This window comes from Perissodus microlepis, chromosome 7 (genome assembly GCF_051167445.1).
Source record: "Perissodus microlepis isolate ML-2025 ecotype Zambia chromosome 7, ASM5116744v1, whole genome shotgun sequence".
NCBI lineage: Eukaryota > Metazoa > Chordata > Actinopteri > Cichliformes > Cichlidae > Perissodus > Perissodus microlepis.
The window spans coordinates 7,842,001-7,897,603 of NC_140467.1; the positions used below are offsets into that span (position 1 = coordinate 7,842,001).

At 40.5% G+C, this 55,603-nt stretch overlaps 2 protein-coding genes across 4 annotated transcripts; both read left to right on the forward strand.

Moving 5' to 3' along the window:
• The first annotated feature begins 6,719 nt into the window (after positions 1-6,719).
• Positions 6,720-32,816, forward strand: polr3b (polymerase (RNA) III (DNA directed) polypeptide B). Its single transcript, XM_084933103.1, has 28 exons — positions 6,720-6,905; positions 7,159-7,191; positions 8,942-8,998; positions 9,087-9,151; positions 9,275-9,350; positions 9,770-9,870; positions 10,147-10,238; positions 13,304-13,421; positions 14,650-14,758; positions 15,473-15,595; positions 18,234-18,350; positions 18,440-18,574; positions 19,635-19,796; positions 21,098-21,298; positions 21,588-21,750; positions 23,247-23,400; positions 23,553-23,627; positions 23,893-23,991; positions 24,101-24,228; positions 25,250-25,459; positions 25,567-25,725; positions 27,549-27,666; positions 27,787-27,929; positions 29,939-30,042; positions 31,239-31,405; positions 31,920-32,033; positions 32,123-32,296; positions 32,466-32,816. The coding sequence occupies exons 1-28, from the start codon at positions 6,834-6,836 to the stop codon at positions 32,593-32,595; spliced, it is 3,399 nt and encodes a 1,132-aa protein (XP_084789229.1). The 5' UTR covers positions 6,720-6,833; the 3' UTR covers positions 32,596-32,816.
• Positions 32,817-32,928: 112 nt separating this feature from the next.
• On the forward strand, positions 32,929-53,983 carry rfx4 (regulatory factor X, 4). Of its 3 annotated transcripts, none has more exons than XM_084933104.1 (18): positions 32,929-37,018; positions 39,043-39,129; positions 39,299-39,359; positions 41,895-42,018; positions 43,286-43,347; positions 43,879-44,092; positions 44,565-44,642; positions 44,748-44,911; positions 45,451-45,551; positions 45,660-45,718; positions 45,832-45,976; positions 46,262-46,356; positions 46,813-46,930; positions 47,844-47,963; positions 49,445-49,606; positions 49,709-49,868; positions 49,972-50,110; positions 52,607-53,983. In XM_084933104.1, exons 1-18 carry the CDS (start codon positions 36,976-36,978, stop codon positions 52,877-52,879), a joined length of 2,205 nt encoding a protein of 734 aa, XP_084789230.1. In that variant the 5' UTR covers positions 32,929-36,975; the 3' UTR covers positions 52,880-53,983. The 3 variants fall into 3 exon arrangements, with proteins under 3 accessions (XP_084789230.1, XP_084789232.1, XP_084789231.1); XM_084933106.1 differs by having other exon boundaries at positions 49,748-49,868; XM_084933105.1 differs by having other exon boundaries at positions 49,448-49,606.
• The last annotated feature ends 1,620 nt before the right edge of the window (positions 53,984-55,603 follow it).

A 55,603-nucleotide genomic window follows, 5' to 3' on the forward strand; every position in this document is an offset into this window, starting at 1 on the left:
TCCAGAACCAGAGGAAAATCACGGAGGGGTTGGCGAGAATCTAGGAAGGATCAGACCGATAATAGGATAAAGTTAATTATATCTGATTGGATTTTACCGTGAGCATTGAGGGAAGTCAGACGTGGGGTTAAATTGTGACTCTGGGGTCAAAAGGGGGTGGTAGAAACAGAAGGAAGGACAGCTCACAGCCCAGCGTAAACGCGAGGTGCTGTCTAAAGAGCTTGATTTATTGGGTTGATTTATTTGTCGTGGATAGAAGTAATTATGTCAAAACAATAAGGGAACATTGAAAATGGGGACGGATCACCTAAATTGTCACGGGGTGCCAAGGCAGGCTGTGTGAAAATATAAGCGGACCCGAGATGCAGACTGCGTAGTTGTGAGCGAGCTTTAAAAATCAAAGGGGTGGAGTACCACACAAAGCAGGGGTGGCGAGAAACAGAACTGAAAATACTCTAAACTGGGAAAAACTAGAACTTAAACAACAAAACCAGAACACAAATGAGAGTACCTTTGCAGGGAGAAAGTCCAGGAAGACGGAGGAACAAACACAGAATGACGGAGGGGAATAACACAGACGAACCAGCAACGACTAAGACAGAAGACACGACTTAAAAATAGTGATGTGACGTTCTGTATCGAGGCTTCGAAGCTTGTGTCGAGTAATTGAGGGGGCGTTTCCGCGATGCGCGTATTGAGGCTTGCTTCATTTATGGGAGGAGCTGAAAATGATGACGTCCGAAGCCTCGCTGCCCGGCTGTACCACGTGACTGGTTCATGAAGTGGTTCGAATTTTGCCGCGAGCTATGACAGATATAAACCCCTCAGACTTCATTCAAAAATGTGGGTGTTTGATGGAGAGTTGCGGTTAGTGAGAGTTTGGAGACAGTTTGGAGACAGTTTGGAGGTTTATGAGAGTGAGGAGAGAAAGTCAGGAGAGAATGGAGCTGGCTAAGAAGAGGAGGATGTCCTCTCCTGTGTGGGAACATTTTGATCTTATTCCTCCCAACAAGGTATGTAAATTTCTACAGAAGATGTATTTTCATAATACTGATGGTGCAATACAATTTATGTTAAGCTTTCTTTACTTTTGTACAAGGTGAAGTGTTTGCTATGTGCCAGGGAGCTGGGATATAACAACAACACCTCATCCATGCTTAGGCACTACAGAGCTTTGCATGAGAATAAGGGGAACACCGATTGTGGAGCAAGACCAGGTGAGCCATCAAATGCAATGATAATATAGCATGCAGTAATGTTACTAAATGATATAACAATATTATACAACTGTTATAAGTTACGTGTGTGATATTTATATTTGTGCTTTGTCTTTATTGTCTTTCCTCAGAACAATCTCAAATAGATGAAGACCTGGTTAGTATGGTGATTGAGGACTCCCAGCCATTTAGCATTGTGGAGGATAAAGGATTTAAAAGATTTGTTAAATCATTAAATCCTAGCTATGTTCTCCCCACTAAAAAGGTCATAAAAGCAGTGAAAATTTAGTTTTTACAGAATAAAATGTGAACAGGCAGGAAAGCCTCAGTGTGTAGCTGTCCATACCTCAACGTTACAAAAGCACAACTACTGTCCACACCCCAACCACACCTCACCTCACAGTAAATGATCATTTCCATTTTAAGCATTTCCAAATAATCATTTTCCATACTGCCAGTATAAATATACACAGTATACTGCATCACTACAATATAGATGTTTTACACACTCCTTTTGTTGTTGACATTTACAGGCTGTGTGCAAAAGGCCACACTCTTCAAATTCATGCCAACTAATATTTTTACATCCAGTAGGTGTCCTACTAGAGCAAATGAAGCTTCAAGAAGCTTTGTGCTGGGGTGAACCAATTGGATGAAAAGCTTCAGTGCTTCATGAAGCTTCATCTGCCCATCACTACTTAAAAACATTCAGAGAACACAGGGAGATTACACACAGCTGGGAGTGATTAACGTGACGAGACTAGGGAGGCGAACTGAAAACACTCACATAAGATGCAGACCTTCACAATAAAACAGGAACTTACACATGCAAGAACACAGACTAAGAAACGCAGACTAGATACAGGAACACACAGGCAGAACAGAGTAAACACTAAACAGAGGAAGAACAGAACCAACAATCACACTAAAAGAAAACACAAAACGCTGGGTCAAAAGGACCCAGGACCATGACATAAATGGTCGGGCAAGTGAAAGGTTTCATGTGGTTTGGCATAATCACTTTTGTTATACCGTAGCTTTTTTCACATGCAAGTAAAATTAATGGGATGAATTAGGAATTATGTTGTGTTTCTTGGGGAAACACAAAAAGGGGGTGAACTGTCATGTATTTAATATATATTCTTAGTGCTTATTGTATGATTATATTGTTTTATGTATTTTAATAAGAAAGGCCTTTAGAAACTAAGCTCAGACAAGACAAAACTAGGTTAAGGGTGACAAGTTGCCCTTGCAAAAGACCTTAGAAAGGGGAAGTTAGTGCAAAGCTGCACAGAGCAGCTCCACATTCCTGGGAATGTAAAATAAAGATCATTTTTTGAATTGGACCACTTTGAGCCGTGAGTCTTTCTTCGTCGCCAAAAGAATGCAAAGACCTGAATTTAATAATCTGCATCTGACAACAATATCAATATAACTCTTTGGAATTCTGTTTATGATCATCTGGAACTGAGAACATTTCGATACACAGACCATAATGTTCTAGACTTAGAAAAGGATATAGACCCAGAAAATAATTTCTTCTACAACATCAGCAATAACTGCTGCTACTTCACCGATGAACAGTTTAAACACACCATCAACACGGAAAACAAATGATCAATAATCCATTTTAATAGCAGCAGTCTGTATGCCAACTTCAACAATATAATGGAATATCTAAATGAGTTGACAAATCCATTTGGAATTATTGCCATTTCTGAAACATGGATCAATGCTGAGAAAGGACTGGACTTTGGACTGGAGGGATATGATGTGAATTTTGAGATAAAATGATCATAATGCAACATTTTGCTTTATTATGCTGTTAGTGGTTTGTCTTTCAGTGCACCGTTTCCTAGCTGCACTTCCTGCCGGGCTGTAGAAGGTTTGCTATAGAAACTAATAGTGTCAGTTGAATTATGATTATGGTACAAAAATTCCCTTGTCAGAAGAAACTTTCAATAAATCTGACTTTTGTTCAGCAAATTACTATTTTTCATCTGCCTCCATCTCACCCTATCTCTAGCATCCTCCCACATCACACCAACCCTCTGTCCTCCTTCATTCACAAACCTCCTCTGAGGTTGTCTTCTTTTACTCCTGCCTGGCAGCTCCATCTTCAACATCCTTTGACAATCCTTCCTCTGCACATGTACAAACCAGCTCAACTTTGTCTCTCTAACTTTGTCTCCAAACCGCTCAACCTGAGCTGTCCATGTACTTGTACTTGTTTATAATCCTGTCTCTCCAGGTCTCTGACAAACAATAATCATAGCATCTTTAAATCTGCAACCTCCAGCTCCTTGTTGTCAGTGCTTTACAAGATCTGTTAGTTAACAGTTTGCCATCTCAATATTGATCAAAAAAATTGTGCAGCCCTGATTAGAAAGCATCCCATTAATCTGTCATGAAACCACTGACTTCCTTTGGGTGCCGTGAACCATGAAGTTTGCATGTTTGGTGAGAAACATTGCCTCCATCTTGGTTTTTGTTCCTTGTTGTTATTTAATAATGTGAATGAATAAAATGAACAAAATAGTATGGCATAAAGGTATTTGTTCCTCTAAATAAGGGAAAAAATCACAAAAAACAGCCTTCAATAAATTCAGCACAGCATACTGCAAGACGGAGTTATGTGTACCCTTGACACACACACACACACACACACACAAAGAGGTTATTCATGCTTTCATAAGGTGAGAGGAAGAGTACACGCTGGACAGGTCATCAGTCTGTCCGCTGTGAGGCGGCACAAAATCTGAATGCTGCTGAGTTTAGACGTGTGAACTGCTGTAGCTCTAAATGACAGAACACTCATTAAACTTATGAGATGTGTTCTGCACAAGAGTCCTGGTTCAGTGGTGAGGTACACCCACCTCTGACCTCTGTACTGGTGATATACATCAAACCGCTACAGTGTAACCTACTATAATAATGCTGTTGGCATGTGGTCACTCTACAGGACATGCTCACATAGTTAACAAATATGCATGCTCCTGCTCAGAGATAAACCAGGGCAGCTACATTCCTGGGCAGAGTGAGACCATTAACCTTTTTCCAAAGAACTAAATTTAATCTAACTTTTAATTTTAGCATGTTGGTGAATTTTAAAGCACAGAGGCTTTCATTTCTGAGAAAACATTTTCTGCTGTTTGACAGCAGCTGTTTGAAAGCTCAGTACGCTCCCTTGTGTTCAGGGCATAGACCCCTGCCTTTCCCTAGATTTACATTTCACCTTACTTTTGCTCAGCCTACTTTATCTACTCAATGAATACAGTGTCTACCCTTCTCTTATCCCCCTTTACACTGAAACAATACATGAGAAACATTTCACTGAGACTCTGGATGGGACCTGATATTAAATTGCATCAAGTATGTGATGGTTTATAAGCTAAGTTGCATGAAAAATAAAAATTAAAACCACCTGAAGCTGCATTGCTGTATCACTTTAGTAAAAGTTTATACAAAACCATAGAGAGAGGCTGTGTATGGGCTCAAAATGTGGTCATAAATATTTTGTACTTGTAAATCAGTTTTGAACTTGTAAATCAGGATTTGTACGTGTAAAAAGAATTCGTATGTGTGTAAAAAAGATTTGTATGTGTGAAAAGAATTTGTGTGTGCGTAAAAAAGATTTGTGTGTGGACTTAGCAAAAAAAAAAAAAACGTGTGAATCTCTGCAAGTTACAAGTACGAATTTTGACCCTATTTTTCTTCCTTTCATCTGATTGGTCAATGTCATGTCAATCAGAAATGTAACAATCCAATCAGAGAACACATGGGTTTGGCTGTCGGAGGGGTGCTTTTTTGAACTGCAGGTCCTTGAAGTGTAATACAGTTTGAAGCTGGAGGATCTCTATATAAAAAGCCGATAGAAGCTAGGTCCCCTAACTTTCAGCACCTGTTGAAAGGATAAAGTTGTGGTATATCAGTGGTTAGAAATACCATTATTACTTTAGGATTAGTTTAACACAAAGTCAGGGCTGACCCGGGACCATTGTTGTGAGTCACAGTGCGCAGCATAAAAGTCCTTTCACATCGGATGCAGGATGTGCTGCTAATGCTAACTAAAAGCAAAAAAGGATCCAGAATTTGTTGCGCTGGCTGTTGGGCTCTGTGGGTTTTTGCAGCAGCTCTACCTGTACTAGATGCATCTGCTCCTTGTCGTATCTATCTCTGACTTTATGTTCTCTACAAGAGTCTGTTTTTTTTTTGCTAGTTCTTCAAATGTTCAATAAAAACGTGTATGCTAATTCATAACGAAGAAAGCTTTGTAGTGAAGACTGTCATTTTCAAAACACTGCCCCCCGCCCCGCGGTCCGCAGCGCTGTTGAAAAGGCCGTGGAAGTCCCTGTATTAAGCACGTAGACCTTTGACACAAAAATCACCAAACTCGGACGACCACAGACTGTTTTCCTTCGTGGCGATGAAGGAAAACGCTGGGTTGGCATAAAAGGGCATTTATTCCCTTCAAGGACCTGCAGTTTGTTTTCTTATTCTCTTGTGGTGCTTTTGTTGGTTATGATGATGATGATGATGATGATTATTATTATTATTAATCTATGTTTTAGTTATTCTTGTTTAGGGATTAGTTCTTAGGTTTTGTGTTCTCATGTTTATTGCTGGTTTAGTTCAGTGTCTAGTCTGTCTCTCTCTGTCCAGTCCGTGTCTTAGTTTAGTGTGTATTGTTTCCTGTTTTATTTTGAAGGATTGTGTCTTATGTCAGTGTGTCCAGCTTCACTCCCCTGTCTCGTTAGCCCCAATCTCTCCCAGCTGTGTCTCCCTCCTGTTTTCCATTCCCTGATTACTTCCCTGTGTATATTAGCCCTGCGTTTGGATCCTCATCTCCGCCTGCCCGCACACAGAGCCCTGACATTATCAGCATAGAAGCATTCGCAGTCATTACAGTGTTTGTACGCCATATGTGGAAAAAAAAGGAAGAAAAACAGAAAGCCAAATAAGAAATGCTTCTAAGCAGTAAAAGGTTGTTGACAGTAGCAAACTACAGGTCTCTCAATATCTTACTGTTTAACTTTTGTGTTAACTAGATTGACATTAATGAAATCAAGGTTAAGTTTGTTTTTAAATTTTAGTAATGGTGGTTTCAAAATATTTTCAATGCACTGATAGGTGATCCAGAAGTAGAGGAATCATCAGTGAATAATGAAACTGGAGATGTCACTTCTAGAGCAGGACATCTGACTTAAGTCTAATGCACCACGTGCCATTCATTCTTCTTAAAATTTTATCACAGTAGTTCATTAAAGAAAACGCGAGAGAGCGAGAGAGAGAATATGAACTTAGATTAAATAAATGACTCCAATAAGTAAGAAAGGAAACATTCTAAAGTCTCATTGTACTGTTTTTTGCATCGCACAGTTACTTTTTTGTGACGCAATTGTGAGTAACTGTGCGTCACAATACAATATTATATGGCGTAATTTTTAAAAAGTAGAACGATACAGTCCTTGTGAGTTACAGAATCGGAACGCTTTTCTTGGTTCCGGTCGTACGGACGTTTTAGAGTGCAACACAAAGGAGTCACGCTTGCAAGATATCAACACTGACAGTTGGTACAGGTTTTTGTGTGTTTGCTGTTAAGCAGTGGAGTAAACCATGGAGGTCCTGGGAGGACAGTTTAGCGACATGACTCCACAGGAGCTGGCGGCTCCTGTCAACACCGTAGCTGTGAGTATGAAGACCGGAAAGGACCGAAAGTCTAGCAGCACGAGCACAGAGATGCTAACGCTAGCGTGGCGGCTGTTAGCTCATAGAGATGCAGAGTGAATATGAACGTCCTGTCCCAGTTTGTTGTTTCTGACAGATATTTTTTCTAGTGTACAATTTGGAGAAAGTGCATAAGTATGTACACAGTTCGAATAGTTTTCGCGTTATGAATAAAAACGGACTTGTTTATTTGCTCGTTTTCCCTTTTTAACAGGAAAAATGGAAGTTGTTACCAGCCTTCCTGAAGGTAACAGAACACAACAGCCCTTACACACTTTTACTAAATTTTAATGCTGCTTGATTAAAATATGTTTAAAGTATGGTAGAAACTATAATAGTGTGCTGTCATGTTTATAAAAACAGTTTGAGGTGATCTGAGCTCTGTGAGATGGTGCGTTACCCTGCTGGAAGCAGCCATACTGTGGTCAGCACCAATACTCAGCAAGCCTTGGTGTTTAAATGGTGCTTAGTCAACTGGGGACCGAAGTGTGAGAAGATAATGTCCCCCAACCCATTTATACCACCACAACCAGCAGCCCCATGCTTTCATGATGTTCACACCAAATTCTGAAATCAAAACTCATTAGACCAGAAAACCTTTTTCCAATCTTATATTGCTGAGTCTGTGCAAAATGTAGCCTCAGTTTCGTGTAGTAGTAATTTGACTTACTGTTGCCTTCCTATCACTCCAAAGCAGTCAGACAATAACAATGACATCTTTATTTAAATAGTACAGGTCATTACATAGAATAGAATAGAATTCAACTTTATTGTCACTGCACATGTCACAGGTACAAGGCAACGAAATGCAGTTTGCATCCATCAAGAAGTGCTTTAGCCATGATATAGATATATTACAAATATATATTAGCAGTAATATAGATATGTATGTATATTACAGAAATGGATCTATTATGGTATGTTATAATGTACACGGTATGAAGGTATGTTATGAATATGCTATAACTATAAGTATGTACAGGCTGTAGTGAGTACAGGCTATGAACAGGATATAAATATGAAAATCTATACAGAAATATGAAATAAAAAAAAACTATACAGAAATATGAGATATACAGCTATACAGAAATGTGAACTATGCAAGTTATAAACAGTTGTAGAATTAAAAATTATCGTATTTTACAGAATGATTATTTATACAGAATTACATGACAGCTGAAAAAAACCCTTTGTAGGTTTATGATGTCTTAAGGCATTAAAAACAATAAAATAAAACAACAGCATCTATTAGCTGTGGGCCTGTGCGGCTAAAAAGGTTTTGAGTCTGTTTTTCAATGTACACAGAGATGTAACTGATCCTAGGTCAGCAGCCTGCTCCAAGGAACAGAGCCAGAATATCTGAAAGTACCCTCAACACACTAAGATACGATTTTGAGAACAGATCTGAAACTGATGACCTGAGATGTCTGTACTGGGTACCAAATCATCAAAAGCTTTGTGATTTCTGTGTACCTGTAAGGATTCCAAGGCTAGATTTTAAATGAGTAAGGGAAATCCAACTGATGATTTGGGGAGTCCTGAAACTAGAGCGCTGGAATAAACTAACCTCCCTTGACGTCCAATTTCTCACAGTCAGTTTGAGATGGGGATTTTCTAACCTTATATTTTTTAAGTTACATAAAGCAGTTTTGGTAAACTTATTGATGTGGTTATCTGGTCATTTTTCTTCTGATTCCTTAGCAAGATATTTTTGGCCAAAGAAATACATTTAGTAAAAAGTGAAACATTTGAGTCCAGTATGGCCATGAAATAATGAAATATTGCCATAATGACCAAATATACCGCGTACAGCGTGTCTTGTTCTTTTACCCTGTTAAAGTTTTAAGTCATGGACCTTCTTTAAATTACTTTTCTTTGTCATCAAATATCAAAGTATCTTCCTGTGTAATGATGACAGAACAGTTGGTGGGTCTACATCTGTGTGAGTAATATTATTTGGGAGAGTAAACATGTATATCATATTGTGTGTTTTGCAGGTGAAAGGTTTGGTAAAGCAGCACATCGACTCATTCAACTATTTCATTAATGTAGAGGTAAAACACGAGCATGTCTTTGTCTGTTGCTGCTTTTTCATGTACATTTGGATTTTGAGCATCGATGTCTCATTTGTTCTGCTTCTAGATCAAAAAAATTATGAAGGCAAATGAGAAAATCACAAGTGATGCTGATCCAATGTGGTACCTCAAGTAAGTCACTGTGTGCATCCACCATCACTGACTTTAACACTGCAGACATGCACAACAAGTTGTGTTTTTTTTGTTTTGTTTTTTTATTAAAAGAGGAAATAATAGATTTTTAAATATTTGCAGATACCTCAATATCTATGTTGGCATGCCGGACGTGGAAGAAAGCTTCAATGTGACCAGACCAGTCTCTCCCCACGAGGTGAGAGTAGTCTGTGTTTCTGCTGTTAAATATGAACCATTGTTTACTGTGCTTTAATTAAAGTTGAATAAAGATTTTGAGAAATCAAATACACAGCTTAAAATTAGTTAAAATAAATAAAAAATAAATAAATAAATTAAAAAAAAAAATATATATATATATATATATATATATATATATATATATATATATAATTGCACATTAATCCTCTACACTTTGGACAGATAATCACACATTAAATACAGAGGGAACATGTCTCACTCAGGCATCTCTAGACTCAGTTGGCATTTAGTTGTAGCCCTCATAGAGGTATTTCTTAATTAATTATTTTTGTTACTTATATTTGAGTGCCTACACCTCCAATACTTTCCTTTAAAGATGATGAGATATAGCTGAGAGTCATCTGTTTCATCCTAAAGTGTCGTCTCAGAGATATGACCTACTCTGCGCCCATCACAGTGGATATAGAGTACACCCGTGGCAGTCAGAGGATAATTCGCAATGCGCTGCCCATCGGAAGGTATCTTTTTTTTTTTTTTTTTCCCCTCCCCTGCTCCTTTTCTGTGATGCAGACATATTTATGTTACATTTATATCAAATCTACAAATTTAAAACCTCTCCAGCAAAGCTCAGTAAGCCAACAAGTGCTAAAGAAAGATTTAGCTTTTGTGATTTTTAAGCTTTGTTTGCTGATAAACTGACCTTCTTCACTCATTTGTGCTGACGCATTCTGCTTTATAACAACACTGAAGCAATATTCATATTTTATTAATGAAGATAACTCTGCTTTTCTCAGGATGCCCATCATGCTGCGAAGCTCGAATTGCGTTCTCACGGGAAAGACGCCCATGGAGTTTTCAAAACTCAACGAATGTCCCCTGGATCCAGGCACGTAACCATAGCACTCTCATTTGAACTCTTTCCCCCTGAAGGGCCTCACCTGGACCCTTAATGATGAGTTTTGGCATCTCAGTATATATCAGTAAAATGTTTGATGACCATTCAGGGCTCTAGAGTGCGACTAATTTGGTCGCAAATACGACCAAATATTTCAGTGGTGCGACTAAAAAAAATATTTGGTCGCACCAGTGCGACCAACTGTTCGGGTAACAAAAAAAAAAAATCTGCAACTCTCCGTGTGGTCAACAACAGACACACAGTATGCCCCAATCGTGGACTAAACCAATCAGAGATAGTCAGGGGCGGGACCTCTCTGATTGGCCGTGGTCCAGTTGAAAGTGCAGGTGGATAGAGAGAGGTGAGTAGCTTGAATAAAGCGTTATCGATTCACTAAATCCTGAATAGACTTTTAAATAGAAATGTGTTTTGCCAGAAACGCCAGATTCTCAGATTAAAGCTCACAAAACTAATTCAACAACCACCAAACAGCAAATGAGAGCAGGTACACGGACTCCACACAAAGACGTAAACACAGAGCGGATTCGACGCATCAGAATCAGCTTTCTCTTTCTCGGCTTTCTCACCTGATGGCCCGTAGACGGACACGTTGTCGGAGCTCACCGATTCTGATGCGTCGGGTCTGCTCTGTGTTTACGTCCTTTTGCGCTGATTCTGAGCTGCAGGTTTTGTCTCTCTCCAACCAAAATTCACCGAGCCAGCAGCAAAAGAAGCAGCAAACTACGCTTCACATTTGATAAATGTCGTCATGAGTTCCCTCTTACTTTTACTGTTTTGCTTTCACCACGATAAAAATCACACTTCATACACAGCTCTCTCTCTCTCTCTCTCTCTCTCTCTCTCTCTCTCTCTCTCTCTCTCTGTACTTCAAACACCCATCTCAAATCTCTGTTTTCTGTATTATTCATTCACTTATTACCCACCAGTCTACCATTTTTTACAGCGCTGTCGGCCGCTGTCTTTTTTTTTTTCTTTTTTCTTTTTCTTTTTTTTACTTAAATGACCTCGGACAAGAAAACCTAATTTCTGCTGTTCAATACTGAAGAAACTAAAACTTTTTAAAATTATGCAAAATTGCAGAATATTTTTAAGGTTATCTGCTATAAAAATCCAGGCAGAAAAATCTTCTTCATGTTTTTCTGTTTTATTCTCAGTTACTTTGACACAAAGGCATCTGCTGTGATGTTCACAATTCTGATGAAGTCTCATGTGTATCAGTACTGATAAATGATCAGAATTATAATATTTCTGACTGTCTGAGGCTAAATTGAATCAAATCAGGACTTTGAGAACCAGAATCGAATGGATTATAGAAATCAGTGATGATACCCAGCCCTAGTGAGTAGCCTAGGCCTGACAGAAGTGGATGTAGCTGTGGGTAATAAGAAAAGATGAAAAGAACTACTGATAACTTTTTTGTTATGTTAAGGCCTGATCCGTCTGAAATTCATAGCCAGTGCTCTGACACAGAGCCGTCAATCTTTGAACGCTGAAAAAGCACAGTGTATCCAGAAAACACATTATATGCTGTAATAAATGCACTGCCCAAGTGTCCCCTCTCCCCACTGCCTTTCAGCAGCAGGCAGCAGCAAACAGGTCGTCAGAGGAGGCCAAGATTAGGGCTGGGCTATATCATACCGTTCACGGTAATACCGGTGTAATTTTGGGCAACGATAGGAAAATGAAATATCGCGATAGAATATGGGTAAAACGCGCATGCGCAGTGCCTATGTTTACATACGCACATGGCGGCGACGCAGAATGAGAAGAGTGAAAGCAGATCGTTAAATTAAACGGATGAACCAGAATTGGTTTGTAAAAATGCTGCAACTTCAGTGGTGTGGCACTGGTTTGGCTTTCGTCCGTCAGATACACAACAAAGCACTATTTTTGATAGCGCATGCTAGCGGGCCATCGTTATTACCGTGTTGTTTGGAAAATACGGCACACCTAAAATCAATCCTTTGATTTTTCTGAAAATCGACAGTGCCCCTTATAATCCCGTGTGCCTTATGTATGAATTCTGGTTGTGTTTACTGACCTCGAAATGATTTTATGTACACGGCGCTCGAAAATCTGTCACCGCTTGATGGATTGTCGGAGCATTACGGCTATCGTAGGCAGGCGCTTCGCGGAGTGATACGTACTGCGCTTCAACATAATATTACCGCATTGTGTGTGTGTGTATAACCTCTTTTTAAGTTTTGTGGATATTATACATGGTTATGCTGAGGATATGTCGGCCAATTTCCACTGGAAATGCCTTTTGGTTAAACTGTCAGCAAGGAATTTGCACTGTTACGTTTTTATATAACTTTAATGCACATAAAAAACAGTTGCTTGTTTAAGTGAAAATGCATTGATGGGTTTTTTTTACACTAATAAAGTTGTGGAGTTGTAAAGTATTTTGTCTAGTGTCAATTATATCGTCAGTTCGTTATCGCAAATTTTCAAATGTATATCGTGATAATTATTTTTGGTCATATCGCCCTGCTCTAGCCAAGATGATGATTAAGTTTAACATTTTCTACAATATTGCCAAAGAGTGCCAAAGCACTTTAAGCACAAGATTGTTAGTTAATCATTTACAAATGAATATTGTCTGTATGGACTGGAATCCCCCCCCCCACACACACACACACACACACACACATATGAAACTGCGGTGTTAAGCGATGTGGTTGAAAAATTTGAGTGCGCCTAACTTTCGTGCCGGTGCACAAAGTGCAGTTTTGCAACCGTGGCAAAAAGTTAGTCTAGAGCCCTGCCGTTAGAATAGTTTCCAGGTTTTTTCAAGGGTGGCTGTACAGGCAGTGATCACCCTCACTAATGTCTGATGCACATTCAGAAAAGTTGTACTATAAGCAGGTCTGAAATATGACAGAAACGGCTCATTACTGAAAAGAGTTTCTAGGAGTAAAGAGTTAAAACTTCCTTTACACACTCTGAGAGTAATTAAGTAAAAGAAAATGACTTGCCATCAGGTTCTCCAGTTAAATCGATCCGTGTCCCCTGTTTTTTTTTTTTTTCCACAGGGGGTTATTTCATTGTAAAAGGTCAGGAGAAAGTCATTCTGATCCAAGAACAGCTGTCCAAGAACCGAATCATTGTGGAGCAGGACAGGAAGGGTGCAGTTGGAGCATCAGTTACCAGGTACTGTAACAACATATCCATTAGCAGCTGTTCATCCATGACTTTAAAGTCGCCTTCTTGGCAGACATGTAAAGAAAAAATCAGCTGTTTCTTTTCAGTAGCTGTCTTGTTTGACCATCTTAACCTTTTCCTTTTATTGGCTTCTTCTTTGCGATTCTGCCCGGAAGCGCAGAAGTGTGGAGACGACTCAACAGTGTGGATGCTGTGACTGGTGCTTGGTGGAAACCATAAAGTGAAGCTGCTAATTTAAGACCTGTGAAACTCTGATATATTCGTGGTCATTCCAGTTCATCAAATCTAAAAGGAAAAAATTTCCACCAGGACTGTGATCATCAGTCTTTCTTGAATTAATTCCAGGGAAAGATGCACTAATTACTAGGAATTATGCAACATTATCCTTGGAATGTTTTAGGGGAAATCCCTGGTATCTCAGGAGTGTAGCTTATGATAACATAGACTGGATGCTTAAAGGTCAGAAAATATTTGAGTGTCCTGTCTGTGATAGCAGATGTTGGAGGCCACGATTCTGCAGATAGAGGACTGACACTTAGTTTACAGATTCTCGTACACAAGGTTCGTGGCATTATTTAAGTATGATTTAAAATAAAAGTTTAAATCACGGCAATTGCTTCATAGACATTAAAGCTTTAATAAGGAACAGCACTGTTTTATCTGGCTGTAGTGTCGTATTTCAAGTCTCAGATGGTCACGTGGGAGACATTTGATGACCTGACACTGAATGGCCCTTACACCCTTGCTCAGTTGCGCACTCAATTCTCCAACTTTGCACTTCTTTGTGAAAGGACGAGCAAACTCTACTCTTCTAAATGAAAAGAATACGTCACTGTAGATGTTGACTGGAGTTAAATATAAACCTTTGTTTTTTGTTTTGTTGTTGTTGTTTTTAAGACTATGCAAGAAGTAGATCTATGTATAGCTTAAGCTTTTAGTCTTATATTAGTGGATCCATCTAATTTCTGACTCATTATCCAATTTGGGGTTGTGTTGGAGCCAGCTGTCATAGGGTGAGCTCTGCTCAGGTTCCCAGATCAGCAGAGAAAACCATTCACACCTTTGACCAGTTTATTATCACTAATTAAGTTTTTGGACTGTGGGAGGAAGTCTGAGTATGCAGAGAGACCTCACACAGTTATAAGGTGAACATGCAAAAGAACAAGAACATGACACTAATCACGCTCGTGTTCGCTCTGCTCTTTGTCCTCTCCAGCTCCACTCATGAAAAGAAAAGCAGAACTAATATTATTGTTAAACAAGGCCGTTTCTACTTGAGACACAACACGCTGTCAGAGGATGCCCCCATTGCAATCATATTTAAGGTAGGGGTGATTTTTTTTTTTTTTTTCTTTATGAGTCTGCTGAAATAAGTCCAGCAGGTGGTGCTATAGCACAGGTAAATGGTCAGAGATGAAGATGTTTGTGATGTTATTGCCTTACAGATTGAAGCAAAGACCTGTGAGTGTTTCCAAAGTCTCTGTCTTTGTTTTTGCTACAGCTTGAAGTTGTTCCAAAGCTTAAGTTACATATATAGAGAAGTGTTTTTATATGAGATGGTGAATAGTTTTAGAACTCTAGTTTCATTAGTTGCTCAACTGATTACATTTCTTACACCACCTCAGAATGAAAATGTTAGCTGACAGCTGGTATCATGAACTTCTTTGCCCTCTGAGGAGAGACCTCTTCAAACATGTTACCTTATGAGTGTGAAGTGTCACTATCCGCAGTCTGACCGAGCCTGCATGCTCGCTGTGTTTTCACTGCACGTGTTTGCCGGGTAACGTCTTCCCCAGCCCTCCCTCTGTTTGGCAGCGGCTGCAGAGACGATCTGGAATCAGTTCCCACAGCTTCACATTTCCATAAGCAAATGTCAGGCAACATTATGACTCCCTCCTCACCTCACCCCTCCCTGTGAACACTCCCTGTCTCATGTACTCTCCCTTCCCAGTTAAGCTTTTATCTAACTATAACAAGATTTTTATTTTTTGTAGTTGTACAAACATTTTACACACACTGTTTACATGTCATCCACACAGGGGATGGGTGTGGAGAGTGACCAGGAGATAGTTCAGATGATTGGCACAGAGGAGAGTGTCATGGCCAGCTTCGCCCCGAGCCTGGAGGAGTGCCAGAAAGCGCAAATCTTCACACAGACTCAGGTATTTTATCAATCCAAGAGAGCCAGAGCAGTCCGGTGTTATTTCAAGCTTAAACAAACACTCTGGTCAGTTTAGCCCCATGGACTCAACGTTAGGTTGAAGCTTTAATTATCTTTGAATTTTGATCTCCAAAGACAATATACTGGTAATATAAGGGAAAAAAAGTAATATTAAAAAACTGAAGGAGCACTAAAAAGCACTGAAAGTACAGTGCTAATGTTTATGCTATAAAAGAACTACAGTTCTAAGGGTTATAAGACTTGAACTTCACCACCACTAACAAGAGAGATGTCGTAACATGCATGGGATGTACATCTCTGTTAAATCTGTGCTGTAGGTTAGCTGTAACCATAGACTGTTGTCTCACCTCCGCCTTAACCTGATTCGCACCTGAAGTGAAAATTAACCTCCTGTTCTCAGCATGATGACCTATAATACAACCACCAATGTCTGTGTTCTTATTTTGCCACTTAGCAAACACCTTCCCTGGATGGCTGGGTGGATTTCTGTACATATATTATGTTGTAGACCAAAACATGAAAATGTCTCACACTTGGATTACCCACAGACCTTATTGATCCCTAATTTAAAAATATTTGAGTTTTGAACTACTCCTGGAATTGGAAATTTCACCTTCTTGCTGAGTGTTATAAGAGCACTGCTGCTTCTCATGTTTGTGCAGGAAATCTGAAGCTACAGCCAGTGTTTGGCTGCATATCTTAGCACAGACATGGTCCTAGCACCACCAAAGATGACCAATTGGTCACGCAGCCCCCTCAGAACCTCAGCCTGTTGTTTGTTCCCGGTTGGTTTTTGTAAATAAGCTCCCCAACTTCATATTTACAGATGTGACAAGTTAAAATCACCCAACCAAAATAAACTGTTGTTGAAAACAACACCTTTTCATGCACATGTAGAGTGGATGTTAATTTTCTGACTGTTTATTAAACAGAAATGTTCCTCGTGCTCAAGTGAATAAAATCCTGATTCAAAAAACTGTTAAAAAATAATAATTTTTGGGTGAGAGCACGTAAAAGTCAGTGTGAATTGCTTGGCATCTCTAATGTGCGATCATTAGCTGCGGATGTGTGCAGAGCAGGATGTTGTTTCTGTTTCTATTGGCTGTCTGCTGTCAGAAGGTATTTTCTTTGTCTCTTTGAGATCAGATGACGAAGGTTTTGTCTTACCAGCCAGTTAAGTAATGCTTTTCATGGGGATTTCATGAGGCCCACGTGTTTTTCTTTGACATCGACAGATGAATGCAATCGGCCAATTTGTTTTTCATAAAGATTATGTTGTTAGAGGAACCGCTGATGCATTGATGAGTCCACATTTGCTTCCTAGCAACCGGTCGCCACAGCTCTCGTGTTCTTCTGTCTGCCAGTCTCCGTGATGTCTTTTCATGGTATTCATTGGGTCATTGTATTGTGCACAATGAGGCCTAAATCTATATAATTAAAGGCAGATAAGGCTTAAGAAACATTGTTATCAGATTATGATAAATAATCTGGCAAAACCAAATTTGACTGTCATCTTCTTTTCTTTTTTTGAATCCGGACACTGTTGATTACATCTGATTTCTTTTTTTTAAAATTTCTCTAAATTAAACAGATTTTTTATTTTTTTTTTACCTTTTACCTTAAAGAAATATTAACAATAATTATTTTTATTTTTTATGCAGTTTTGAGGGCAAGTTGGGTGGTCCATCCTTATTAACCTTTGACCTTTGCTATAATTCTGTTGAGGACTCCAGCTGGGCGCTTACTCAGGTGTGGGTGATGTGCACATTGTTCCCTTTGTGGTTCACTTGACCTACCAAGAGTCTGATACACGTTTCTCCGTTCTCTGTTTAAAAATTCAGAATGTTGATCTTTTACACAAAATATCTCCTTGAGACTGTAACATTAATTTATATTAATATTTATTTATATTTGTTGTTTTGGACATTTTTGTTGGTTGGAAAATTAACTGATTCTCATGGTGCGTTTCTGGTCTGACTGACAGTTAATGTAACATATACACACAGCTTTATTAGGAACACCTGCTCAACTGCTTGTTAACACAATATGGCAACAAATCAGTGAATTTAGGTTTTTAGACATGTTCAGAACGGCCGGCTGAAGTTCAAACTGAGGCTCAGAATGGGGAAGAAAGTTGATTTAAGTACCTTTGAACATGCCATGGTTGCTGGTGCCTGATGGGCTGATCTGAGTATTTCAGAAAATGCTGATCTGCTGGGATTTCTCCACACAACCATCTGTATGTATCTGAAACAATCCAGTCAGCCGCAGTTCAAGCGGCTGACTTGAACTTGAACTTCTTCAAGCTGGTAGGATGGCAGTACTCATATAACCATTCTTTATACCTAAGGTACCAGAAGAGTATGAGTGCTGCGAGCTACAGCAGCTGAAGACCACACCTACTGCCAGCTAAGAACAGGAAACTAAGGCTACAGTTCACAAAGAGTCATTAGAACTCGACAATAGAAGATTAGAAAAATGTTGGCTCATTAGGCTCTCTTCCACAGTGTATCCTTGTCCCCCTCCTGTCTTCCTCACCCCCAAATTAGTCATGTTGGTAAAAATATTTATGTTCCTCAAAAGGTTGAATCAAATGTTGTTTGGCTGCTCTGTTTCAGGCCCTGAGGTATCTTGGGAATAAAGTGCGCAGACAGCGGATGTGGGGAGGCCCCAAGAAAACAAAGATGGAAGAGGCCAGAGAGCTGTTAGCATCTCTCATTCTCACACATGTGCCTGTATGTAAACAGAATGCTCATCACGATAACTGGCATTCACACTAAAATGTTACTCGACAAAATGTAAAGACTGTATAACTTGTGTCCAGGTGAAAGAGTTTAACTTTCGGGCTAAGTGTATTTACCTGGCCGTGATGGTGCGGCGGGTGATCCTGGCTCAAGGGGACAACAAGGTGGATGACAGAGATTACTATGGCAACAAACGTCTTGAACTAGCTGGACAGGTAAGCTTCTGTGCATCTGTCATCCTTGAGGTTTTAATGCACTGCCTTTATTTAATGCTGCATTCAGTTCTGTTTTTGTTCTTTGACTTTAAAACCAAATGAGCCAGAGTTCAGTTCAGACTATAAAGTTTTATTTAAATGATTATTGATTTTTTTTTTTCATGTTTGTGAGCTGAAAGGTGTTTACTTCCTTTTCTTTATTCATAAAACAACTAGAAACAAAACATGCCTGATGCTTATTAATAACATACGAGGAGAAACACACCAACACTCTCGTGCTTCAGTGTGAAGGGATCACAGCACTGCACCAGAGGACAGCGCCGGCTCCAGGCCTGATCTCTCACCTGCACCTTTGTTCCTGCCACCTTCTTTTAATAAGACTCTCATTATTTTCCCTCAGCTTTGTTTTTCCCTGTTTTGTTTTTGAACCCCCCTCCTTTCACCCGCTAGTATTTCAGCCTGGCTTTGTCAGGAGAGAGATATGCGGTGGCACCAAAATCCCGAGGCTGTGGAAGCATGGGGATTTTTCAGCACCGTGACAATAGAAATGCTGCCTTGACTGGAGCGATTGAGCTAATCCGCAGGCCCGGCTCTGATAATGTAATTACTGCTGTCTTAAGGCCTTTAATTTCCCCCCCCAACCTGCTCTATATAAGGAGCAGGAGATGGAGGGATCAAGGGAGGGGGGAGCACAGGGCCCTGTTTCAATAGGGGGCTTACATACTAACAACGCCAGCAATCTCCTCACTCTCCAATTATGGTTCCCTGACATTCAACTAATTGGGCTGGCTGCGCAATGGAAGCTTAATTTCTTTATTAATTTCAAGCAGTGCTGCCTGTTTGTTTTGATGTATGCTAATGCACAGGTTGGGTGGGGGTTGTAAGAGAAGTTGCCTCCTGTAGACCGGACAGAGGACCACAGGGACCTGGCTTACTTGTGAGCTGGCACACCTGGTTATTACATCTGGCAGGAGATGCACGTGAACTGACACTGCGTGCCAGGAGACCTGAGATTTAAAAAAGCAAACAAAAACATCTGCATTTTTTTGCTTCTTTCTAGCTCCTGTCTCTGCTGTTTGAAGATCTCTTTAAGAAGTTTAATGCCGAATTGAAGAAAATCGCAGACCAGATCATCCCCAAGCAGAGAGCAGCTCAGTTTGATGTGGTCAAGCACATGCGGCAGGATCAGATCACCAATGGCATGGTCAATGCGATATCCACGGTGAGCAAGTCATGGCTGCTATAGCCTGTGCTAACAAACATCTGCCTGAGAGCACTGGCTCTCGCCATGCTCTGTGACTTAGCTCCGTGTTAGCTCGTTAGGTCGTTCCATCTCAAACAACATTTTGGAAAGTTTTCTGCTCAACCATCTGCATGTTGCATCAAAATTTTATGCTCAAAATCTTTTGCGTATATAATGAGAATTTTAGCTTCATATGTCAGACACTTTTAAGATATATATTTTTAGAAAAGGTTCATCGCTGTCAAACCTTTTTTTAAATGTTTATTTATTTTTATGTTTAAATATAAATAGCTGAAAACTATTAAAGATAAAATCTTGACATTTTCCAAGTTACAGATCCTCTTATTTGCCTGCATCCAAAAATGTCTGTCAGTTAGTTTAAAGAACAAAAAATCCCATATTTGAGTATGCACTAATAAAAACAAACAAAAAAACTTTAAATAGGCCGTTAGTGATCATTTTAAAATGATATATAGTTACATTTCACAGCACTGTAATACAAAACATGTGGACATGAAATTCTTTGTCACAAAAATGGACCAAATTCATTTTCATTCATCTTTTATTTTGGGTTGATCAAATATTGAACATAAAAAACTAAAATATCAGTATTAATGGTGTCCTGGTTGGCTGAGCTGTATTGCTTGCTGGCTGGACTCTCTTTAAAGTCAGTATCTGACATCAAACAGCTTGCAAAACAGTCTTGATGGATAAATAGAGCTGCAGGCCAAAAGAAACAGACGTGCAGGGGAAATGTTCATTTAACATATCAAAATGTTTATTACATTTATTAAAGATCCTTATGATAGCTAAAAAAACAAAACAATCAAAAACTATCAGGCGTACCGACATCATCAACTGTAGTGCCTTCAATTAAGTAGAGGTTCAGTTTATGTTCCTATGTGAGTGTTAACTTAAAATTTTCTCATGATGTACTTGTAATAGAAGAATAAAGTGGTCGCTGTTCAAACAAAGATTAGAAAGCAGGTGTTACTTAGAGATTTATATTAAAACAACATTAAGAGTCAAATCCTGCTTCCGCTTTCAGAATTTAAGCCAGAAATGTCTCTTTCTTAATTTGGAGTCATTGCATGAATTTTATAATATTAAAATGAAACATGCACCACTTAGGAATAGTTGCTAATACTGGCACACTCTAGCATCCATTTTTGGATGCTTTTCAGTCATTAAAATGCATTAATGAGCAATAAAGTGTTGTGTACTAAGTAATATTTACTATGCGGTATGTAATTATTGGTGTCGATGTTTTCTTGCAACAGGGTAACTGGTCTCTGAAGAGATTCAAGATGGACCGTCAGGGAGTCACCCAGGTCCTGTCTCGTCTCTCCTACATTTCAGCTCTTGGCATGATGACCAGGATCTCCTCCCAGTTTGAGAAGACAAGGAAAGTCAGCGGACCGCGCTCCCTGCAGCCGTCACAGTGGGGAATGCTGTGTCCATCTGACACCCCTGAGGGCGAGGTGAGTGTGCTGCGGCAGCCACACCTGATGGACCAGGAGGTTTCTCAGAGGCTAATATGCTGTGGCACTTGCACTGCTATATATAGGAATCATGGTCAGCAATTTCTTTCTCACTTTAATGAGTTATTCTCATGTTATAACACTCCCTGTGATGGTTAGACAATGATCTACCTCTAAATGGGGATTGGAGGGGAAGTTACTGACACTGAGACTCTTAGAAAAACTCTTGTCTCTGTGTTTTTATGTATTTCCACAAGGATAATATTGGATTATATATGTGTATCTGTAGGCCTGTGGTCTGGTGAAGAACTTAGCTCTGATGACGCACATCACCACCGACATGGAGGACGGTCCCATCATCAAGCTGGCCTTCAACCTCGGGGTGGAAGATGTGAACCTGCTGTGTGGAGAGGAGCTCTCCTACCCGAGCGTGTTTCTCGTCTTCCTCAATGGTAAACCTCCTCCTCCGCAGTGGAGCCTAATTAATAAATAAACACAGAGAGAATTAACACCGGAGGCTTTTGCTTTAGATCGCTTGAAAAGAAAGTCTTAATCCTCCCTGTTTTGAATGTGTTGCTTATGAACATGAAGGGAAAAATATTCTGTTTAGTTTACAGAAGGTAATTTTGCATTTCACAGTGAGGCTGATAATTCATTCATTTCACGACAGCATTAGGTATTTTTCTTGAGTCAAAACTTGGCTCCTTAATTACTGTATATGTTTGTCTCGCCACTGATAACTGTCAAATTATATTAGCTGCCATACCATTTAATTAGTTGGTAGCAGCAGGTGTCAAAGCCCTTCAGAGTGTGTTCAGTGCAAATGTGCCCTCACACAGAGGCAGAGCACAGTGTCTCCTCTGTTCTCCAGTCATTTGTCTGTCAGACTTGATATGAACACACCCCCTACAGGCAGTTAGAGCTCCGTTTCTTCCAGAGTAAGCTGCGGTGTCTTACAAATGCCGCCTTCACTCCTTCTTTGCATTTAAAGTTTGAATTTTAACCAAAATCAGCTGACGAATAATTTGTCATAAATGTCCTGTTTTAGCCTCTTGGATGTCAAATGTGTCCATGTTTCTTGTTTTATGTAATGGTAAACAGATAATGTACGAGCTTCAGACAGGTGTTTATTGTACTGTGGCCATTGTTATATGGTTTACTATTCTTTGGCATTTTACTGATAATTTGACTAACTGAGAAAACAACTGGTAAATTATTGGATAAGCAAAATCCATGTGTTTATTAATGTGAACTCTAAATGTTAAACAAATGTGATGCAGCAGGTTAAACGGCTTCACACACAAACAACCAAGCAGTGATGCAATCAAGAACAATCCTACTGTCCCTAATGTGAACTGCAATATCTGTCAAAACTATGTCAAAAGATGTTGTTATTGAACAGTCTCTAATGCATAAACTACATTTAACAGTGCACTCTTTTTAGCGGGTTTACATCCAGCAAACATCTCTGCTGTGAGGGGAAAACCTTCACTCATCACAGCCACACACCTACAGACGCTACCTGGCTCGTCAGAGAGTGAAATGTAGCTCCTCAATGATGCTGGCAACTTTTCTGTGTCTACGCTGTGACAATAGTGTTGTATGCATTGTGATCCATCAGATGTTTTCAACATTCACAAACGTGCTACAAGTGACTGTGACATGAATTTGAAATAATGAAGTGAAACAGTCACATAAAATAATCAAAGGAAGATCAATATAATATGTTCTTATTATCAAAGGGTTTTGTAACATCAATAAATTAAAAAAATTAGTCTTAGCCTGTTTTGGTGTGCTGTATCACAATTGCGTAACAATTGTTTGGTGGCTCTTAAAGATTACTGAATACGCAAAGTCAGAATGTGTTTAGCTCAGCACATCAGTCTTCTAACCCAAAAATATGTTTAATATTTAATGTCTATCCTCTTTATCTGTATTATGTCCACAGGTAACATCCTCGGTGTGATCCGAGACCATCAGAAGCTGATCAACACTTTCAGGTTGATGCGCAGGGCGGGTTTCATCAATGAGTTTGTGTCCATCTCCACAAACCTGAGCGACCGCTGCGTCTACATCTCATCTGATGGAGGACGACTCTGCAGGTGCGGAAGTTTAGAAAAAAATAGCATAATATGGAAATAAATGTTTGCTGAAGATCGTTACACACCAGTGTGTTTGCTTAGCGTAACATTGAGTTCTTTAGTTGTAAGAATGTTTTTCACGCAGCTTTGTTTTGTTGTGTTTCCCTCTGCAGGCCATACATCATAGTAAAGAAGGGAGTTCCAATGGTGAAAAACAAGCACATCGAAGACCTGTCTCAGGGCTACAGGTGAGGGTAGGAGTGCAGAGAGTGACTGCTGTTATTAAAGAAGCAGCTCTTTAAGTTACTGTTTTGTTTTTTAAACTCGCCACTTTGGCTTATTTACTAACTTAATAAACATCAATTATACAACTGCTTGAAAAACAAAAGCCATTGGTTAGTATCGTGCATATTTGTGAAATTATGAGTGTATCCTCACACCACAATCACACCATACAGGCACTTCCCAAACAGTAGATTTTTATTAATAGTTTCTGTACTTTATTTACTTCAGAACTTTTGAGGATTTCCTACATGAAGGCCTGGTGGAGTATCTGGATGTCAACGAGGAGAACGACTGTCAGATCGCCCTTTATGAATACATGATTAACAAGTCAGTGGCACATGATAAGCTAATTTCAGTAAAATGAAAAGATCATTCAGGTTTATGTCAAGTAAGTTACACCTGTTTTTTTGGGTTTTTTTTTTTAAAACCTCTCTAGAGACACAACACACTTGGAGATCGAGCCCTTCACACTGCTCGGAGTGTGTGCCGGCCTCATTCCCTACCCCCACCACAACCAGTCACCCAGGAACACATACCAGTGTGCTATGGGCAAGCAGGCAATGGGTAAGAGTGGGCTGAGCAGCTAGCACACAGGTCATCAAACTGCAAGGATCTCGAATCCTTTCTCAAACATCCTCCCCACAGCTGCATGTGCACACACAAACACGGCCTCTTACAGTAATTTAATCTTACATGAACACATGAACAGTGTTCCTAAGCCTCCTAAATCTGCCGGTTCAGAGTTTGCACTTTTATTTGCACAAGTTAAAATCATACAAAAGGGCATTAGAATAACAAATGGTATAGATACAAGCAGCCTGCTGGTTCTTCTCCCCCAAAACTCCACTCCTGCACCACTTCTTGTCAGAATGCATTTGTATGTGTGATTAAGTGTCTCATGTGTGTGTGTGAGTGTGTGAGCATGAACATCAAACATGGGGAGCTTGCGTAGGTTTTCTTTTGTGCTGTGTGTGCAGAGGCCCTTTCCCTGCCAGTCACCCAGAGTGTCATTAGCAATTCATTGTGTCTGCTCTGGCTGTGCTCGGGGGGTCAGTGTGCTCAGCTGCAAAAGACCACTGAGTGTGCACCCGGAGCTCCTTGGTAACCAGAACTTCCCCAAACGGCCCTGCTAACATTCGTAAGGACTGCGGTCGCCCCCACCCCTCCACTTTACCTTCATCCGTTCCTTCCTCCCCGCCCTCCCAGTCTTTACAAAAACACTGACTGGAACTATATTTGGCCCAATATTCTCTGCCTTGTCTGTTTTGTATGGACAGCTCTCATACATGTGCAAATCTGGCTGTGTGGCCCGGCCCTGTTGTCACACGCAGTTTAATTGTGAAGCAGTATCATCTGACAAGTGTCAAAACCACACGGAGGCCAGACTTTAGGCCATAATATAAGAGAGGTCTAATCAGGAGGAAGTAACACCTACAATCCTCTAAAAATGGATTTATTGACAATTATATATTTTCTTATAGATGCCCTAAATCACTAGATTACAGACACACAGTGAGTTATATATAAGTTTTTATTAAAAATTCAGTTCTTTTTTTTTTTTTAAATTCGTGATTCTTCTCTCCAGGGACTATCGGCTACAACCAGAGAAACCGCATCGACACCCTGATGTACCTGCTAGCCTATCCTCAAAGGCCGATGGTCAAAACAAAAACCATTGAGCTGATTGATTTTGAGAAGCTGCCGGCTGGTCAGAACGCCACCGTGGCTGTGATGAGCTACAGTGGCTATGATATCGAGGACGCTCTGGTCCTCAACAAAGCCTCACTGGACAGAGGTGTGAGATCTGTCCAACTTAAAGAATTGCATAGTCGTTTTTAAGCAACAAAATACCAGAATAGGAGGTAGAAAATCTAATGTAACAGTAAATGTGTCTCCAAACAGGATTTGGACGGTGCCTTGTCTACAAAAATACAAAATGCATACTGCGGCGTTACACCAATCAGACTTTCGACAAGGTGATGGGCCCCATGTTGGATGCTGCCACACGAAAACCCATCTGGAGGCACAGCATCCTGGATGCTGATGGTATCTGCTCCCCTGGTGAGTACCAGCAGGACTGGAGCAAATCCAGCATGGTTCGCTGCTCCTTAACAGCCTCTTCTGTGGCATTCATTTTATGAGCATTATCTGTGTCATTAATAGTGGTCAGGAGTTTGTTTTTACTGATGTTTCACTCAGAGAGAAGTGAAGCCTATTTTGCAATATTTACACACACCACTTCTTACATATCTCCATAGTTTTTCATCAATTGGAACAGTTAGAAATGTGTCATCAATATTATTAGTATGAAGAAGAAGAAGAAGAAAATAGGATCATACAGTACAAGTGTGGATTAATCAGGCATCTCACGTATGCCTGATTACAAGCCAGTCCATTTCATGCATGCACAGTAGCGCAGGCAAATAGTTGCCCACACACTCGCTGTGGCCATTATTGAGCTCTTCACTGCGAGTGAACACACAATTCCCAGAGTAAATCCTGGTGGAACCACCACAAAATCGTTTTTTACAACAAACCAAATCTGGCACCTAAATCACCCTCACCAAGCTCAATATGGACATTTTAAACTAGTTAACAAAGAGAAAGTGCCTAAAGCTGAAGCTGTCCAGAGCTTATAGCCGGCCTGCAGCCATGAGATGCATTGTAAGCCTCGGTATGAGCAAAGTATCAAAGCAGTTACAAAAAAATTGTAGAGACGAGTGAAAAGAAACGAAGGTCCTGTTGTCTGGTGACATTATAAACATGCTGAAAAATGATGTAAGTAACTGACGTTTGTTTTGTAATGTAAATCTGTTGCATCTGCTTTTGTTTCGTTATTATGTAAAGGTGGGTGTACAGCAACTTATTTTCAATTAATCATTTGTACCTCATGTGGCAGACCCCTTTAAAAGCATCCTGTGACTTACTGCAGTTTTGGAGAAATTGTAAAGTTTAGTGATTTCTTTTATTATGAAAATAATATTTAAGATTCAAAAAGTTGATTTTTGTTTGTATATCCTGTCTTAGCAACAGAGCCCAACTTATATAAAGCTCCTATTTGCTGATATAGTAATTTTCATTTGTCAGGCAATAAATTAACAGTAAAGAAGAAACAGAAAAAAAACACCCTTCAACCATGTTATCGGTGTTGACTTTGCATAGTTTGTCCACTAGAGGGCACTCTGCTACTTCCCTGTTGGCAACATGCTACAAACAAAACAGCCAGTTGATCTGAGCAGAGTCAGATGGATAATGAATAAGTAAAACAAACTTATTTTTAAACCTGCATTGTAACATTATGTTGGTAAGGACACATAAGTTACTGCACATAACAAGTATGAGGCAAATGTTTTTCTTTCATGTGCATTAAAAAAAAAATTGTCCGATATATCTGATTTTTAAATCTGCAAATTTCAGTATCAACTCCAGTATCGGTCGGGCTCTAGCGTGCGGATCGCTTCTCAGTCGGATCCACTCCTCGTTCATCATATTTAGTTTAAAAAAAATAGCGCAGGAGACCACAAACCTTGGGGGGGCATGGACATCAAAGAGCTTGTTTCTATCTTTCATATACAGTTTATGGTTTTAGTAGCGATTCAAAGTCATTACCAGAACAGTAGAGACATTTTTGAAGAAAGCAGATGTAAACAAAGCTAGCAAAAACAAAACAGGTAACAAGCAATTTAAAACTGTGTTAAATACAGTTTTAAATTGAGAGCCCACATGTGAGAGCTCAAATAAGTCTGAAAGCAAACTTATTTGGTTTCGTTCTTTTGCTTTTGGTCAAAGATTTGACGTTAGCACAAGTTAAAGAGAACTTAATGGCCTTTAGTCTATGTAGGCCAGTCTGTCTAAGACTCTTTGATGTGTTTTGTGTGCTTCAGGTGAGAGAGTGGAGAACAAGCAGGTGCTGGTGAACAAATCTATGCCGACTGTCACGCAGACACCACTGGAGGGCAGTACCCAGCCAGGCCAGCCCCAGTACAGAGACGTGCCCATCAGGTGAGTCAGCTCCCAGCACCACGCCCACACACATCACTGTGGAACTATTTTTTTTTTTTTCAGCTCTTACATCTATGTAGAGGGAAAAACGGGACTCAGTTTGAATTCTCTTGTTTTCAGTTATAAGGGGTCAACGGACTCGTACATCGAAAAGGTCTTGATCTCGTCCAATGCTGAAGACGCCTTCCTCATCAAGATCCTCCTGAGGCAGACCAGGAGACCTGAAATAGGCGACAAATTCAGCAGTCGACACGGACAGAAAGGTGCCGACCCCATGACAGCCACATGGCCTGCTCTGTGAGACCAGAGCCTACAGATTTTGAGCTCAAAGCTGGAGGGAGAGTACAGAGGGTTAGGGTTTTCAACCTGTTGCGAGACAAAAAGAGGAAAATCTTTCACCGTGCTGGAGCATTTGTTGAGTCAAGTCCCACTAGCTGCTGTTCTGTCACTGCCCCCCTGTTCTCATCTTTCAAGAGCCTTTTCAATTAATTGGCTCTTTGTCCTGTGCCAGACTATGCAAATTTATTACACCCCAGCAGTATTCTGGTGCTACTGGGGGGAAAAAAGTGTTTATAGCCTCTATTGTTTTGCAGCGCCTCCCCTATAGAGGGCTAGTATGATGTTTTAATCAAAAAGCTAACTGGCGCCATGCATAATTTACTCTCTTCATTAACATGGTGGGCACTGGGCGGTCAGCTCGGGATGGGACAATGTCTTCTGTCTCAGATAGTGACAAGGAGAGAGGTCAGTGTGGGGTTAGCTGGAGGAGTTTTGGATGGAGACACCCAGATGTGCAGCTGATGTGGAGCTAGTTTTAATCACAATTGCCTCAAAGAGGAAAAGTAAACCTTTTTATCTACATTTTTGCTTCACTGTGGTCATCTCTCTGTAAAAACAACCATTTATTTCTTCTCTGATGAGTAATTTGAAAGGAACAAACTCATTATTTCTTCATCAATATATAAAAGTGTTTAATTAGAAGTGAATTTGGCTGCAGTGATGGATCTCCCAGCTTCTCATGACTACTCTCATAAGTCCTGGTCAGCAGAGCAGAATAAGTTAATTATTTACCGGTCACACACACATACACAGCTGTGTAGGTGGGGGAGGCGGCGGACGGGCTGTTAGTAGTAGGGGCCTATTGTGTGAGCCGCCACTGTGGAGCTGTATGAGCTGTGATGGAGGGCTCTGGACCCTTGCTGTTGTCTTGCCTTTCTCTGCTGATTTCATGCCTCTTTTATCATTTACTTTCACACAAAACAAACAACACCCAAGGATGTCTGCTGTTGGTAGTGTCTCTGTGGTGCTTTCCACCGTTTTCCAACTTCATTCTTCCTCCTCTCACTCCTCTTTTGGAGTACTTTTAACCTGATAATCAGCCTTTTTCTTAATGCCTTTTCTCTCTTTATACTTTCTTCTGGCCCTGCCTTACCCGCCTTTTCTCTTTTCTTTTCACCTTCTTCCTGCCGTTGGATGACTTTCCTGTTAATCGCCGTACTTGTTCCTAGTCAACATCCTGTTGCAACATCCTGTAAGGCATCAGCAGTCAGCTGCGTCGCTGACTGGTCGGCTAATAGTGAATTTTTCCCACGTGCACTGATTCGTTTTCTCCTCTCGAGTTGATCCCCTCCACTTCCTCTGACTTGAACTGAAAATCATGGGTGTGTAATCCTAGTCTCCCTGTCCAGCTAAGCACCTTTCTCCACTTCCTGCTCTCCTTCACTTCACTCCTTTTTCCTTTTTTTCTTCGTTTTTTCATTTGCAAATGGACCTACAATCTGTTTACCATGGCCAAGGAAGAGTGCTTCGGCCCCTCAGTAAACATTTGCACTCACACTTAAACTCCTGGCTACCAGGGGTGCTTGTCCCCCCACATCATGCGAGTCAAAAGAGGTCCCTGTCTGTCCACATGAGTATGGAAATGTCATGCTCTGCCAGTGGTCCACACAGAGCCCCCACAGCGCAAACACTATTAAGTTTGCTGAACTGGTGCTTGCAGTTAGGTCAGAAAGTCAGATTTTTTTTGTCCTTAAAACCACATTAAAACTGCAGCCTACTTTTAAAACTTATCACTTTTATTTTTATTTAACATTTTCTATTCAAAATATTATAAAAAGCCTATTACACATTCTGTGCAGCCAAAGTGATGTGTTAACACTGCTGTAAAGTTAAAGTACAGCCTCGGATCCTCACATGTGGGAAGCTGATTGGTTTTCTCTTTGCCATATGTGTGCATTAATGTTTTTTGTGTGTATGTGTTTGTGTGTTTCAGGTGTTTGTGGCCTCATCGTCCCACAGGAGGACATGCCGTTCTGTGACACAGGGATCTGTCCAGATATCATCATGAACCCTCATGGATATCCCTCCAGAATGACGGTGCGACACTTCACAGCTGTGGAAACTCAAATTCTGCAACATTTTTCTCTGTTGATTCATATGCCAAGTATTTTTTGCATTTTTTTTCCATTGTTTTGTTTAGAAATAAACCAAAGGGGAAGAAATAAAAAAAAAATGAAACCGTAAACAACCATAATGTCAGAAAACGGTGTGAAATATAATCTGCAGATAATGATACGTTTGCTAAACAGTTGATTAAACGATTATTTTCTCAAAAGTTTTAAAAGACCCCAAAGGCAAAAAGTGATACCTTTAAACATCTTGGAAGATCCAATCATTAATGATCAACCCTTTCGCTGGAGCTAGAACTTATAAGCTTCCGTGTTTCAGGTATATATTATTCATGGTATTTTTAAGGCTATTAATTCATCACTGGCTTTGTCATTTCTGCTCCGATGTTGTAACATTTGTCAGGGAGGTTAAGTTTTCTTTTCTCTTGGTGAAAAGCTGGTTATTTGCGGTCTAATTTGAGGACGTGCTTCCGGTTTTTATTTGTGGGTTGTTTTTTTTGTTCTTTTTGCTACGACTGGAGTCTGAGTCACCTAGGATGCTGTGGCTGTCGCTCTTTATAAGTTTGTGCCGGCTCTCCTGAGACAAAACCCTCATTATCCCCACTCCTCTTCTCTCTGGGTTATCATTGGCTTCCAGAGCACACGTCCATTGACGCCGTTAAGCAGCAATCTCACTGTTCACAAACAGATATTTGTTGCTGCGGAGACAGCTGCCATTGAGGCCACCGCCTGTAGCGGTGTGTGTGGAAGTTTTATCAAACGTGGCCAGTACATGTGAACTGTAGGATGGTGATGAATGTGAATGACATGAGACTTGGCTCTGTTTCATACACTGTAAAAACCTGAATGATCTTTACTGCTGCTCACTCTGGTTTCCATGGAAAAGGCTCAGAAATGCTTGGCTCCAGAGGATGTTTCTGTGGCCTGGGAGTGATATGAGAGTAGGTGTTTCCCTTTGTGTGTCGGGGTCAGGGGTCCTCTGAGTGCGATCTTAGTGGAATTGTTGAACTCAGCCATCCTTGGACTGCTGTCACCAACCCTAAGGAGTACATGTGTAATCTAATCTCACCCTTAATATACACATTTAGTGCCAGGAGAGGATGTAAAGCACAAAAAGATTTGTGTAATGAACAGAGCTGCTGTTCTTTTCCTGAACTTCGTCAGGTGGGAAAGTTGATTGAACTCCTGGCTGGGAAGGCGGGGGTCCTGGATGGGCGCTTCCACTATGGCACAGCCTTCGGAGGCAGCAAGGTGAAGGATGTGTGTGAGGACCTCATCCGTTATGGATACAACTACCAGGGCAAAGACTACGTCACTTCAGGCATCACTGGGTAATTAATAGAGGATGTTTTAGGTTAATAACCACACACAACACAATGCTGCTACACAAGTGTTTGCATTGCTACTCATGACTGTTTATAAGTCTTATTTCTCTTAATGCTGTGAAAACACCATTTCTCAGAGTGATGTTAACATTTTATCACCACAATATTAGTTCTTAAACAGTAGCTTGAATGTTTTCATTATGCAGAAATTGCATATTGTCATAGTGGCCTCGTTAGTGCCTCTCCATCCGGCACCTGCTGTATACAAACAGTAAATTTAATTTCTGTGTAAAATCTGCCGCCTGAAGGCAAAGATCACGTGTACAAATCTTTCATCGTTAATATTTCTTTATTCAAATTTATGGACCAGCAGTCCAAAAAGAAGGCAGATTTTTGTTGGAATCATCTCATGCTTTGTTTATCCACTATTTTATTACAAAAAATGATAGATTTTATATGCTTATGTAATGTATGTGTTAGCCTGATGTGCACACAATTCCTGACCCCTGCTTTCCCTCAGAGAACCTCTGGAGGCCTACATCTACTTTGGACCTGTGTATTACCAGAAACTGAAGCACATGGTTCTTGACAAGATGCACGCCAGAGCCCGAGGCCCCAGAGCCGTTCTCACCAGGTAGTTTCTCATCTGTGGTGACGTTGAGATTCGATTAGTGCCTATAAGTGTTGAATTAAATTCTCCGTATCCACCTGTCCTGATAACAGGCAGCCCACGGAGGGTCGCTCCAGAGATGGAGGTCTGCGTTTGGGTGAGATGGAACGCGACTGTCTGATCGGCTACGGAGCGAGCATGTTGCTCCTGGAGCGCCTCATGATTTCCAGCGATGCTTTCGAGGTGGACGTGTGTGGGCAGTGCGGGCTGTTGGGATACTCTGGGTGGTAAGTTGTTTCTGCTGGTGAAATATGTTAGGGGGCATCACAAGATCTGGTGCACATTGATATGAACTGAAAGAAGGGGAAATATTTTTGTTTACACAGTGAATAAAAAAGCTTGGTAGCTGTGTAATCCGGGTGTTCCATAAACGTCTGTTCTGTTTCCGTGTTTCAGGTGTCATTACTGTAAGTCGTCCTGCCACGTTTCCTCCCTGCGTATCCCCTACGCCTGCAAACTCCTCTTCCAGGAGCTGCAGTCCATGAATATCATCCCTCGACTCAAGCTGTCGCGCTACAACGAGTGAGCAGGACAGAGACGGGATGTGTGAGTCACAGGTTTAGAGCAAGAGTTATAAGTTGATTTGTGAATGTTTGATCGAGCGACAAACAAGCAGAAAGAAGCTGAAACAGGACTATTTTTGTTGTTGTTTAAAATCTGAAAACTTTTTCCTGTTTCTTTTTTTTTTTTATGTTTCTTTTTTCTCTGTTTGTGTACATAATAAATAAGTTGATGTTTTTTCTTAAACTTTGACTTCTTTCATTACAAATATCAAAAGGTTGCCCTTTGAGGGCAAAATCTCCAGGATGTCACCAACTTTAAATTGTTTGTCCTGAAACATGTTTTTACCACAAGATCTTTTGAACATCCTGACCTGGGTCATATTTCCCCACTTTCTTTTTTTTTCAGTCTGCTTTTCTCCTCTTTAATAAATGTTAAGTAGGATTTTGAAGCTGGGGAACTTTGAGATCGGCTGTAGCAGTGCAGTGTGAAGAAAACATACCCTAGAGTCAAAGAGGTCCCATAATAACTTCTTTTCAGTAGATTCACTCTTCACTGCTGATTTAATCACTTAAATTCAAAAAGATAAAAGCAGGTGCGTGCAGCTACATGCCATATATCCAACCCAAAGACACTATAAAGCTAAATGGTAGAATTAAGTGAGTGAATCTAATCAGTATCGTCACCTTAAATATAAACTGATCTTTGTTACCCACGATCAGTGTCCTGTATGGCTGTAAACTTTGTCACTTACTGCAAATTAACCAGTGTAACCTGCACCAGTGTTTTCATGCAGCTTTTGATTAACATGAAATTAGCACACACATTTGTTTTTCAAGGTCTTTCTCAAAGATATCATTCAGAAGCACATCATGTATAGATCCACTATCTGATAAATATACGAAATAATGTACATTTGCGATTTAGTTTTCTAGTGTATAAAATATCAGCAGTCGTCCCGTTTTTGCTAACTTCTTTCTCGAGTCTTTCTCTACATTTCTTGACACCAGTTTAGTTCAGAAACAGTTTCTGTGTTTTCTGATATTTGCTGAGCCGTTTGAAAAGTATTTGACCCGACACGTAAAAAAGCATTACTTCTCTAATGCTGAATTACTGTGACTGCAACTTTACACCTGCACCGTGAACACATGATCGGGATGAGAAGATAAAAGGGGACGTGTTGAAGGTGTAAGGGGGCCATGGGATGTCATTGTTTTTTTATTACCTGAATTAACAAATCCTGTTGTATTATGGTTTAACCTGCCTTAACTTTAAAATTAATTAACTAGGAATTAACTAAAACTAGATGTGAAAACATTTTAGTTACCTAAAATTAAAAAATTTGTTATTTGTTTTTCAAAACTTTAATGAAACAATGATGTGAAATTGGGAGATCAACTGGAAAAAAAAACCCAAAACAACAAATTTAGATGACAATTTTGTATTTGTTAGTTTTGTGAGATTTATTCTCACAGCTTGTCTGATGAGGCTTTGATGGGTGTATTTATTGAGGCTTCAGATGTCTGCAACACTGTGAGACTTTTTTTCCGTAAATCTTACCTCTGGTATATGTCATAAATACGATACTTAAGACAAAAACTACCCTGAAAATGATTTTTAATAACTGCTTATTTTTAGTTGTAAACAATAAAATCTGAACTGAAACGAGCAAACCCGCTCAGGAAACGAAATCAAACTAAACTGGATTAAAAACGAAAAACACAATTTAAAAACTCCTTAGAAAATTCAAAGTAATAATAATAATGTTATTATAAAGTTGCTCTGTGGGAATCGTCTGAGTCTGAGAATTACCTGCCCAGGTGGCGGCCATGCAAACTCAAAACACATTAAAAAAATGCAACAACAAAAAATACAACGTCATATACAACGTCAGTAACATGTTATACTATACACAAACACCCTTACCCAGTGTTGCTTTAAAGATAAAGAAAGGGCTGTTTTCTGCAAGTGGTGACCAGCATCCTGTCAAATCATAAAGAATCTGTAATAAAACAGAGATGCCTGATATAAAAGTGAATGCACTGCATCACTGTAAATAATGTTTTTGTTATGAATTTAACCCAAGAAGTAATGGAAACAAAATAATGTGCATTTAACACTTTGTGCATTCTGATGTCATCTCATAAAGTTGTTTTTTTTTTGGTTTTTTTTTACAAAATATAAAGTGAAATCCACGGCTCGTGACGAGTCACTGCATTAACTCTTTTCTCCTTGAAAGCCTGCTAGGAGTCAAACCACCTGTTTACAGATTTATACTGAGGTGTGAAAACGGGACGTTGTCAAAAGTCTTTTTTTTATTTGGGAAGGAGTTAAAGTACAATTTTAAGACATGTATTAACCTTTTATAATTTACAGGTGTGAATAGTGATTACTCACAAAGCATCAGCTGATGTTTGTGTTTGTTAAACGTATAAATGAGAATCAGAGCACAGTTTTATAGTTATCAATGCAGAAATCCTGATGATTTAAAGCCTTTTCGTAGAAAGAGCAAATAGTTTGTGCTCTGATATCAGTGCATCTTTATGCAGCTGATACACACACAGAAAATAAGCATTCAAATGTTCTAGAATTCATCTCATGGAACAATAAGTATCTTTTTATTATTATATATAATCAGCAGTGTACAGTTAATTTTTTTATATTTTTAACTGATTTTTGGAAGATTGTAATTTTGTTTGATCACAATCAAAAACACGAGTGACTGAAGTCTCTCGATAGAGAGAGCAGGATGTCTCCTGTTTGAATTCAATACGAGTGGACAGCTGGATGCTCGATGCAGCAGCTTTGTTGACGTTACCAGGGAGAGAGCAGCTTTAAGTCATATGATTTCCTCTTTAAAGTGAAGCCCTAATGCCACCAACTTGTCGTATGTGGCGTAACCACATACCCCCTACTCCCACGTGCACACACAACTCTATTGGGGCCTTTTCACTGAACAAAGCAGAGCACATCCGTTTGTGCGGGCAGAGTGTGTGAGAATGGGATGGGTGGAAAAGGGCTCTTTTTAGTGGCTGCACCTGTCCTATTTTACGAGGCACTAATAAGCAGATAACAGTCACTAGGCTGGGAAAAAAATGAGTGAGAGCCATTGAAATTAGGCTGAAATTAATTAGGTCCTCCTCTGAAGTCCTGATTTTGCGTGGCCAGCATCTAGAGCTTTGAGAGTTGAGTCAAAAATGAAGATTTCCCTGACCTTTCACCCAATCCAGCAGCTCTTTCCTTCCTGTTTGAGCCCGATTTGATGCTTACCCCTGTCCTAACTAAGCATGGCCCTGTGTCCATCACCCTGTCCTGTGCGTCGCTGAGTGTCAGCAGTGGTGTCCACGCCTGCGCACTGCGAGTGAAAGTCCTTCTTTGCGCTCCATGGTGTGGTGAGTAATTCAGCCATAATCCGCCTTTCTCCTCTCCCCTCTTCTTTCCCCTCTCCTCTCCCCCTCTCCTGCGGTTCCATTCATATTCTAATCACAGCTTTCCCTTCTCCAGCTCTCAGGCACTCCATCAGAGCCCTCCCAGCCTCGGGTTTTGCACTTTTACTTCCCCCCCTTTGTGACCGTTCCCTCTTCTCAGAGGCATACCAAAAATAAGGTTGCAAAAAAAAAAGAGGTGAGAACTCCACCAAAACATTCACACTGGTGCAGTTTCATCATGTATGGATGTGTGTTGCGCCGCAGCTCTGGAAAAGTTACCACAATAGTGCTTTGGGGGGTTTGAGTGAGGAGCAGCACAAATGCAGGCAACAAGTGTGTGAGGGATGTGAAGTGGGAGTTAAAACCAGAAGGAAAGGCAAGAGTGGTGGTTGTGTAGAGATGTATGTTTATTCGGAGCTCGGGGGTGTATAAAAACGTATTAAATGCCATAATGGAAGACGGGGAGGCCACAGTGTTAGGACTGCGTAGATCTAAGCCTCTTTTTTTTTTTTTTTTTTTTTTTTTTCGTTGGGAGAGAGCTTTTCTTATTCAAAACAGCCCCACAAAAGACTTCCAGTGAGCCTTGCCACATCCCCATCTGACTTGGGGCCATTCATCAGCCTTCCAAGCCTATCAATGACATGTCCCCATCAGGGCTCCTATAAAATCAGCCCCTTTCCCATGAAACATCAGCAAACATTTTGACGGGTCTGGCTTTCCCCCCGCTGGATTTCTGGAGTCTCTACCCCCCCCCGCCCCACACCCTCACCCCCTTCCTTTCCACCCTTATTCCCACCTCCCCTCCTCTCCTCCGCCAACACCACCCCTCTCTTGGGCGAACCTCAGATCCTCAACATCTCCTGTGACGGGCAGCGGTCACGGAAACACAGAGCTAGACGAGGGGAGAGCCGCTGAGGAGGGGGAAACGTGCGCTAAGCCATTTTCTTGGAGGAGTCAGTGTCGTTGATGGGAAGAGGATGCATTGCGGGCTGCTGGAGGAGCCTGACATGGATTCCACAGGTCAGTCCTGTTAAACTCTGCCTGCCTTGGATATGTTGAGGAAAACCAGCTTCTATTCACATTGTATGAGTTTTCTGCTGCGCTTATGCAAGTCTGGAACTTTCTCTGCAGGCATTCGGGTGAACTGTCCGGATGCTCATTAGCTTTTTAAATTTCTGAAATTACTTACGAGGGAGTGTTTTTGGTCACACTCGCTTACGGGAAGATGCAGGAGACACTTGATTAGAGAAAAGCAGGAAATGGACCTTCAGTCTCCACAATTGGTTTCTTGCTGTTATTTTTTAAAGTCAAACTAGAGAACTTGTAATTATGAGAGCAGCATTTAAAAACACAAGTGTACATCACAGTCCACCTGCTTTTTAAAAAGGTTATTTACTAGGTACAAAACTGCTAAAGCAAGACATTTCTTCAGCTTTGAAACAGGTTTTTACTAAGAATTTATCACCGAATTAATTTTCTTATGGTAAGAAACTGAGTTTCTTATGGTAAAACTGAGTCCTCTCTGCAACGTTAATGACAAATCTAATTATACACACTTTCAGGCAATTTGGTTTTTTTTATGTGAGTCCTTAATTGTCATTTAGCATAGTTTTCAGGATGATGCAGTTTAGTCCCAAATGTGTGCTCATAAATGAGTGAACATCCATTTTCACTTGTTGATCAAATTTAATCCAATTATTTAGATCCCCAACTTATCTGTTCTTGTGGCAAATGAAGCTTGAGATCCGAGCCTCTGTGGAGAATTAGCTCCACTTCAGAAGATTCTCTTTTTCATTTCCAGGGTTTTTTTAAGCTAGAGAAAGAAGCCAGTGCAGACGGGAACTGATGAGACACGATGAGGACCTGGAAATGATGTAATTTCTGTGTGATGCTATTTACCATCTGTCAGTGCTACAGTGTTATAACACTGTTAAAGAGTAACCTATAAATATTTAGGTACCAAAAAACCTTTCTCCTCTGGAGTTTCTAGGGGTTTTTTTTCTAGACAGGATTTTAAGAGCAGTCACTCTTTTTTTTTTTTTTTCTTTTCTTTTCTTTTCTTTTCTTTTCTAGACAGGACATGCTGAAGATTGAAGTATCCACTCTTCATCGAATCTTAACTTTTAAAAGTTTTTATTGTCTTCCTCGATGCCGTGCTCAGACAGCGCCAGCAGTTGGTGCTGTGAATGTTGTCACTTGCAAATGAAAAAAGGTTCAATAACTTTAATGTGGAGGGATTTCCATTTGTTGCAGAGCCTAAAAGTTTGGTTTAGTTTTGCATAAATATGTCGGTGACTTTTTCCTGATCACATCTTAGTTTTTATGCTTATAATTCAGATTCTCTGTTTACGACATGCAGTTTAGCTCTAGACTTCCTGGTAGAGAAAAAGCTGTAGCTTAAAATCGAAGCAATTTTTACACCGAATTAAAGTAAAAGAATTTTGTGAATGCCTCTCATAAAAATAGAAGAATTAGAATTTTTCCACTCTACCCGGCTGTTTCTACATGAAAGCCTTGGTGTTTTGCTGCTGCTCGCTCACAGAAAGCACACCAGTTGAGCTATTTCTAAGTAGAAATTAAAACAGGACAATGGCTTCTATTCCCCCAGACTGCTTCAGTAATGTGCACAGGCTCTTTTAAGCAAGTGTGTATGCTCGTAGTCTCCTGAGAACAATGCTGGATTCCTGCCGTCCTGGTGAAAACATGTCAAATAGAGCCAGGGCTGCGCTGCTGCCCATACAATCGATTGTTGTCAGCTCACCCTGTCACATTAGCGACATTTAAAGTGTCCTGTATAGCCAGTGATTTGCAGTGTTTATGCAAATACAGCTTTGGCTCTGTTCCACTGCAGGATGACATTAGTCACTTCACAAAAAGAGGTTTTTAAATATGTGGGGTTTTTTTTAGTTAAATTAAAAGTTAATTTAAAAAACAAAGAACAAAACTGAATGAAAATGTAAACTAAACATTTTTTTAAAACTTATTTGTCATTTTTTAATTTTTTAAAGTCATTTCTGAGAGCTGATCTTTGGTCTTTTTTATAGAGAGCTGGATTGAAAGATGCCTTAATGAGAGTGAGAGTAAGCGATACTCCAGCCACACGTCTCTGGGGAACATGTCCAATGATGAACGTAAGCAGGACCGACTGTACTTGCACTGAATCCTCTGTCTGCACGTAGCTTTTAAACCTCAGAAAATGTCATTTAGCCAGAGAAGAAATGATAAGTGTATGTTTGTGCCACACTTCTGTCATTTTGCTGTAATTACTTAATTAAGCCCTACGTGTGCTGTTTATTCCAGATGAAGAAAAAGAAAATAACAGAGCCTCGAAACCACATTCGACACCGGCTACGCTGGAATGGTAAGTTATTAAAAAATGTTTTCTTTTATCATTTAAAGACTAAAGCTGCAACATGTCAAAACACAACAGCCTATTTAAAATATTAAATATATTCTCAAATTAATGTAAAACTGATGTAACCAGTCCTTTAAATCAGCCACTCACAAAAGAGTCTGTTTTATTTTTATTTTTTTTATTAAATAATGTGCACATCAAAGCACTTTTTTCATTGTTTTAATCCTGTGTTGTCTTCATCCTGCAGATACTGTTATTATTTTCAGTAAATTAGATTGATTTGGTTAATTTAAATTGTCTTAAATGTCACCCGTACACACAGATGATAAGTTTCTCTGCACATTTTAGGGAAATTTACTTTATATCTGCTAGGCAGCAACAAATAATTGCACCTGTAGCCTCAACATGCACCACAATTCATTCATATCATGTATATGTGCAAGGAATACCAACTCCAATTGTGACAAGTTTGTTTAAAATTAGAGAATTAAAAGAGAATAATTTTATACATCAAATCTCCTGTAATAATAATGAACTTTTTTTTTTACTTTTCAAAGTGAGTCTCTTTTTATTTTGTGTCATAAGTAAATTGTTGATTTAAACAGAAGAAAATCAGTCTAAAAATGTTATAATATATACTGTATGCTGTATTAGGAAATTATCAGCAAGTAGTTAGGGTGTTGAATCAAGAGTAAATAATCTGTCCAGCATTAGTCATGCTTGTATATTTGTAATTAAAGAACAATTTTTAACCTAAAATAATATATTGGGTCACGTGACTGATCACAGTTTGATTGTCAGAAGACTTAAATGTAGCTGTTTTACCGAAAAGCAGTAAAAATGGATCCAATTCAAAAAACAGTTTCTAAGTAAATGAACATTTATCTTAGTTCTTACTCAGCTTCACTGAAACAGACAATCAGCCAATGCAGAGGTCTACATGCAGTACCCAGACACATACAGTACGGTATGGCATATTACCCAGCATGAAAGTGCATTTAAGAGGTAATTATTTGGAGTAATAAATGAGGTCTCAGAAGCTTGGAAAACCATGGGAAACATTTTTTAATGTTTCAGGCTAATAATGAAACTTTTGTTCTGTAAATAATAATAAAAGTAATTGCAGCAGTTTCAGGATTTAACGTGTAGTTCAACCGTTTGAAAGGTCAAATTTACTTGTACTTAATCAGTCTGTTGCGTCTTAATGGTGTTTTTTTTTTTTATACAAAGTGGAAATAGTGCTTTCTTCTTCTGATTGTTGCTAATGAGTTACAGACATCACATTTAAGCGATTTGTTTGACGGCTGCACCAAAAACAGGATTTCTTAGGGACAGTTTTTACAAACGTGAAAAAAAATCAGGCTGACATTGTTACTGACATTCATACCACATTCATACCGCTCTTTTTGCTTAATTCCTGCGTCCTCTGTAAACACATAGAAGATTAGCAATTAAGTGCTAATCTTATTGGTTAATTTAAAAATCTTTTCTAGATTAAAGAGAATAATACTGGGGCTGTGAAAAACTCCACTGCAATATAAAAGTGAACTAAAAAAAGGTGAACTACAAACAGAAAACAATAAAAACTACTAATTGTGATGCTGGTGTACCTCAAGGCTTAGTTTTAAGTCGTTTTGTATTTATCGTATTACCTTTTCTTAAGTTGTTAGATTTACACTAATAATATGAGGAATGAAATGTAGAAATGCACATGAGTTGTGATGTGCATTTCTTAAAAGTGAGTGACACATTCAAATATTTGAGTTTGGAAAAGCAACGCTGAAGTATTGAAGTCATTGCTTTGTTGAGCCACTGGGGGCAGAATACTTGAAAGCGGCTCTGAAATGCTAATTACGTCAGAAGTGTTCATGTCTCCTGTGTTGGCAAACAGTTAAGAGCACAAATGCTGCTTGTGTAAATAAGGGCAAATATTTCAATGTGAATCATTTAGAAATTATGACGCGCTCATTGTCGACGATCAAAGATTGATGAAATATGACGTCCAGTATTGGTAACACTGATAAACAGCTGTTCTGCTTTAATGTGAATTTGTTCACTGCAGCTGTTAGTGAGACGAGGTTGCAGGAAAAATGGATGTTGCAACTCCCGAGGGAGTAGCTGTTGTCTTTGTTGATGTCTGCGTTGTCATGCCTTGCGTGACAACCCAATGCATGGCTGTTCCGTGAAACAGTTAGGGCTGCTGGGATGCAACAGACAGTTTGCTTTATAATAAACACTGCTATAAGAAAACACAGTGTTAAATCTCTGCAATAATGCATTACACTGGAAGTAAGATAATGATTACCATGATGTAGCTCTTTAATTTATATTGTGTCCTACTTCTTTCTTCTCATCTTTGAACTGTATTTGAGGCGGTACCCTAATGGCATATCTGCTTTAATCTGTCCTCTTAATAACATAAACTCTAACATCGTGCAGTTTAATATCAGATCACGGTAATTTTTAAACGCCCTGTTCGTCGTAAAACCATACACGAGCTTCCAAATGTCCACCTGACATTTCCCCCTTTGTCATTCACAGGCTAGAAGAAAACTACGAGATAGCCGAAGGTGTGTGCATCCCCCGAAGTGCCCTCTATATGCATTACCTAGACTTCAGCGAAAAGCACGACACGCAGCCTGTGAACGCAGCCAGCTTTGGAAAGGTGAAATGCAAACTTGAGTAGTGATGAAGCTCGGACAGTGTGGAGAGTCAACAGTCACATCTATTGTAGCTTGGGAGGAGTGTTTAATTTGTGAAATGCCTTTTCACTATTATTACTACTTTCTTTTAGTTTTCAGTGTTTTTAATATTCAGGTATGAAGTTAAAACTTATAGCTGATGTTGCAGATGCACCACAAATCGAGGCGGTCTTCTGCTCAGTCAGCCACGAGCGTTACGCTGGGGCCGTTGCACGCCTGGGTCGGTTTTTGTGCGGCTGTGTTGAAGTTATATCAGATCAAAACTCAGTGTGAAGCAAAGCTCTCGCTGAACACATAATCTAGAGCCAAAGGAGATGTGCTTTGGTCTGTTCCCACAACCCCAAGAAGTTCCTCAGCCTTCCTACCCCCAGCCATCCCCTGTACCCTGGACTCCAGCCCCAACCCCCAACCCGGGCCTACCCCCGCCCCTCCACAGCTCCTGTCGGAAGATATTGAAAAAGAGAAGGGGCCTGGATTAATGTGTAATTAAAGGAAATTTGGAAGGGTGAGATGTTGCGGAATGTTAGATCAGTGGCTGGAGCAGTGTGGGGTGTCCTTTAGGAAGGCTTCATTGATTCAGGACAAAAAAACGAGAGAGGGCCCGGACTGCCTCCCTGTCTGCTCATTTATCAAGCGGGGCCTGACAGAAACTTCACAGCTTGGCCTCTTTTTTCATCCCACACAATGGAGAGCTACACTGTTTGCTAAAGTTTCTGCACCAGGAGCTGGACCGAGGAGCCAATCTCTTTGGACAAAAAAAAAAAAGAGAGAAAGAGAAAGAGAGAGGAAAGGTGGAAAGGAGGGAGTGGAAAAGGAAAAGAGGGAGAGAAGGAGTCAGGATGGGTGGGTGGAAAGATGCAGGGAGGCTGTAGATATGGGGGTAAGGGAGGGGGAGTAATACCCATGGATGTCATAAATACATAGACTCTGGAAGCTTTTCTTCTGCACGGCGCTCCCTGTGGATATGACTACAAGACCAACTTTATTAAACACTCTCTCACCAAGAGCTAAAAATGAAGTGCAGCGTATTCTGTTGACTTCTGCGTGCTGTAAAGCCATATTATACAATAATAGCAAGTAAAATACACACACCTGCTATAGAGGTGCTTCCTTATGTCGCCTCTTTACACCATCTTTTCTTTTTCTTTTGGTTTTATCCAACGCAGACAAAAACACATATAAATATTTTGAATCTATACTTGCTAACAGTATTTCTCTCACAATAAACAGATCATAAGGCAGCAGTTTCCAGCACTGACTACCAGACGACTGGGAACAAGAGGGCAGTCAAAGTAAGATGTTTCAGGGTTTTTATGTTAGAGAAGCTGAGTCAGTTCCTCAGTTTAAAAACGTTTAAAAACCACATGTTTAGACTGCATTTTGTGCTTTGCTGACATCTTATGTTCCTGTAGTTTTCCTTTTTAAAAAATATTTTTTTTTGTCATGTTCTTCCTACACTACAACCTGTAATGATTCGTTCACATGCTTTTTTTAATTAGTGGATATATTTATTTGTAAATTGTCTTTGAAAAGCAATATGAAAGAACTTATTGCTTTTCTGATAACGTACTTTTGGAAATATTCACCTAAAAAATAAAAAACAAAAGACATGTATTCAAAAAGCAAAATTAAAATTAATCAATAAAAAAAAATTAAATCACACTTTGACTAGTATTATTATTATTATTATTATTATTTTGCAAATGACATATATTTAAAAAAAGACATTATAATTTTCAAACAATATTTTATTTTATTATATATCAGCCAAATGATCCTCAAACGTCCTTGCCATTGATCTGTCCGTCGTCTCTGCTCCTCAGGTATCACTACTATGGAATAGCGGTGAAGGAGACCTCCCAGTATTATGACGTGATGTACTCCAAAAAGGGAGCGGCGTGGGTGAACGAGACGGGGAAGAAAGAGGCCACGAAGCAGACAGTGGCGTATTCACCGCGCTCCAAACTGGGGACGCTCCTGCCAGAGTTTCCAAATGTCAAAGACCTAAATTTGCCTGCCAGCCTGCCAGAAGAAAGGGTAAACAGGAGTTTTAAAAGTCCATCCTTCCAGCGCCCCCCTCAGCCCCCTCCTCCCTTCGCCGTTGCTTGCCATCTCACCAGCTCTGCGCCCCCTCTGGCTCTTTTATCTGCCCCGGGAGCTTCAGTGGGTTTGCGTTTAGAGAAGGACCTTGAGGATTTATATGCTGGCTCCTCTCTAACTCTTAATCTTTTGGGGGAGATAATAAGATCTAGCAGTGGACAAAAGGACAGGCACTAGCTGTCCGGCTTTTAAAGGGGGGCCATGATTTTAAATGGTTTGTGTTTTGCTGATCTCTAAAGCTCGTTTTATATTACTCCGCTCAAGCCTAGGCCTGTAACATCTATTTATTGGCTCCCATGCTTTGTTCAAGATTTATCTTCTTGTTTTTGCAACATTTTTTTTCCCAAAGAGAAAAAAAAGCTATTAAGTTTGTTATGCAATTAGATTAATACCCTGCTGTTGCCCACAGGTGTCAACCTTCATCATGATGTACAGAACACACTGTCAGAGGATACTGGACACCGTTATTCGGGCCAACTTTGATGAGGCAAGTCCTTTTCTGTTTAAAATGACCACTTTAAAGTCTGTTTGAGCACATTCGGTGTTTGCCGATTGTATGTTTGTAATATCGCGTCGTGTGCAATGGCCACAGGTCCAGAGCTTCCTGCTGCACTTCTGGCAGGGCATGCCGCCCCACATGCTTCCTGTCCTCGGCTCCCCCACGGTGGTGAACATCGTCGGTGTCTGTGACTCCATCCTCTACAAGGCCATCTCAGGGGTGCTGATGCCCACCGTCCTGCAAGCACTGCCTGATAGGTGAGAGTGTCCCTCTACTGCAGCTCAGAGTTCACAGTAATATCCTGATTTAACCTCTCTTTTTGTGGTTTTAATATCTTGTGCACAGCTTATGCAGCTACACTTTTACAGTGTGTGTCTTGTAGGGTCACGTCATTCCATCTCCGATGATTTGCAGGCACATCTTCAGTTTTAAAGTTATCAGCTGTTTGGAAACACAATTAATTTATTTACCGTGATGTGTAAAGGTGGGGTGGCTCGTTTTCTAAAGCTTCAAAATTTCAAGTAAAGTCTCATCTGGAAGACAAAACAAGAAAGACGTGTGGAGAAAATTAAATTTGAGGCAGAGTCTTTTGTGAAAACACAAACTGAACAGTCTTACTGAGGATCAGTGCTCAATCCTGAGCTCCGAAATGGTTTTGAACTCATGGTCCGCTCTTTATGTTTCGTTTTTATGGCTCTAACAGTTAATTAGTTCTTTAGTTGTGACCCTTATTAAATAAAATCACGTGTTTTGTCTCAGGTACTAAATGTGCTTCATTTTCTCCTCATCTGCACAGTTTAACTCAGGTCATTCGAAAATTTGCCAAACAGCTCGATGAGTGGCTTAAAATAGCACTTCATGACCTTCCAGAAAACCTGAGGAATATCAAATTTGAACGTAAGCATAAAATATGCCAAAGTGATTGTTTGCTTCTTAAGCACGTGTGGATTTTATAGGGTAACTTCTCAGGGATTTATTGTATTTTCTTCTCCTTTTGTATTTCAGTATCGAGGAGATTTTCTCAGATCCTAAAGCGGCAAACATCACTAAACCATCTATGTCAGGTGCCTATCGTGGTCTGAATGTTTTTTTTAATAAAATCCATATGAAAGAACAAAGCTGATAAGGGATGTGGGTATGCTTAGATTTGTCATATTGTTGACTTATCTGTCCCAAGGCATCGCGGACTGTGATAAACAGCGCCGACATCACCTTTCAAATGCTGGAGGACTGGAGGAACGTGGACTTGAACAGCATCACCAAGCAGACACTTTACACCATGGAGGACTCGCAGGAGGAGCACAGGCAGCTTATTATCCACTGTAAGTCACCCTGACTCACCCGGACGGGCACTTTACTATGACGTGAATGACTCGCCGGGGGACGGTCATTCCCACGGCCGGCAGAGTCAGAGCGTTAATGACGGAGAGCAAAAGGTTAAACAAGTTCAATCTGCTCTCAAACACCCTGCGGAGCATCTCCAATTCCCTGCACCCTCGCGCCTCGGCATTGGCCCGGAAGGGGTCAGAGGTCACACATACGTAGAAGCTGCTGTGTGAAGGTGAAGGTGCTGTTTGTGTTCTATGTAACGCTCCCTTCTCTCACAGTGTATCAGGAGTTTGATCGTCTGCTGGAGGAGCAGTCGCCAATCGAGGCTTACATCGAGTGGCTGGACTCGATGGTGGATCGCTGCGTCGTCAAGGTCAGACAGCTAACAGACATTATCCCCTGTTTTTGTGTGGTTGTTTAGACACTTCAGTGTAAGCTGCACAGGTGAAAAGTGCATATTTCTTTATAATCCTCCCCTCACTGAGACACCTGTGGCTGAAAGCCCTCTTCCCTCTCTTCCCTGCAACTCTCTCTTAAACCGAGTCACTTAGGTTGCGATCCTCCCAGTTAATGATGTCTTCAAGCTTCCCATTTGCGTCCATTATGTGCCAGATATTGCCTTGTAAAATTTCCGTCTCCCCGGCAACGTCTTGGACTGCTCAGACAATAGTTCAATGGGAAGGCGTGTCCCCGGGGGCAAATTAAATAGTTGACTTGTTGACATGTTTTTCGTTCCTGAGGGTTAAGCCCCAATACGGACCCGGAGGTTAATTCTACCCCGGCGTCCCCACCCTTCCCCCCTCTTTTCTCATGGAAATGTTCTCTCTAGGTGGCGGGGAAGAGGCCCGGGAGCCTGAAGAAGGTGGCCCAGCAGTTCCTGCTTATGTGGTCGTGTTTTGGTACCAGAGTCATCCGGGATATGACCCTGCACAGCGCGCCCAGCTTCGGTGAGCTCCTCCTGCTTTTCATGCAACAGAAAACACACAGCGTTGACAGTCGTTTTATTTACTGTGTCATCCATTTAAACTGCTGAAAATAGCTCCGCTAATAATATCTTTAGTGAAATTTGAGGGGTTTTTAAGTATAAGTTTAGACTTTCCTTCACTTGCTCATGATTTTCACATTTAAAAGCTAATATGAGCCAAATCAAACTGATATAAAGAGATCAAATGTCTCTTAATTGGAGCTAAATGCTCATTTAATGATTCCTCTGCTTGCTTAGCTTCGACTTTGAGACGAGAGAGTAGGCACGAGTGAAATGGCTGCTGCTTTAACAGCTTACTGTTTGCGGTAAGCGACAAGCAGTAAAAATTAAAGAAAAGAAAATGGCTTTTCTCTCCCCTCCTCTATCCCTGTCTGTGAATATCAAAGACACAGCTGGTTGCAGTGTTTTGATAAAGCAGGTCTCTGTGCACAAACAGCTAATTAACAAAGGTCGCCCCTCCCCTCTCCCCAATGCGTTTGCCTGTCTTTTCCCATTTTATGACCGGTCAGTGTTACACCCGGCTCCCCTCAATGGCCACAAGTGTTTATTATGCACACGGCGGCAGCAGAAGCGGCCGGCACAATGACACAATTGTGACACTCCCTCACATGCTCATCTTTCGTGAGACCCCCGGGGTCAGCTGACATATTTCTGGCACTGACTCGGTACACGGAAACAAGCGCGCTCGCTCCTTTTTAATAACAGCGGCCCTCCTGTCATGCCTGCAGGATGTGATGTCATCATCTCAATGGTTGTAATCAGTTACATGCTGGACAGATGTTTGTTTGGTTTCAGCGACTCACTGGAACTGTGCCACTCTAACTCCAGATAAACGCTTCTACTATCTGATTGTGCTTTCTTGTATACGTCTGCAGGCTCCTTCCACCTGATCCATCTCATGTTTGACGACTATGTGCTTTACCTGCTGGAGTCCCTGCACTGCCAGGAGAGAGCCAACGACCTCATGAGGGCCATGAAAGGCGAGGGCAGCACAGGTGAGCGCTCCAGCTGTAGGTGCAGGTGGTAACCAGCAGCACAGCTGTTTGGTAACGTGACTACATCAGTGGACATTTCCAAAACCCTGAACTTAACTCTGACTGTTTGGATGATCCATAATCCTTGATGGCAAAAATCTTCCTTCAGCTAAATGATAGAAAAGCTGAAGTTGGCTTACTTTCCTCCGATTCCAATCTCTACAAATACCCAAATAAAGGCACGTTTTTGTATACACTTCTCTGACTTTTAACAATCAGATCAGTGTTGTTTTTAGTTTATGCCACACCTACATCACCTCTCAGTGATGCACCTCTGCAACTTCCTCTGTAAAGGATCATCCAATTTCACTTTTCCTCGATTGCAGATGCTTCAAAACACAGTTGGTGCACATAAAAGACAGCACATCGCTCCTGTTTTAGCTCAGTTTCTACCTTCGAAACAGAGTTGATTTTAAATGGTTTTCATTTGGTTTTAAAGCCCTCCAGGTCGGGCCTTTGCTGTTCTTGTCCCCAGGCTCTGCAGTAGTCTGCCATCCCACATAAATCCTCTCCAACCAACGTTTTCATGATCTTTTATTGTTGTTTCTAATATCAGGTTTAAGTTACAGATGTTTAATTTTATACTATTTAATTTATTTGTCATATTTTGGTCATTAGTGTCATTTTTTTTTTACTTTACTATTGGAGACATGGAATATAAATGCACCTGCCTGGAAAACACTCTGGTTCTTTTAAATGTTCTACATAAATACAATTAACTTGAATTTAAAAAATCTGTTGAATATCTGTTAAATAGAAAAAGAACTGTTTTATTTATTTATTATTCTTAACTTCCAGATTAATTGATTTGTTTTATGTGAGAGCCACTTTTGGGTCATTTATTATGTATTATACTTTTTTTTTTTAAACAAATGAGAATAAATTAATTTAACACTTGTTAGTCAACGCTCAACATTATCAAGTAATATAAGGAAGCTTGTTTTCACAACTGGAAAAAAATAAATTGTTATCATCCATAAGTAAAAATTTCCATCTGTTATCTCAAAAATTTTGACTTATTCTCAAGTTTGACTCAAGAAGTTGAACTTGAAATTTTGACATAGCTCTGCCTGGAAACCTTAGACATACGTTTGCGCGTACCCAGGGAGATTTGCGCCCTAAATGTTGTGGTGACTGTCCAGAAAAGCCTCCGAAACACCAGCAGAGGTAGTTTATTCTTAACTGTCCAGGAATTCACTGTTGTAAGGTGTTCCTGTTCATTTCTCTCAATTTTAAATGTTTTTTTAATCTTATATATTATAGAATAAAATGTATACACTTGTTTGCAGTGACCTTGTAGTGATGAATCATTTAGAATGAGCCTGTTTTCTGCCACACAAAAAGACTTTGTTGTCTAACTGCAGATTTGTTCTGGCTCTTTAACACAGCATCCCTCTTTGCATTAAACTGTCTAACCGCCTGTTTCCTCCCGACACCTTCAGCAGAGAGAGAGGAGGAATTTACGCTGACAGAAACCGCCCCCGCCTCGCCGTCTCCGGGATCCTACTCTCCCGCTCGGTCAGTCCACTCTGTGGGCGTCTCCTCGGCCAGCTCCCCCACAGCAGCCGTGTCCCCGGAGTACACCGGAGTACCTGCCACGACAGGTGAGACAGGACTCGCGTACAAAAAGCCCAGAATAAGCAGAGTTTAACGTAGTTCCTCTGCGCCAAAGCGTCTGTCTCTGTGTCTATATATGTGTCTACCAGGCGCTGTTCAGTCATATACCTGGTCCCTTACATACACAGTGACAACAGCAGGCGGAGCCGCTCCAGAGGCCGGGCAGCAGCTGTCCTGTATGAGGAGCAGCGCTCCCGTACCCCCTCCATCGTCTGCCCACAGGATGCCAGTCTACAGGGAGGAGCATGGGTGATTACAAAATTATTGATCATTGCAGTATTAAAATACATTCTCAATTTATTTTTTGGATTTATTATATTTACTAAATTTCGACTGTTTAACTCCATTTTAGGTACACTGGTAGCTACAACTATAGCAGTTACGCCAACCAGCATCCTCACTCCATCCAGAGCCAGTACCCGAGTTTGGCCCACGAGCCGACGATCCCAGCCCCGCTGCACTACTCCGCCTACCACCGTACATCTGCACAGGTCAGGCTCTGATGCTCAGGGATGGGGTTTGGTAGCAGATCAGATTAATTCAAATTGCATTATTCAGGTTTTATATTAATTTAAGGACCTGTTAATGCTAAATAATAAAAGTATTAGGTTTTAATAATGAAAGAAAATAAATGAAACACTTGGGAAGACATTTGTTAGATTCCAAAGATTAAAAAAAAACCTCTGACTGTTTGGATGATCTGAAATCCTGGATTGCATCTATGCAGTGATAGGACACTTTTAGACTTTCACAGCGTGGAGGTAAAACTATGATTTAAACTGTATAAAGTAACTCAAGTAAAGTAGCTAAGTATATGGAAGCCCGTTTCCGCCACTAAAAAAAAAAAAAAAGGATCCATAACTCAAAATTTCGAGTTATTTTCTCGAAATTCCAAGTTATTTTCTCAAAATTCCGAGTTATTTTCTCGAAATTTCGAGTTACTTTCTCGAAATTTCGACATATTAACTCGAAATTTCGATTTATTAACTCAAAATTTTGAGAAAAGTAACTCGAAATTTCGAGTTAGCGCTGCCAATCAGTAATCTACGTGAATGACGTCATTTCCTTGTTACCCGGAAGCTGAAGCCCTCAGCTACAAATGCTACAGCTAAGCTACCGGTATTACATCCAGTCGTGAATGCACAGATTGCTGAGTGTTTTCAGCCTGGCTTCACAAATGATGAAATCCCTGTGTTATTAGCTGAATCACATGGTGTTACTATCAGCAAACGTACTCGCGAAAGCGCCAATTTGTTGGGATCCGTTTTTGAGAGCGCGTTCCTCTGCGCCATATGCTTCCGGGTAACAAGAAAGCGACCTCATTCACGTATATTTTTGATTGGCAGAGCTAACTCGACATTTTGAGAAAAGTAACTCGAAATTTTGAGAAAAGTAACTCGAAATTTTGAGTTATATTTCTCGAAATTTCGAGTTATGGATACTAGCTTTTTTGTTTTTATTTAGTGGCGGAAACGGGCTTCCATACTAAGTAAGTCATAAGTATCAGTATGAAAATACTCTGGTTTAATACCTTGTGTGAATGTGTGATGCCTAACTGCTACTTAAACTTTATGCATTATATGAGGCTGATACTACATGTGAAAAAATATGCAGAGTCTGATAAACTAAATGTGAGGATGAACTGACTGAGTTGTCCTTTTAGGGGAATAAATAGATTTAAATATGACGCTATTTTAAAAAAAAAAAGAAAAGAAAAGAAAAGAAAGGTTATTAGAATGAGATGGAGCCGCTGATGTTACCGAGTGAGTTTTACTCTTTTGGTGGCAATTTCCTGTCAAGGGTCCTCCAGCCTCTGCTGCCTTTATAGAGGGAGGAGATCAGCTGGGCCTCAGCGCTCGCAGTGTTTCTAAAAGTCCCTGAATCACCCTCTCCACACAGCGGAAGCAGACAGTGAAAGGTGGCTCGGCCGGGGCCAAGAGGGGGCCTTGCTCTGTTACTTCTCTTTCCAGCTCTCAATAGTCTCTTCATCTGTCTGAGCCAGTGGCCACGGAGCAGGGCAAGGGGGCGTTTATTAAAATATTGTTATTCAATGGTCTCTTTTCTGCTTGTGAACAAGAGGCAGCTGAGCCGCCTGTTCTGCACTGACTGTCTTTTTCCATGCCGTGATCCCTCATAATGGCTTCGACTGTCGTGTTTATATTTAGTTAAAAAAAGGGGAAAGGGTCTACTTCCACATTTTTTTTTTTTTTAGCCCCGTCTGAGCTTAAATAGGGCACAATGCCTGCACTTTGTCACTGCGAGAGGTTGGACATGGAGCTGAAACGGTCTGAAAACTTTGCCGGATCCCCATATGTCCAAAATATTTTTGTCAACAGGCAGATTTGGTCTGTTTGAGGTCAGTCACCACAGGCAACAAATCACACACATGCACGCACACACAAGGAGGGAGAGAGAAAAAGCACTTTTTTGGGTGAAACCCTCATTTTCTTAAGTGGCTTCATTTTCTATTTTGACCACTGTGCCACAACTTGTGAAGCAATTTCCCATGACAGGAAATTACCAGCAGCAGGGTCAGTTCAAACCCAATATTTTATGCTTAATACAGCATCAAATGAGATATCGGCCGGGTCGTGGTCACCTTTCAGGACCACGAGACCTGTGGAAAAGGGAGTTTTAAGGTTCGTATCACTCTGGCAGCGCAGAGAGGGCAGCATTTAAATGACTTGCTGTCAGGAAGAGAGTTAGATCAGGTATCCTAACATAAAGGATGGAAACAGATAAAATCCACGCAACAGCTCCTCTAAAGCTCACCATCACTTGGGGATGACTGATGTAGTTTGCCAGTTAGAAGATTGGTGGTCTTCTTCGGGCCTTGGACAAGATACCAAACCCTGAGTTGCCCCCGATGGTTCCAGCGAAGAGTGACTAACTACAAAAAGTTTGAATAGCAGTCAAAGCCGAACAGCACCATATAAGTACTGCTCCATCTTCTACTTAACTTATCCCCCTCCTTTTCCTCTCCACAGTACCAGCTCAACAGCCAGATGTCCCGAATGGAGCCGTGCCTGATGGGCAGCACTCCTCGGTTGCACCCCACACCTGTTGCCCCCCGGTGGCCAGATGTGTCACCAGGTAACAGCTGTTACACCAGCCCGCCTATGCATTCGTCCCGCTATGCCACCTCTGGGGATATGTACTCACCCCTGGGCCCACGCAGGAACTCAGAGTACGAACACTCACAACATTTCCCCGGCTTTGCCTACATCAACGGGGAGGCCACCACCGGCTGGGCCAAATAGCCTTAAATCTGAGAGCTGTGAACACTTTCCAATCAAGCGCATGAAAAAAAAAGGGAACGGAGAGTAAAATGCGCCAGCGTAAGGTAAAACGAATCACGGCGTGGATGTTCTGACAATTTTAAAACTCGCATTACATCAATCACATCCAATGATTGGCTGCAACTTGTGGGGAGGTTTATTAAAGTTTCTTCAGCAGTCGACAGAAGAAAAACAAAATAAGATTGCAGCAAAATCATTTTGAGAGTGCAATGCTGCTGCCAAGCTGTGCCTTCGATTTAAGGAATGTACACCTCTGCCAGAGTTTCCCTCATCCACGAGGTCGGGCGCACACGCGGTCCCATCAACCCGCCCGCCCCTCCGTCAGTGATGTCCAGCGACTGACGGCTCTGCGTGCTCTAAGCTGTACAATCTCAGTCTCCTCTTGTTGCTCAGCAGTATCCTGTCGTGAGCCTGCTGCAGCAGATGCTTGCACTGCAGCTCGATGATGATGATGATGATGATGATGGACTGCACTGCCTTAACATTCTCCTGGGATACTTAACATCACAGGTGACCGATATAAACTCAAGAATGACCTTGATGGGTGTGTTAAGGTTTCTTCATCTTGGATACTTTTTTTTTAAATGATGAACAATGTGACTTAGAAAGAAAAAAAGTGTATTCTGTCGCAAGCCTTTCTGCTGTTTTTCTGTGACTATATATCTATATACACACACACACACACACACACACACACACACACACACACACACACATATATATAAATATATATATAGTATGTATTTTCTGTAACTTTGTAACATGGTGTATCCTTTATTTTCTATGTTACAATTGGTACTTTGTTCTCTGTTTTGTATCGCTAGTAAAGACGCATTAACCTAGGGTTGTGTGTTCTATATAATGCACTCAAAGCTACTGAGGACCTATTACCCTATGGGTATTTATAAAAAGGGAAAAATATCAAAGTGTACAGTAACATGAAGTCTAGTCACTTTTCTGTAAATAAAAGCACTGGAAACCATCCGTGGTGACTGTTAGACTATCACAGTTAAAACTGGTGTGTATGTGTGAAATATGTTGACACATAAATTTAAAACCGTGAGACATTCTTGTCAAATGTCTTCTTTTTTTTAATCTCTTTTTTTCTGGAGGGAAGAGGGGTGGGGGGTGTCAATGCATTGTGGTACCTACTGAACGATCACAGCATCAGCGCTGGAGTAAAGTCTCGAGTTAGCCTCTTTCTAAACTGTTTTACATCATATTCATTTAAATTAAATCATCTACTGCCCAAATACATTAATTCTGTAACTGCTATTGTGTTGTTTTTGAAGTTCCCTCATTCCTCTTTATCCATATGTCACATTTCTAATCCATGTGCTGCTGAAGAAGTAGAAATGTTTCCTGAATTGGATTTTCCTTCTCGCTGTCCATGCACCGACACAGTGGGGGGCTGGGCGAGTAGCAGAAAGGCCACACTGCAGAATGAGTTAAATTTCTAAGGACTGAATGTCCCTGCTGTGCTGGGGTCATTGCACTTCAGTCCCGTAACCTTTGACCTCTGATCCCTGTCCAGTTTGTATTTATTAGGGCGTAGATCCTCTGTGTTATATCTGATTCCCAACAAGAAACTTTGAATAAAGAAAACTTCTTTAAAGACACAAAAACAAAAACCACCAAATATAAATATATAAATATATATATATCATCGATTTAATCAGCTGACCTGAGTGTCAATATCAATATCCGCTGGAAATTTCAGACTGAGATCTGCGATCCTATCAGCTGTGAGAAATGTGCTGCCACAGGAGGTTTCACCTTTGATATCACCAAAGCACCACTTACACAGTTATTATAGCAACCACATCCCGTTTTGTTTTTAGAAATACATGAAAATTAGTTCCTTGCATAAACCACATTAGACTTCTTATGCAGTCCAACAGTTTGTGTGAAACTCAATCGCGAATACTGTATTATAATTAGAAAAAAACAGCTAATGAGGAGAGAAAACATTGAGTCTATGGAGCCGATGCTGGAGACAAAGCATGCTTTAAACTGAGGTGCACAGTCTCAAAGCAACACAGACTACACATAATAATAATGAAATATAATTTTAAAAAGTGAAACAAACACAGTTGCCAGGCACTTTACTGAGTAGGCCTGTTCAACTGCTTGTTAAATGCCTGGTTGTTGGTGCCAGAAAGCGCTGGTAAGAGTATTTCAGAAACAGATTATCTGCTGGGAAAACCACACAACCATCTCTTAGGTGTGGAGAAAATGGTCCAAAAGTTTGAAAATAACGATCAGCAGTTCTCTGAGTGAAAATGTTTTGATTGCATCAGAGGTCAGACTGCTTCAAGTTACATGAAAGCAACAGTAACTCAAATAAACACTCTTTTAAATCAGGGTATGCAGAAAAGCATCTTCTGCATACGAGGGGCGACATCAGCAGAAGACCACTGATGCCACTCCTGTAAGCTACAAACAGGAAAATGAGACTACAGATGACATGGGCTCACAAAATTTGGATGATAGAGGACTGAAAAAAATGTTGGCTCATCTGAGGAGTCTTGATTTCTGCAGCAAAATATGGATGGTAGCATCAGACTCTGGTGTATTCAACATGAAAGCATGGATCTATCCTGCCTTGGATCAGTGTTTCGGGTAGCTGGCGATGTAATGGTGTAAGGCACACTTTAGACCCTTTAGTGCCAGCTATCATATGTG

What these genes read in the sequence shown, in the direction of transcription:
- polr3b (XM_084933103.1), top strand. Translation starts at nt 6,834, where the DNA reads ATGGAGGTCCTGGGAGGACAGTTTAGCGACATGACTCCACAGGAGCTG. An exon ending in ACTATTTCATTAATGTAGAG is followed by an intron (nt 8,999 to 9,086) that starts GTAAAACACGAG and finishes TTCTGCTTCTAG; the next exon opens with ATCAAAAAAATTATGAAGGC. An exon ending in TGATGGTATCTGCTCCCCTG is followed by an intron (nt 25,726 to 27,548) that starts GTGAGTACCAGC and finishes TGTGTGCTTCAG; the next exon opens with GTGAGAGAGTGGAGAACAAG.
- rfx4 (XM_084933104.1), top strand. Translation starts at nt 36,976, where the DNA reads ATGCATTGCGGGCTGCTGGAGGAGCCTGACATGGATTCCACAG. An exon ending in TTCGGGCCAACTTTGATGAG is followed by an intron (nt 44,643 to 44,747) that starts GCAAGTCCTTTT and finishes CAATGGCCACAG; the next exon opens with GTCCAGAGCTTCCTGCTGCA. An exon ending in GTCTACAGGGAGGAGCATGG is followed by an intron (nt 49,869 to 49,971) that starts GTGATTACAAAA and finishes ACTCCATTTTAG; the next exon opens with GTACACTGGTAGCTACAACT.